The following is a 69543-nucleotide window of genomic DNA, read 5'->3' as shown; positions in this document are numbered from 1 at the left end:
TCTGGACATGGACAGACAGACAGAGAGCTGCTCTGGACACTGACAGACAGACAGAGAGCTGCTCTGAACACGGACAGACAGACAGCTGCTCTGGAGCACAGACAGACAGACAGCTGCTCTGGAGCACAGACAGACAGACAGAGAGCTGCTCTGGACACGGACAGACTGACAGCCAGCCCCTCTGAGCTCCCCTCGGAAGCGCAGCCCAGGTCTCCCCAAGCCCACCCAGCTGCAGCCCAAACCCCGCCGTGCCCCCCCGGCCCAGCCCTGCCAGGGCCAGCAGCGCTCTCTGGGCACGAACCCGCAGATCACTGAGGCCGGGCACCCCCGGGCCATCCGTGCCAGCTGTGCCCAATGCCCACCTTGTCCCCAGGGCACTCAGAGCCACCTCCGGGAGCTCCTGCGCCACCCCCAGGGACGCGCAGCCCCTGCCCAGGCCCGGGCACGCTCCCCTGTCCCCGCCGAGCACCCCGCGACACCACTCCAGGGTGTTTCCTTGTTTCGCTGCTCCCCGGAGCGCCGCGCGGCCCTCCCGCACAGCCCCGCACGGCCGTGCCCTCACCCACCACAGCTGCCCCGCGGGGGGCACCGGAGCAGCGACGCACCGCGCGCGCCCGCCCGCCAATCACAGCGGCCGCCGCCCGCCCGCCCGCCAATCGCAGAGCAGGGACGCCCTGCCTGCGCGCGGCGGGAGAGAGGCCCCGGCGGGAAGCAGCGGCGCGGAACGCCGCACGGCCGTGCCCTCACCCAGCGGGTCCGCGTCGCCGCGCTGCTGGCCGGGCAGGGGCTGCTGCAGGTGCTGCGCCGCATGCCCGCAGAACTCCTCCATCCCCGCGGCCGCGAACGAGCACCGCTGCCACTCGCACCGCAGCACCACGGCCGCGCGGCCGGGCGGCATGGCTCCCGGCACCGGCGGGGCTCCCGGCACCGCCCGGGGCCGGGGGTGATGGCAGCGCCGGATCCCGGCCGAGGCTCGAGAAAGGCCGGGCCCGCCAGACGGAGCGCTCCGCACTGCCAAGAACCTCTGCCTGCCCAGCCCTGGAAGTGTCCAAGGTGTTGGGCGGGGATTGGAGCAGCCTGGGGGAGTGGAAGGTGTCCGGTGGAACGGGATGAGTGTTAAGGTTCCTTCCAAACCAAACCGTTCCAAGTTAGTTTTTGGTGCTTCCGGAACAATTCCGTGCTTAAACAAGAGTCCTCGCACTGGAAACCCACCCCTGGGTTGATTCAGGCCAACACTGAAACAAACCCCATCAGTTCTGCAGCTCTTTACAACAAATCAATATTAATAATAATAATAATGATAATGCATCAAATCCTCCCTGCTCCTTCCTGGGATGGAATTAAACACACCCCGACTGCCCCATCTGCTGCTCCAGGCTCTTTGCTACACAAAGCACAGGCACAATTCCCAAAGTTTGCTTTGGCACAGGTAAATGCCTTTTTAAAAGGGTTTGAAAGGCTTCAAACCCCTTTTTAAAAGGGTTCAAACCCCTTTTAGAAAAGGGTTTTAAAGGCTTAAAACTCCTTTTTAAAAGGGTTTTAAAGGTTTCAAACCCCTTTTAAAAGGGTTTTTTAAGGTTTTAAACCCCTTTTAAAAGGGTTTTAAAGGTTTCAAGCCCCTTTTTGGAAGGGGCTCTGCAGAACGTGCCCAGAGCGTGTCGTGCCGACCACAAGAGCTTCTGCAAACCCCACCACAGCCCCAGCTGTGCCCAGCTCCACCAAACTCCCCAGAAAACGTGGGTGTGGTGATTTTTCAGAACAAAACACCAGCAGAGAGGTTTCCATCTCAAAGCAGCCTGGCTGAGCTTTTGTCCTCCCCCTGTTTTCAGTGGAATTCCTTCTGCAGGCAGCACAGGAAACACCTGCACCCCACGGTGGGGGTTTAACCTGAGTGTCCTCACAGCAATGTGCAGCCCAGGAGGTGCCAGGGGGCAGCTGGCAAACGCAGCCCGCTGCTGGCAGAGCAAAACCTGCTCCTTTTTGTGCCACCTTCCACCTGGCCCTGCCCACCTGGTGCTTCCTGAACCTTCTGTCGCCCGCCAGGCAAACCCCCCACAGCAGGAAGGGCTGGGGAAGAATGGAAGGGCCAAAAAAAGCAGCTCCCTTTCCCCTTTTCCTTTCCCCTTTTTTTCCATTTTCAGCCATGAAATGTCAGCTCAGAGAGGCAGGAGGCTCCCGGGGAAGGACCCACACTGACCATGCAAAGCGGAGTGAAACACAGATCCAGGGATTTGCATTTAAGCAAATCCCAAACGAGGTTTGGTGCTGGAGACATCCCTAAATTCTAGAAAAGCCATTTCCGCCAGGCTCAGCTGGAACTTTCCCAGGGAATTATGAGCACAGGCTTCACTCTGCTCTGGGAAGCTGATGAGGGACAGATCTTCCCCAAATCCCTGCAGGATCTGGGAGCTGGGACGGGTCAGCAGCACCAACAATGGAAGCAGGTGAGTCCCAGCAGCTCAGAGCTTCACAAGCTGAGGCATCTTCATGGCAATTTCAGGGAAGGAACAAACTGTGCTGTCCTTGGGCTCCTTTTGAAAAAAAAAAATCCACAAAATTTTCTCTAGAATAGACATGTGACATCTTAAATGTGCCAAGAATTTAATAGTGTCAATTAATATTCTGCCTTCTCCAGACTGTATTTATATTCCTTCACAGTGCAATGCTTTATTTTTTTTTTTCTCTAAAGGCAGTTAGATCAAAGTGATGTGAAATTGGATTCAATTTGCTTGGAAATGATAGAAACTTGGGCCTGAATTAGCATTTTCTTCCCCAGTGGGAAGAAAATCTTCTGCCAGTGGCAGAGTTATCTGAAGTTTTGACAGCCCAGCCTCTGGATAATCCACCGGCAGCAACAGGTTCAGTTGTGTGACACCTTCAGCCTGGGTTAGAGGGCTGAGTGTTGCTGGATTAAAACAATTTGGGCAGAGGAATAACTGGGGATGTGAGTGAAGCCACCTCAACAGCCAGAGCAGCAGAGGGGGGTGGAGGAGCTTTTCTAATGCCTTCAGGGCACAGCAAAGGCGTCAGGAAACCTGCAGAGCACCAGACCTGCTGGAATCCCTCCACCTGTGGGAGCTGATGTCCATTTCTGGCCACTTGTGTTGCTTTTTCTTTTTTTTTTTTTTCCCCTTGGTGCTCTCATCTTCACCTCATTTTTGGGAACCTGTCCCTTGCTTTGTGTTTGCTTTGTGCCTGGCCTTGGCTGAAGCTCTCTGGTCAGCACTCAAAATAAAATTCCACTTGCCCAAATTTGCAGCTGCTATGAACCCAAAAATAATAATAAAAAAAACCCATCTGGGGCATGGCCAAGGTGTTTAAACCCTCTCACCTCCCCTGGTGTGTGTGTGTGCACCTGGGGCCACAATGCCACCGGGAACGGAGCCAAGGGACACATCCTGAGGGGCAGAGGAGCCAAATGCTCAGTGCTGGAGATCAAACAGCTCAGCTGTGCCCTGGCAGTTTGCTCTCCCTCAGCAGAGCGTGCCTCTGTGTTTTCCAAGGGATTAGCTTCAAAGGCAGGGGGGTTTTTTCCGGGATAATTCAACATGGAGACTCCTCCCTGGCTCCGCAGGTGCGAGCTGGGTTCAGCAGGATAAAAGAGCTGTCCCTGCATTGTCCCTCAGCTCTCACCTGTGCCACCGCCTCTGTGCACAGCGTGCACATCCCAACATTCACTCCAATGCCTCGTGGCAAAGCCACCCACAGCTGCTCCAGGGCTAAAAACCAGAGCCAGATGCTGCACGTGCCCCAGCAGGGACCCTTCCCAACAACCTGGATAAAACAGAGCCCCAGCAGCTGCCTGGGCTTGCTGTGGACACAAAACAGGCTGGGCAGGCAGCTGCTTTCTCCTTTGGAGGCTCACAGGAGCCACTCCATCCATCACCCATCCATCCATCCATCATCCATCCATCATCCATCCATCCATCCATCCATCCATCCATCCATCATCCATCCAGGGCATTCCCTGGATCAGAGCAGTGCTGGAGGCAGCAGCACCACGACCCCTGTGCTGAAATGTCAGTGAAATAATATATTTAAATATTTATATGTTCCTATATATTTCATATATTTTAATACAGTTAATATATTTAACACAATTTTAATATATTTAATATATTGAACACAATATGCTATTAATATCAACACATAATATTTTATTAATATTAATAGCATATATATTTATATTTAAAATGTATTTTCTATATTTTCTCTCTATATGTGGGAATATATTTCATATACATAATAATTTCTATAGCTAGAAATATATATATGTCTAGATTACAAATATTTCTGTATTCCTAAATCTAAGAATTGCAGATTTGTGTTTCTCCCTCCCAACCCGATGCACAGAGGTGATGAATTTGCCGCTCTGTGCTTTCCCTGAGCTCTGCACTCCCTCAGTCCCTGCAGATTTCGGCAAGCGGGTGTACCAAGGAGTGCGAGTGAAGCACACGGTCAAGGATCTCCTGGCTGAAAAGCGATCCCGGCAGAGCAGCGGCTCCCGCTTCAGCGTGAGTCCCGTCCCGTCCCGTCCCGTCCCGTCCCGTCCCATCCCGTCCCGTCCCGTCCCGTCCCGTCCCCCACCCCCTTTTTTAACCCATCAAGTCCCTCACCCCACCCTCTACTTCAAAGACAGTTTGGGGCACTGCCAATATTAAATAATTAATATAATGTCCCAAAACATCACTGATGGCTCCTTGATTTTCATATCAATCAACCTTAAATGCCTCAAAGCCCTTTTTTCCCCCACTTTTCAAGCATGGCAGTGATGTTAAATTCCCTTTTCCTTTCACATCCTATTTGTGACACCTTCCTGAGTCAAGTTCCTTTTCCACCAGCTACACTTGGACAAGTCAGTGCCCTGAAAATATCTGTTCTTCCCCGAATGCTGAGCTCCTTCCAGCTCCTCTCAGGGCGCCAGGGGAGCTGCAGGGATGTGATGGGCTGGAGAGAGGCCAAGCATCAGCTTGGAAGAGATGATTTCCTCCTAAAGTGCTTCTATGGCAACAGGAAACACAAGTCCTGCTGCACTACAGTGGTTTTTATTCCTCAATTGCCAGCCAGAAAGAGGCTGTCCCCAGAAGGGGACACAATATTGTGATGGCAGGATGTGGTGGCATCCAGTGGCACGAGGAGCCCTTCCCTGGCTGCTCCTGGCACTCACCTTTGCTGGGCAGCAGCTCCTCACCTCCAGCTGGCTGGGAGCTCTGGGACACTGGCAGAGGAGGAGAGCTGGAGATGTGTCCTACAAGGAGAGGGAGAAATTGGGAGTTCTGATGCTTTTTTCCCCAAAAAAACATTCACTTCTGGCTATTTTTTATACTAGAGAGGCCTCACAGTGACTTATTTTCTGTGACTTTCAGGCCTATTAACTCTGCAACAAAACAATCAGGACAAAAAAACCAAAAAAACAGGATTGGGCATCACCAAACACAGCAAAATCCAGCCACACATCCCTCCCCACAGGCTCCAGCTGCTGCAGGCAGGCAGAACCCCCTGGGCCATGGAAAATAGTCACTGGGGAGTGATATTTAGGAAGAGTTCTTGGGAAGCAGCTGAGAAAACAGCTCCTGTTGGTGCTGTCACCATTGTCCTGCTGCCTCTGTGGAGGCGGCAGCTTCAACAGGCACAGTGGAAACGCCCTGGGAGTGTAAAATGCTCCCTGCTTTATTGCCCTTGGCTCTGTGCTGCAGAGCCCAGCAGTTGTGTGCGTCTGCCTGATGCAAAGCCAGCCCTGCTGCTCATTCCCTGCGAGAGACAAAAAGTGATTGTGCAGGGCAAACATCCGTATTTGCTCGGACACATCATGAAAAGAGCAGCTGGAAGTGCAGCTCTGTTTGTCTGGCAGAATATAACTCAGAAAACAACCCAGAATCAAGGCCAGGGGCAGATGACTGAACACCCCTCTGGCTGTTGGTGATGCAGGGTCATTTGGCTGCATCTTGTGTTTGAGGGTGATCTTTGCTCCAGAAATGAAGCAGCCCTCAGCTGTTGTTGGTGCGAGGCCTCTGGAGGAGGCTGTGCTGAGCTGGGGAGGTCAGGGCTCAGCAGAGCACAGCTTTGGGATGACATTTTGACAATTTCCTGGCAGCCAGGCCCTGCACACATGGAGTGATGGAAATCAGGGTGTGCTGTGAGGAAACCCACCCAAAATCAGGGCTCTGCACCAACTGCAGGGCTCAGGGCTGAGCTTTAGGAGGCTCTGGCTTTCCTTTGCACAGGTGTGAACCTGCAGGTGTCCTCTGGATTCCTGTCTTCTCTGAGGTGTGGAGGGGGGTGCCTGCACAGGTGAAGCAGTGCAGTGCTGTGGTTTAAAGAGGATTCATTGCTGGGTGCCCAGCAGCACTCCCAGAGCAGGGACTCACAGCCAGCACTGCCCTGCCCAGGCTCAGCTTTGCTTTTATGGAGGATTGGTATTCCTTCAGCTGCTCCACCACAGACTGGGCCCAGAGAGGGGATGCCCTGAAGCCAAAACATTGCCAGAGGGCAGGGCCAGGTCATTATTTGGAGCTGGATCCTTAAATTTAGGCAGATTTTTAGGTGAGTTAAGAAGCAGTGAAGCAGCAGAGCTCTCTGGAGCAGTCCCAGGCAGGATCTGTGCCTGGCCATGGGCAGGGCAGGCTGAGCCCAGCTTATCAACAGCTGGACACGCTCTGGGCCCCAGGGAGGCTGAGCAGAGCTGCAGGAGATCCAGGCTCCCCATCCCCATGGCAGGGAAAGGAAGCACTGCAGGGAGGAAATGAACTAATGGGTCTCAATTAAGGCTGATAAGGAGCAAGGAGGGGAATGAAATGCAGGGCTCTGCTCTGGTGAGGCCAGGGATGGGCTGCAGCAGAGGCTCCTGCACTGAATTCAGGCAGGTAAAGCCCTGGCAGCTCCTGGCCTCTCTGGGACTCTCCCCCACAGGTGTGTACACACAGCCAGGCAGTTCCTGGCTGTTGAACAGGCTGGATCAAAGAGTAAATGCTCTGCTAACTGGAAATGATCCCTGCTGGAGGCTGCCAGCTGTGCCAGGGAGCTGGGCAGAGCATCCCAGCTGCCATCCCTGCAGCCCCCTGTCCATCTGTGCTGCCTGACCCTCCCAGCCTGGCTTTTTCCTCTAAAAGTGACCTGGATTTGCATGTGATGGCTTCAGCTGGGGACAGGTGCAAGCCCCGCCTGTGTGACAAGGACACTCCTCTGTCCACAAGCCCAGGGGCTCCTTCCTGCCACCTCCTGTCACCTCCTGCCACCTCTGCAGCCCGTGTGGCCTGTGCAGGCTCGGATCTCATTTCCATGGTGGAGCAGGGAGCAGCTGCAGACCTTCCCTCGCAGCAGAAGGAAGTCCTCAGAGCTGGCAAATTTAATTCAAATCTAAACCTCTAAATTTGGTTGCCTGCTATGGCAGGAACCTCCTGTTTGCACTATGCAAACTGGACAGAGCGTGCCACCAGCATGGCCAGGGACAGCAGAGTGACAGCAGAGTGACAGCAGTGCAGCTGGGGGCTCTCCACTCCTGCTCTGGGGGCCTGGAGCTCCCCAAGCCAGAGCTCAGTGGGATTCCAGAGGAGCAGATGCCTTGGTAAGGAATCAGGCCCTGGGAGCACCAGGGTCACTCCAGGGGTAATTCTCCTTTACCTGGGGACCAAGAGGAGAGGATGCTGATTAATAATATAATTATTATTGTCATAACCACTGCTGTCGGACCCAAAGAGGATTTAGGAACTCTCTTTCCACCCAATCTGTTTGTGCTGCCAGGAAGGGGCAGGTAAAGGAGCCAGACCCAGCACAGCTGAGCTGGAGCAAGGGCTGGAATCTGCCCATTTTGGCCTCTCAGGGGCTCAAATGTCACCTTGCCTGGTTTGTGCCAACAGCCAAAGGACTCCTCAACATTCTGCCTGCTTTGAGGGACCCTGTGGGACAGGAGGAAGAAGCCAGTTGTCTTGATATTCCTCCTCTTAGCAGCTCTGCACCAGACCTTCACAATCTCTGCTTAGCCTACATCTGTTAATTCCTGTGAGGAACTCGTGGAGTTAAACCCTTCACAGCACCCAGGCTCAAACAATGCGTGTGAATTGCACTCAGAGAGCTGCCTTGCTTTGAAAAGTCATTCTTTCAAACATCTCTTTCTCTTTTGCAGGGCAGCACCAGCGCAGCACAGCCACCCTTTGGCCAAATGCCAGGTGAGGTTTTCCCTGCACTGCTGAACATCTTCCATGCAGGTGGGAGGGCTGGCACAGCCCTGCTGTCCTCTTCCAGAGGATGTGAAACAAGCAGGGCCACCCCTCAGAGGGAGCCCAGGGGGAAAGTAATTAAAAGAATCCAAAAAAGAACAACAATAATTTGTATAAAATCCTCAAAGAGAGTAATGAAAGCAGCTCCCACCTCCTTTAGCAGAGGAGCCATACAGAATCCCTCCTTTTCCTGCTGTGTTTTCCCATTTTCCCCGGAGCTGGAGAGAGAAAGCACAAAACCAGGAGCTGACCTGTTTTATCCCTTGGCTCTCGGGCAGAGAAAGCAGAGTGAGGCTGGAACCTCCTCCCCAGGGGCTGGAGCAGAGCGAGGAGGAAGCACAGCCTGGCTGAGCTGACCTCCATCTCCCTGCCCTCCTGTTTAAAGCTTCCCCAACGCTTTTGGTTTGCTGCAGACGGAGTGGAACCAAAAGCACCTCTGGGCTCACACACCTGTGTCAAGGCAGGGTGATCTCCTGCGTGATGCTGGAGAGAAGAGAGCTCTGCTTTGCACCCACAGGGGTGTCCATCATTCTGTGGCAGCTGCTAGAATTTTCTTTACACGTCCCCACCCTTTTTTCTGTCCCCAGGCTCACCCAGCACGGCTGGTTACTACGGCGTCCGCAGATCCTTCCCGGCCGAGCTGGATTTCCACAGCACCAAGCAGTTTGTCAGCGATGCCTTCCCCTCCCCTCTGGGCTCCAAACCCTTCCCCTGCGACCCCTCTGCCCCCCAGGGCTACCCAGCCCTCCTGGAGCCCTATCTCAGCGAGCAGTTCGGGGATCACCGCGCTCCTCCCGTCCCAGCTGCCACCAGCTCCTTCTTCAGCGCTCCGGCCGTGCCCCCTCTCCTGCCATCCTTCCCCAACGACACGGGGCACTTCCTGCTCGTGAGTGCCCCCTGGTCCTGTCCCCCAGGGCAGGGTCACCCCCTTTAAATGTGGGGTTCGGTCAGGGGGACTCGTGGGGGAAGGGTGTGGCAGGGCTCTGCGGGGAGGGTTTTTCTCTTTGTTTCCATCTAATTGTCCCCTGGTCCTGTTGGAGACATCCCTGGAGACATCCCATTCTCTCTGAACGGGACACTGCTCCCAGGCACAGGCTGGGATTGCTGGGGTGGCCTGTGCAGGGCCAGGAGCAGGGTCTGATGATCCTGGTGGGTCCCTTCCAACTCAGGATAACTCTGTGACTCCATGATTTATGAAATTCTCCCTCCCTGAGTTTCCAGAAACAACCTGTAGTGACTCCAGGCTCCCTGTCCCAGCTCCACTCACAGCCCCACCACAGAGCTCCTGGATCCTGTAGGATCTGGTCAGTCCTACTGGGACCCTGCTCCAGGCCCTGCTGCCAGGATGGAGGCTCCCTTTCAAACACCAAACACGCTGCCAGGATGGAGGTTCCCTTTCAAACACCAAACACGCTGCCAGGATGGAGGTTCCCTGTCACAGCTCAAACACCAAATATTGCTGCCAGGATGGAGGCTCCCTTTCAAACACCAAACACGCTGCCAGGATGGAGGCTCCATAGTTCAAACACCAAACACTGCTGACAGGATGGAGGTTCCCTTTCAAACACCAAACACGCTGCCAGGCTGGAGGTTCCCTGTCACAGCTCAAACACCAAATATTGCTGCCAGGATGGAGGCTCCCTTTCAAACACCAAACCCGCTGCCAGGATGGAGGTTCCCTGTCACAGCTCAAACCCCAAATATTGCTGCCAGGATGGAGGTTCCCTTTCAAACACCAAACATTGCTGACAGGATGGAGGTTCCCTTTCACAGCTCAAACACCAAACATTGCTGCCAGGATGGAGGTTCCACAGTTCAAACACCAAACACTGCTCCAGAGCCACAGAAACCCTTTGGGCATTCCCAGGGATGGATACTCCATTACCTCCAGGACAGGCTTTTGTTCCTAAGTGTTTTCTTTGCCTTCTCTCCCTGTTTCCCTGCAGAGAGAGCCCTGGGAGCAGCCCTCACCCGAGAGCCTCGGCCAGCCTGACAGTGCCTGCTCAGAGCCTCTGCAGCCGCTCCCTGCCACCTCCAGCTGCCTCTCCCTGCCCGAATCCGGAGCTGCTTCCCCGTTCCGAGGCTCAGGTTGGACCCCAGCCCTCCCTGGAGCCCAGCCCTACCCTCTGCACCCCCTTGAAGATGCCCACTACTCCCCCAGCTACGCGGCCACCTCGCCCTACAGCTTGTCCCCATTCGTGGCCGTGGCCAGCGAGCCCTCCAGGATGAGCCACCTGTGCCCCGAGCCACCCTCGGAGCCACCACACCTTCCCGAGCACTCTGCCTGGCCCAAAGAGGATGGAAGTGCCCTCTGGGGGACTTATGAAGGCAGGAGAACTTACTGAGGAGAGAGAAGAGCTGGAGGAAAGAAAACCAGACCATTATAAAGCAAATTTTGTGCTCCTTCCTAAAACTGCTCCTTCAAGCGTGATGTTTTGTGCTCTGGTTGGAAACACAGTCACTGGACACACCACATTTAGGTCAGGGTGGTGCCTTCCAGTGCCTCGAGAAAGGAATTTCTCCCAGCCCCACAAGTAAAATATTCAGCCTGAAAAACCTCTGTGCTCTGCAGGTTTCTCCTACCAACAAGAATCCCTGCTCAGAGAGCTTTTCTAGCCTATATGGTTTGGGGGCTCTGTAGGGTGTGGGCACTGCCCTGCCTGCTGACTTGTGCCCGAGGAAGCCTCGCCACCCCTGCAGGGCACCAAACGCCCCCTCCCCAACACCCCTTTTACCCTGAATGAGCCCACAGCAGCTCCACACCCACCCGGTGGGCTGCTCTGGGGGCACCCAGGTGGGCTGGCAATGCCAATGGCAGCGGTAGCCAGCCCTGAGGACATCCAGGTGGGCTGGCAGTGCCAATGGCATTGGTACCCAGCCCTGAGGACATCCAGGTGGGCTGGCAGTGCCAATGGCAGCGGTAGCCAGCCCCGTGGCCACTAGAGGTAGCTCTGCACACACGAACAGCGCCGTGTTCGTGTGTGCAGCACATCCTGCTCTGTCCCACGGAGGGGTCACCCCCTTCGGCCCAGCTCGCCCCCAGCCTGGCACCCACAGCAGGAGGCTCTGGAGCATGCCAGCCCCGGGGAACGTGTGGGGATGAGGCGCTTAAATCCCTCATTGCCTTTTCTCCTCAAACCCTGGGGCATTTCAAGCTTTCCGAGCACCTTCCACTCCCACAAGTGGCAGCTGTGGAGCCTCCAGGGGTGGCCCTGCCCAGCCAGAGCTGGTCCCCCTCACCTCAGGGTGTTTGCAGCCCTCCTGGCCCCAAACCTGAACTGTCCCCCCTCACCTCAGGGTGTTTGCAGCCCTCCTGGCCCCAAACCTGAACTGTCCCCCCTCACCTCAGGGTGTTTGCAGCCCTCCTGGCCCCAAACCTGAACTGTCCCCCCTCACCTCAGGGTGTTTGCAGCCCTCCTGGCCCCAAACCTGAACTGTCCCCCCTCACCTCAGGGTGTTTGCAGCCCTCCTGGCCCCAAACCTGAACTGTCCCTCCTCACCTCAGGGTGTTTGCAGCTCTCCTGGCCCCAAACCTGCACTGTTCCCCCCTCACAGGTGTGTGCTTCTCCTGGCCCCACAGCCGGCCCTGCTGCCCCAAACCTGAGCTGTTCCCCCTCACCTCAGGGCGTGTGCCTCTCCTTCCCCCAAACCTGAGCTGTTCCCCCTCACCTCAGGTGTGTGCAGCTCTCCTGGCCCCACACCCAGCCCCTCTGCCCCAAACCTGAGCCCAGCTCGATCCTTTTCCACTCCACAGCTGCCACCACAGCCGGGCTGAGCCCTGTGACCATCTGAGCTGTTCCTCCTGCCAGGGCTGAAGGAGGCCCTGCACCAGGCCAGGGTGGCTGTGCTGCCCTCAGGCCCTGGGGAGAAGCAGGGACAGGGTTTTGAGCTGTCTGGAAAGGGTTTGACCCACTCAGGCATTCACTCCTAACCCAGGCAGGGTTTTCCTCAGCCTGGAAATGCTCTGAAGCCCAGGAACAGCCAGAACTCTGCTGCCTCGTGGTTCCTGAGGGCATCCAGCTCCCCCAGGGCTGGAGCTGGGCAGCCTGCAGGCTCTGCCCTCTGCTTGCAGGGGTAAACAATCACCATGCCAGCCCCCTGCAGCCTGCACCCACCCACAGCAGCTCCAGGAGGGAGCAGCCCCACTAAGGGAAGGGTTTCAGCTCCCAAATTCCTCAGTGAGACCCTGTCCCCTCCCTGCAGAGCACATTCCTTTGTGCTTGGGGCAGGTGGGCTCCTCTCCTGGTGGGATGTGTCCCTATAAAGCTGTCCCAGGCAGGGCTTGGCCTACCAGGAGCTGCAGGGGCACATTTCAGAGCCAGGAATGGCCTCACTCCCCACAGAAATCAAGTGTTATTTGTTCAACTTAAAGGGAAAAAAAAAATAAAAAATTCAGCCGTGACGACAGCCAGCCTGAGCTGCTGGTAGATGATTAACAGCCTGGCCTGCTCTCTGCCTCACTCCCTGCCCGTGGCTGAGGCTGTGGTCCCCAGGAAAAGGCTTTAAAGGCAGCCTAAAAACCCAGTTCCAGCTTTGCTGGGAAGGGATGGCTGTCCCAAAACTCTGAGCCACACGCTGAACCCCACAGCTGCAGCTGCCAGGGCAGGCAGCACTGAGGCTTGTGAGGAAAAGGCCGATTTGTGCAGCACAGGCAAAGAGCCTGAAGTGGGGGAAAGCACAAATAAACTGCGGTGTGAGCCCAGAATCCAGGCAGAGGGAGGGAATGCTGTGGGGAGAAGTGGGGCTCAGGTAACTTCAGCCACCTGGGTGCCCAGGGCAGCCTCTTTGTTAGGCCACACCTGCCCGCTGCCATTTTTGCCCCAAAACCTCAGAATTTAGCCTTAAAACGTGAAAAAATGTGCAAAAAGCAAGTCGGCCCCTCGCAGAGTGCTCACTGCAGGTAGCAAATGAAATATGAGAGGGCTGGAGCCCAGCCTGTGCATCTGAGGGGAAAACACTGAGCTGCTTTGGAGGCATCTGCTTCATTCAGGGAAAGATGGATAAAACCCTACAAATGTCCCAAAAGCAAAGGGTGGGGAGGGTGACCCCAGCAAATCCTATTACCCCAGACCCTCTGCTAGATGGGGATGTGCTCGGTTTCACAAAAAGATAGCCCATTTTGTGGAGCCTTTGAATATTCAAATTGAAAGTATCGCGCAATCATTGATTGTCAAATCATTGGTTTCTAGAGGTTTTAAATACTTGGCATTAGGAGAGAAAAACTCAAACTTATACCCGTAGGGATAAAACAATAATATTGTCGGGATCCACCTGCCATTACCACCAGGCAGGCAGGTCCCTTCAACCCCAAATTTCAAGCCTGACTCCTCTTGCCCCCTTGGCCAGCTTGTGGGGCCGGGGCCGGGGCCACCTCTGCTGCTGCACCGGGCACCTGGCGAGGTGCTGCCCGCTCCGGCTCGCCATGTCCGGTAAGCCCCGCTCCGTGCCCCCGCCGGCCCCCACGCCCCGCTTTGGGGCCGTTTCGGGGTTCGCCGGGGTCACTCCGCCAGCGAGGCGATGCCGCCTGCCAAGGCAGGAGGGAGCGGGGAGGGCGGGGAGGAGGGAGGGAGGAGGCGCGGAAGGATCGGCTGCTGCCCGCCGGGTGCCAGCGCGGCCGGCTGGGGACGGGGCTCCGCGGGCACCGCCGGGCACCCAGCGGGGCTTCTGCCCCGGGGGGCTGTGCTGCCACTCCCAGCCGGGGTGGCACAGGGGATCCCGCACGTCTGTGTGCCCTGCCCGCACATCTGTGTGCCCTCTCTGCATCTGTGCCCTCCCCGCATCCCTGTGTGCCCTCCCTGCACCCCTATGTGCCTTCCCTGCATCCCTGTGTGCCCTCTCTGTATCTGTGCCTTCCCTGCATCCCTGTGTGCCCTCCCTGCACCCCTGTGTGCCTTCCCTGCATCCCTGTGTGCCCTCCCTGCACCCCTGTGTGCCCCCCCTGCATCTCTGTGTGCCCTTCCCACATCTCTGTGTGCCCTCTCTGCATCTGTGCCCTCCCTGCATCCCTGTGTGCCCTCTCTGTATCTGTGCCCTCCCTGCATCCCTGTGTGCCCTCCCCGCACACTCCACCCTGGCCATGCTGCCCCTGAATCCCAGCCCTGCTCCCCAACCCCGAGTCCACACCCTGTCCTTGTCACCCTACTCCCAGCCCACCCTCAGCAGCTTTTCCCTCGATGCCCAGCACATGACTGTGCCCCTGGAACCCCAGCCCCATCACCCTGCTCTCTGACCCCCAGAATCATCGCTCTGCCCCTTCAGTGGGCAACCCACCCTGGCCACCCTCCTCCCTGACCCCCAGTCCATCACCTTGCCTGCCCCCTGCGTCCCAAATCCATCACCCTGCCCTTGACCCCCTGCCCACCCCAGCCTGTCCCTGTCACCCTGCTCCTGATTCCCCACCCTGTGCCCACCCTGTCCTTGCCCCCAGCCCCATCACTCTGCTCCCTGCCCACCCCATGCCCACCCTGTCCTTGCCCCCAGCCCCATCACTCTGCTCCCTGCCCACCCTGTGCCAACCCTTGGCCCTGCTACCTCAGAGCCCTCCCTGGCTGCAGAGATCTCTGCTAACGCGGGTGTTCTCCTTAAATCCCACCCTTCCCTCCCCTCATTTTCCCCAGCTTGTTGAACAGAAACAAAACACAAACCAGGAGATGAATAATCCCCGGCTGAGCCCAGCTCAGCACAGTGCCCTGAAGGCAGCCCTGTCACGTCTCTGGAGGGCCCCGGGTGCCTGTCCCAGCTCGTCCTGCCCCAGAGCAGCCCGGGGGCACTGAGAGGGCTGCCAGAGGTCACGGCACAAGGGGACAGTGCCTGCAGTGCAGGATTCCCCGGCCCTGTGGGCACAACCTGCAAACCCAGCGTTGTTTCTGTGCCAGGATCTCCTGGCACTGTGCAGCTGCCTTGGAGAAGGAGTTCTGTGCCCAGAGGTGGCACTGGAAGGCCGGGTTTAAATCGGGCACTGCTGTTCTCCTGCTGGGAGTTTATTTTTGGTGCCTCCTCTGGGGCTGTGTGCTCCCTGCTCTGGCATTTTCTGAGTGTAGAGAGCAGTCTGGGTGTGTTTCCTTTTATTGTGTGATTTCAGTTAAAACACCAGCAGAAAGCTGGGACAGAAACAACTGCCAGAGGATCTGAGTGTTTTACCATGAGTGCAACAAGTGAAAGTGGTTTTTCAGAAGAAGTAAATTCTTTATAATTTCCTGTTCTAAAAATCCCTCATTAGGTAGTGACTGGTGATTGCTGGCTGGTTTTGGCTGGATTAAACACACCCTCAATTCTTGTTTGAAATAAATAGGGGTGTACATGAGCAGAATAAAGAGATAATCTAGGCTTTGCAAGAAAGAAGTCATTTTACTGGTGTTTTGTTGAGCTCTCTGAATAACCACCCACATATTTCCATTGTTTTATTCCTGGGCTTCATCTGCCAGATGAAACGCTTCCCACATTTATTTTCAGGTCCTGAGAGAGGCAAATATGTCAGGAATTTAAATGAATCCAACAGCAGCACCAGATGGAGCTTGGTATTGGGAAAGCTGGAAGGGGGGCAGGGGAAGAAGCAGCTAGATAAGAATAAACATGTGGATTTTAAATATTATCAACAGCAAGATTTTCATGAGTGTCTGCTTGTCCCAAGCTGGACTAGCAGGTGTTAAAGAAGGCTGTGAGTGTGACTGCAAACAGAGACTAAAAAATTAGTCATGTTAAGTCTAAAACTGTTCTCCACATGGAGCACACCTGAAAACCTGCTGGATTTGCTGTTTGCTCCGAGATTCTCCCTCCTTGCAAAGTGTTTTTCCACAAATTCTTCCAGGAAAGCCCAAGGTGTACCAAGGCGTGAGGGTGAAGATCACAGTCAAGGAGTTGCTGCAGCAGAGGAGAGCACGACAAGCAGCCACTGGTTCAGCAGTGAGTAAAAATATTGTGGTGTTGGCTTTGTACCTTCTTTTTTAATGTTTTTATTTTTGCCAGGACTGTAATCTCTGGGCCAAAATCTGAGTGTAACAGGCTGGTGAGGATGGGGGAAAGGAACATTCAGTCAGTGTAGCTGCAGCAGTGACCTAAAGGAGTGAGAATCTGAGGAATACAGGCAGAAAACAAAGCTGCTGCTCCAGAAAAGTCACTCCCTCCGGGATGGAAGGCTCACCTGGGCAGCCCCATCCCTTCTGGAGGAGGGGCTGGAGCTCTGTGTGCACACACACGTGCACATTCCCTCTCATTCCCTCTTCCAGCCTTTGTAGGATTCCTCCAGCTCCAGCCACTCAGGGGATTTGCATAAAGAGCTTGGCAAATCATTATTTCTTCCTGGTTCATGACATTGCAGCTCTTGAAGCCTTTCAGATTTCAGCTTCTGCACTTTGCTGCAGCTGATTGCACAAAAACCAGCCTGAGATCCGGGGCAGAGAGGTCTGGGTGAAGAGAATTATCTGGTTTTGGAAAGGCTGGGTCACTGCAGCCCCAACAGCAGCAGCCTCTTCATCACAGCCAGATGTGGAACCGGTTTTCACTTCCCACCAGCACTTGACACAACCCCTGTGGTGCCCACACAGGAAAAAGTGAAAAGTGGCGGTGAGGGAAGTCACCTCGGTGACCTGCACAAGGTATGGCCCGCCCCAAAGCCCCGAGGCTTTGGGCTGGCAGGATGTGCGCTGAGGAAAGCTCAACCTGGGGACTCCATCTCTGCCTTGTCACGTCTGCCCCAGGCACAAAAGGCACCCTCAGCCCAGAAGAGCCACTGTTTAAGGAATTAAATGCACGAGATGTGCCAGGAAGTTGTTGCCAGGGAAATGAGCTGCTCACTCGAGAGCATCTTGAATAAAGGAAATTAAGTGGAGGGCTGTATGAATTAAATCTAAGGGGAAAACCCACGCCAGCATTTGTACTTGCAGAGTAAAATCCTGGCCCCCAAGCAGCAAAAGTCCTGTTGCTTTTGGGGTGGATTTCTTCCTTCCAGCAGGTCAGGTTCCCAGAAGTGGTTGATCTGTCTTGCTTCAGCTTCCAGCATTCCTTAAAAAACGAAGCTGTGCCTTTTCAAGGAGCACTGCCAGAGCTGCTTCTCAAACATCAATCCAGTCTGATGGGACACCTGCGGTGCTCTTTAGTTAATTACTCATTCCCAGTAATATCCATCCCTACGAATTCCTTGGGATTCCCTCCACGGTGGGATTCACGCTCCTGGAAATTAACACACATTAGTTTCAGAGGCAGCTCTGCAGAATCGGGAATGCAGCACAAAGAGCCCCTGAGCACAGAGCTGATGCAGGGGCTTCACCCCGGGTGGGTGCAAAAATCCTCTTGTGCAATGTTCATCCAATGCCAGCGAGGTTTTCCCAGCCACAGCTAGGAGGGAAATAAGGTTTATTTAAAGAGTTTTCCCTGAAATCCAGACTCACCTTGCTCTGTGCCACAGCTCCTCTCCTTCCCTTCTCCTTGCCCAGGTTCCTTGGGACAGCAGCAGCAGCAGCAGCATCCAGTTCGCAGAGTCTGTGTCTCCGCCTCACCCAGGTTGGTACAAAGCCCATCCACACGGCCCTTCCCACCCCATTCCCAATTTTTCCCACAGCCCCGAGCCTTCCCAGCCCTTGTTTGAGGCCGGCAGCGCCCGAGGTGCGGCCAATCAGCACCTGCAGGGAGCCCGTGGGATGCAGATGAGGAGCTGAGAGCGCACCGGGCTCTCCTTTCCGAGGCTCCCACAGCAGGGAATTGCATCCCCTTGGGAAGGGATGCTCATCCCGAGGGAATAACATCACCCTCCCCAGGCTGTGGGGCCACTGGGGGTCAGAGTGCCCTGGAGCCCCTGGCTGGGCTCTGTTCTCTCCTCCCTCTCCTGCCAGCATCCACAGGAGTGAGAGAAATACCAGATTTTCAACACCACCAAGAGTTTCCTCCTCCTGCCTGTGAATATCCAAGGAAAAGGGGGAAGGGGTGAGGGGAGGGGCGCTTTGGGCTCACAGATCCTTCAGTTATCCCCAGCACAGAGGAAAGGCTGTGCAGGTGTGAGTGCACACACTGCACGGACAAGGAAATTGTTAAATCATCGATAGCTGGGAATCCATTTGCTTATGTTAATAAAGAAACGTGAGACACACCAAAGCTGACATGCCAAAGCCTTTTCAGGCTGGAAAGTCTCCATCAGTTTATGTATTTTGGGTGTTTCTCACTCCCCACAGCCAGCTAAACACTGCCACCTTTGACCCTGCAATGTGCATTTCAGACCTGTGCCCTTCACGTGGACAGGGCTTAAACCATGTTTGAGCTTGGTGTGTAAAGATAATAATTTGGAAAAGCCAGACCTGCTGTGAGCTTTTCAGGAACTCACCCAATGCTACATGGTCACAATGCCACATCAGCCCTGCCTTGCTCCATTTGTTCTGCTCAGAAGTTCGTCTCCTGTCTGGCTGTTTGGAGGATAAAAAAGCAAATTATCCTCCTGTTATCCCCTTTTTCCTGCAGGTGTAGCTGCCCCGGGTCTGGAGATGAGGCAAAGGCACAGCTGCCAGGCTGGGAAGCACAAATCACTGCCTGGCACCTTCCAGGGCTGCAAACAGGGCACAGAAGGGAGGCCAGAGGGTCAAGAGTCTGAGGGAATTTCCAGCTGGATCCCTGTCCAAAATGCCTGGGGCCTGAAGAGTTTCCAGCAGTGAAAGAGCTTTATAGCAGAGGGGGCTGCATTCCCTGAGTTATCCACAAGCTTTTGACATCTCCCTCGTGGTTTCTGCTTTCCTACAAAATCCACCTTGCCCTTGAAAGGCCTATTTATGTCTAAATGCACAGGGTTACTGAGCACAGGAGAGCACCGAAACCTGCCCTTTGTGAAGACAAACACTGATTAATTTGCTGCTGTCTGCTTTCCTTTCTCTCCTAGAACCTTTTGAAGCAGAACCCATCCCTCCTGTGCCCAGCTGCTGCCCGTCCTGGCAGTTTTCCAGCTGCCTCTCCTGTGAGGAAAGCCCTGGATACCTGGAGCAGCTGATAGATTCCTGCCTGCAGTCGGATGCACCCTCTGAGCCAGCCTTCAGTGCCCTCCAGCCATCCCCACACTACACCCCTGACACCTTCCAGCCAGTCCAGCTCTGCTTCAACCAGGGCCTGGTGAGCTTTGGGACCAGGGGAGCTGTCCCCAAGGGGAGAGGGAGCCACCTCCAGCAGCAATGTGGGAATCTGGCTGCTTTCAGGAGCCTGGCATGCTCATGGGCTCGGAATGTTTCCCATGGAGAGCCCCAGATAAACTGGGAGAGGCTGCAGGATGGGGAATGTCCCTTCTGGAGGCCCTGTAGATTTTGTGCAAATAGCAGCACAGCTCCTGCTAGGGGAAACTAGTGGGAGCTGTGCTGCTATTTGCACAAAACCATTAAACCCACCAACAGAAACTGCCTTTGGGTTTGGACCTCCAGGATCTCCCTGGGCAGGGATTGTCCCTTAATAACAGAAACTGCCTTTGGGTTTGGATGTGCAGGATCTCCCTGGGCAGAGATTGTCCCTATTAACAGAAACTGCCTTTGGGTTTAGGTCTTCAGGGTCTCCCTGGACAGAGATTGTCCCTATTAACAGAAACTGCCTTTGGGTTTGGACCTCCAGGATCTCCCTGGACAGAGATTGTCCCTTAATAACAAAAACTGCCTTTGGGTTTAGGTCTTCAGGGTCTCCCTGGGCAGAGATTGTCCCTACTGACACAAACTGTCTTTGGGTTTAGAGCACCAGGACTTCCTTGGGCAGGGATTGTCCCTTAATAACAGAGATTGCCTTTGGGTTTGGACCTCCAGGATCTCCCTGGGCAGGGATTGTCCCTACTAACAGGCACTGCCTTTGGGTTTAGAGCACCAGGATCTCCCGGGGCAGCCAGATGAGAAAGGCAACAGCACAGGAATTCTGGCTGGCCACATTCCCCTGAAATCTCCTTTTTTCCCCTTTTTTTCTCTCTCTCTCCAACTGCAGGCTGCCAGCTCTCCCAGCCCAGCCGACCTGCCCAGCCCGTGGAACTCGAGCTGCTCTCCCCCTCAGCTGTCTCCCCTCACCCCGCTGACCCCCAGCCCGCCCTACAGCTGTCCCATGGAGGAGTGGCCCTGCCACCCGCCGTGTCCCCTGCCCAGCCCCGCCTGCTGCTGCACGGCCTGTGGCTCGCAGGGCAGGGACAGCCGGGGCCAGCAGTGCTTCCCCTGCCCCAGCACGGACTGCGTGGAATTCCTGCCACCCCTGGCCGTGCCCGAGGACTTCTTCAGGAGGGACAGGAGCTGTGACATTTGCTACAGCTAATGGGGGCTGTGGTTTCACACATCCACTCTATCCAAAGCAGATTAAATTGCCCATGAACTATGCAAAGTCGTGCTGCCTAACACAGCCCAGTTTATTCTTCACTACTTACACTTTTTTTACAAGATGCTGTCACTACATTGATCTAAGGTCAGGGGTGTTTTGTTGGTGGTGTGGTGGTTTGGTGGGGTTTTTTCCCTGTTTATTTTTTCATTGTTGCTGTTTTTTAAAATAAATCTGAAGCTGCCTTATCAAACACTTGTCATTAAACCAGCTCTTTTTGATACAAATAAATCATTTGGTGCAAATGCTGAAGCCTGGTCATTTTTCACGTGCTTTTCTCTTCTGCTGCTGACCCTGCTCTCAGAGGTGAGGATGAGATTTTGAGCAGCCTATTCAGTGGCACAAAAGCTCTCCCTCACCCCTTCCAGCAGATAAAAGGTCCATATTTAATCCAGCACCCAGCTTTTCCCAGAGAACACTGTTCATCAGCCAGCTCTGAGCTGGATCTGCAGCTCCTCAGGCTCTGCTGCAGCTCAGGCTGCCCTGGTGACATTTCCCAGTGGTTCTGGCAGAAAAGCAAAGCTGTTTGCCCCTCCAGGGTTTAGCCCATGGCTCCTCAGAGGCAAAATCCAGAGCCAAATTTCTCTGACTGCTGCTCAGCACCAGCTTCCCTGGGAGGCAGTCTCGGTGAGAGGCTGATGTAGTGTGGCAGCTCTTGGTCAAGTTTGGGCTGTTGATAAAAGATTTTCAGCATAATCAGCTGAACAGGAGCTAAATTATTTATTTTTTAAAAAAGTAGATAATAGGAAAGTTGTAATACCTGAGGATTTCCTGCTTCTTGCATAAACCCAGACCTTTCTAACATTTTGTCTTGCCTCCTCCTCTTGGTGAGACAAACTCAGTGTCTCAGCTGAGCACCCAGACTGGGAAGAAAGAAAGAAGCATCTCCCCATATTAAATTGCACAAAAAAAGAGAACATAACTACACCTGTGAAGAGAAATATAAATTCTATCCAGCAGTTTGCTCACCTCATCCAGACACTTGCACACTGAACTGAAAACCTTTCCAGTTCCTTTACCTTATGTAAGGTACCAGGGTGTTTTTTTTACCAAAACATGCTTTAAAAATATTCAAATAATATCTCCCCTTCTCCCCTGATTAATCTCAGGATTGGCCTAAGTGATAAATTCATGAGGTCACAGCAAAATATTTCTATTATTCTAATATAAATGATAAAGAGCTGTAATTTTGCAGCAGTTAAAGGTGTGATCACCCTGTGTAGGGACACCCCACCAAGTGTCATTTCAGTAGTGCTGGCAGCTGCTTCAGCCCCTGAGTGATCTTTTGGGGCCGTGAAGGGCTGAAATTCTGTCCCAGAGCTCACCCAGTGCCAGCTCCTCCTGCCTGCTGCCTCAGGAGCAGGCACACCTCGAGCCACACATCAGAACCCCTTATCAGCAACAAGAAAAAGCCAGAAAATAAGGCTGAGGCAAGATATTGGAGGCTTTTAAAGGAAATGGGGTGCCCACATCCTCCCCATGGCTTGGCAAGTTGGCCTGAGCTTAGCAGAGCCAGGGAGATGCTCTCAGGGAGTGAAAGGGCACCATGAAATGATAAATAAAAGTTTAAGAACTCAATAACATCTCACAGGAGCAGCCTAGGTGTGCACAGCAAGGAGGGCAAGTGTTGGAGTCTGACAAGAGATCTCTGACCTGCAGCTGGGGTGGATTATTGGCAGACTGCACACTTATCAATATCTTGTGGTGTGGATCCTCCCCAGGACTGCTCTGTGCAAGGGCTGTGCTTGTGCCCATCCCTGATCCACTGCTGGGCACAGGATTGTGCCCAGCAGTGGATCAGGGATGGGCACAAGCACATCAGCACTGAAACCACCCTAAATCCCAACCTTATCCTTGGATAATGCCTGATCCAGGCAAAAAAAAAACCCTCCTCAGTGGAGGAGACCAAGATATCTCCAGCAAAATGTTCCTACACACCAAAACCTCCAGTTTTTATCAGCTTCCATCACACAAGCAGCACCTTTTCCATCCCTTGCAGCTTCTTCCTCTTTCCCTGCTGCTCCTTCTCCGGTGGTTTTGCAATCCCCCCAGTGCCAGACTGGAAACAGGTTTGAGATCTGTCCCCACCTGGCTGTCAACAGCCCCAGGGACACACTCGGGACAAGTAGAAGCTTGCTGGCTGTTGACACAAGGCCTTGTTGATACAGAAAGGGAAAAAACACAACAGAGCCGTTCAAAGGTTGATTGTGTGTTTTCTGGCTGTGAGAAATGTATTATTTCCCTCTTTTATCCCTCCCAAAAGTAAAAAGGAGTTAAAGGAAATACCTAAAGCAGAGCTGGCTCTGCTGAAAGGCTGGCATTTCATCAGTCCCCGCCAGGTGAAGCCCTGACTGCCTCTATAAACACAAACCCGAGGATCATCTCGTGCTTACAAAGCCATGAATAACTCCAGAAGTCACCCACACTTACAGAGAAAAAGAAAAGCTTCTTATTTTCAGCTTCTCTACCCGAGAATTTGATCTAAAAGTTTCACTTGCCAACCGACTGACAGCTTTTCTATGGTGCCACTTCAGAACGTTTGTTTGGTGATAACGAGCCTTTGTTATTAACAGCTTATCCAAAGCCACAGGTAGGAAGAGATAAACTGTGCAAATAAAGGGATATCACACACTGCCAGCACGGCTGAGCTTTGAGAAGGCTCAGCAAGGCTGAGCTTTACATTTCCCCTGAAAGAGCAATAAAAAATTGAGGGGTGAGCTGTGAACTGCTTAAAGCAGTGGAATTCACCCTGGCAGAGACACTTAGGACAGGTTTGAGATTTAAAACTGATTTTCTTCACAGCCAGGCCAGGAATTGGGAAAGGGAAAATTGTTTTACACACAGGGGGAAGCAGCAGCTTCCAACAGTCTGGTGGCTCCAGTCCAAAGGCAACAGGAGCAGCTTGTGGATTGGGGCTGCTTCCAGAGCAGGCCTGTGCAGGCTGAGCTTTGGGAAGCTGAGCACAGCGAGGAGCAATCCTGGGCTCTTCCCACGGCAAACCTCATCTGTCAGCTCCCAGCAGCACCAGCTGCCAGGGGGATGCTTTCATTCCTCCCCTAAAAGGATATTTTCCCTGATATTCTGGAGATGGTGTGATTCCAGACTCCCATTGACACTGCTTTGTATGAAATACCCAAGAGATGACATAATCAAAAGAAAAGCCACTCAAGAAATCTGTATTTTTTTCACTACCAAAGGACTTCAGTCACCTCACAGACATTTCTAGGTGGCAAAAAGCTTTTTACATTTTATGTGCTGCTCACAGTTTGACAGTTCTGCTGCTGCAGGTTCCAGAAATTGATATTTTATCCATCATTCTGCCTTGACACACAGTAATACCTCCCTGATACAGTTCTCACTCCGTTCAGGGCTCGTTGTAACATCCTTCCAAGTGAGACAGCACAGGCTTTTGCTGGCCTGTGCTCAGATACATGAAAATTTATGCAAACACATGCAAATACACGTCTGCCTCTCTGTCAGCAGGATTGTAGGTACGTGTAGTGAGAGGCAATGGCCCAACAGCAGAGAGCAGGGCTGGAAAATCGAGATCTCTGCATTTCTTAAGAGCTTTTGTTCCTGTCAGTTGTTTAAACACTCCAGGCCTGCGAGTGCCTCAGGAAATCCCACTGAGGTAGCAGCCAGTGGCTGCAGTGATTTAAGAGCTCTGCCCCTCATCCCCCTGCTCATCCTGCTGGAGAACAGCACCCGTGCCCACCGAGGAACCAGCAAAATAAAAATACAGCTCAGAGTGAGCCCCAGGACGGGCCGGCCTCTGCCAAACACGGCCTTGCAGAGCCACTGATTGCACAGCAATCCACAAATCATTTCACAGAAACGCTGAAATGAACCTGCTACACCCTCCCAGGTGGGAAAGGGAGAAGGAGAGCCCTCCTTGCACACACCCACACGGGTTTGCTGCCCTAAAAGCTCTTGGAGACCCAAAGGGATTCTCTGTCTCCCACACAGGTGAGGTGAGCTCCCACCTGAGGGCTTCCAGAGCTGTTGTGTGCCACCAGAGCTGGAGACTGGGATGGGACTGGACTGGACTGGATTGGAGTGGATTGGATTGGATTGGATTGGGTTGGGTTGGGTTGGATTGGATTGGGTTGGATTGGGTTGGATTGGATTGGATTGGATTGGATTGGATTGGATTGGATTGGATTGGGTTGGATGGGATGGGATGGGTTGGTTTGGGTTGGATTGGGTTGGGTTGGACTGGGTGGGATGGGATGGGATGGGATGGGATGGGATGGGATGGGATGGGATGGGATTGGGCTGGATGGGATTGGATGGTTTTGGATTGGATTGGATTGGATTGGATTGCACTGCATTGCATTGCATTGGAAGTCTCCCCTCAGGAGCCAGAGCTGCCCCATGTCCTCGTTCTCACAGCAGCTGTTTCTGTCCTTGGGCTGGCCCCGAGGAGCTGCTCCAGAGCCCTCCCAGAGTGCTGAGAATGGGAGTTCCAGCTTCCAGGACCCCCCTTGGGGCTCTTGGCTTTGGATCCATCCCCTCGGGTGAAGTCCAGCCAGGGCTGACTCAGGTTCTCCATCCAGGCTCTGCCCCTCAGGATCCTGCACTCCCAGGAGAGCAGGGCCAGTGGAGCTGCACATCACAGAGGCTGCAGCATTTCCAGCAGTCCCCAGCCAGAGGCACAGTCTGGGGGTGTCTCAGAGCAGCATTTCTCAACCTTTTATAGCCAAACTGTCACCTTGTGCTCTGTCAGCCCCAGGGGTTTCAAACCTTGGCTGTGCTTTGATCTTACTTGGAATATTTACTTATTTATGTAGCAGCTCCTTGATTTGCTCACCTCCTTGCTGGAGGTTTATTCGCATTTTCTGTTACCAAAATTGAGTTTTCAACCATTTGAATGCTCATCTTCTGCTGTCTGACGTGCTGCTCGTGGCCACAGGTTGAGAACACTCTCACCCCAGCCTGGCTGAAGCCTGGAGGAGCTGGGATGTGCTGCAGAACCACCCTCACAGTTTTTATAGGAGGCAGAAGCTGGAGTTGAAACCGTTCCATAAAGTGCAGATAAATCAGGATCTGGCATTTCTGTGGCAGGAGTTGAATGCAGGTGTGACTTTCCCTTTCTTCAGCAAATTTCTGACCTGCCAAAAAATGTGGAATTTCAGGAAGCACCATCTGAGCCACCCAAACCACTCACACACACGATTATTTCCATGCACATGTGCAGCTAAATAAACATCCAAACACATCAGGAATATTTTTATATTCACAAACACAAAAACCCAGCAATCCCTGGAGCGTGCAGGTGTGTTAGGGGAGAGCAGCAGTGTGGATCCCATACCTGCTCCCCAGCTTTTCCAGCAGGGGCCATGTGGATTGGCTGGTCATTGTCCAAATTCCTGATGCTGGGGTCTGCCCCATGCTCCAGGAGCAGCTGGATGATTTCCTCCTGGTTCTTGTCCACTGGCAAAGCAGCTGCCATGTGCAGGGCGGTGTTGCCATGGGCCTAAAGCAGAGGGAAGGGAAAAAAAAGGAGTAAAAAACCCAGATAAACTCCCTGGTGAGCTGTGCCATCTCCCCAGAATCATCCTAGAAATGGAGACGTGAAATGAAAGAATCCTCATGGGATTTGTCACCAGGAGCTGAGGGAGGATCTCTGCTCTGTTTCTCCCTGCAGGAGGTTTGTGGATTCAGATTTTTTTCTTTGCTAGAGCACCACAAATTGGGGGGCTTTGATGCTTTGGGTGTAGATGATAAATAGCTCTGAAGCAGGAACATTTTTGGGCTGCATAAATCCCCCTAAATCATACTCTGGTTGTTCTGAAATCCCCCTAAAACTGCTCTGGAGTCCCACAGCCTTGTGTATGATTGCTTTGAAATTTCCCCCCCTAAAACTGCTCTGAAATCACTCCTAAATCACAGCCTCATGTATGATTGCACTGAAATCCCCCCTAAAAGTGCTCTGAAATCCCACCCAAGTCACAGCCTCATTTATGATTGCTTTGAAATTTCCCCCCTAAAACTGCTCTGAAATCACTCCTAAATCACAGCCTCATGTATGATTGCACTGAAATCCCCCCTAAAACTGCTCTGAAATCATCCCTAAATCACAGCCTTGTGTATGATTGCACTGAAATCCCCCTAAAACTGCTCTGAAATCACCCCTGAAATCATACCCTCATGGAAGCAGAGACCTGGGGCGTTAGTGGAAAAGAGAAGTCTGTAACAAACATGGAAATATTTCACTGGGAAGCATTAAACTGGATTATAGACACTGAACACACCACAGTGCTGCTCAGCACACAAAGCTCCACACCACCAGTCCCATTTGTGCTCCCTTTTCCCAACACTTCCAAGTGCCAGGAAGATTCCAATTCCCAAGCTCAGGCACGCCTTGGCTGCAGTGGCAGGGCTGACAGGAGGGCCAGAGCTGGCTGTGAAGCCAGGCATGGATGGAGGAGGCTGCAGAAGCTCTGGTGCCACCAGACCGTGCAGAAATCTGTGCCCTGTCTGGTCAGGTATGACAGCTAACGGTTGTAAATGAGAAAAAGCTGATAAACAAAAGCATAATGTGAGGTATTTTTAGTCTGCAAGAGTCTCCTTGAGGCAGCTGCTTGGTTTTTTTTCTCTCAGAAACAATCGTGGGTTTGTCATGGCATTGGAAAGGTTGGGCACAAATTGCAGCCTGTGTTAATATTGCAGTTGTTCAAATGTGAAATGAGAAATGTGATTTTCAGCTCCTGTTAAGCACTCAGACATCAGGGAGGACTGAAGCAGAAAATAAAATTGCAAAAAATTAACAGTTTTTCTCAGACAAGGCATGTTTTACAAGCAGATCCTTGTCAAGTTTATTATCCCAGAAAGTCAAGGGATGGTTACAAGCTCTTTACAGGATTTCTTGTTAAAATGGAAAAATCTGCACTTGAGAGCTTCCAAATCCAGGCATGGGCTAAGAAAATGAGGCAATCTGACAAGGCCTGACCTTGAAGCCTCAGGCTGACTTTAATAGGTCTCATTTGAGTCAAAGTGGGCTCCAGGAATCCTCCAGATGAAAAACACCTCCAAGGCTTCAATATTTTTCTCATTGTGAAAATGCCATGGAGACAGATCTGGAGTGAGACAAGCACGAGCAATGGGTGAGCCAGGGGAACCTAAACATGGCTGTTTCCTTGGCTTTTTCATGCTTTGAACAGCTACAAAATCCAGGATACCTCCCTGCCCCAGACAGCTCAGCAACAAGACTGAAGCCTCGGAGTGATCCTATCACAGGAGGAAGCTCTCCCAGGATTGTGATCAAGAGACAACGGAGACTCCCCTGGACAGGCTCTCACCTGCCTGAAGGGTCTTTAAAGGTACAGATGGAATGCAGTGAAAAGCCCTTCACTGGACAGAGAATCACCAGCTCGGCGCCATTACCCACAAACACAACCCAAAATGGGTTTTCTCCAGCCCAACAGAAAGCTGGAGGGGTAAAAAAAGTCAAGCTGCCCTTTGTCTGCCTCGGTGAGCAATGGATTGACTGAGAAATTCAGTTCCCTCCTGGGGGACACAAACTCTGGGGAGCAAAAGCGAGGCTGAGACTGCAGGTGCTGAAGTGAAACAGGGACCCCCAGCCTTGTCCCCTTCCTCAAAGGAGAAGGACAGAGGGGGAGCACCCAGGATCAGCCCTGAGCCCTGCTGAGAGGGGCAGCTCTGCCTGGTGAGCAGTGAGGGCTCCGCTGAGGCTCCCAGGAATGTCAGGATTTTAGTTTGGGAGGATGGAGCTGCTGCCTGGGGATCTCTCCGAGGTGAGCTGTGGGGCACACTGAGGAGGTTTCCAGCTTGCTTTGCCCAGCCTAGGTGTGGCTGTGCCAGAAAATCTGCAAATAATGGTTAAGGCAGAAAGAATCCCTGTGTCCCTTGACAGAAACAGGGACTTTGTCCTCGCTGTGCTGCCACATCTGACAGCAGAGATGAATCAATAGCTGGCTGCCCTGGAGTGCCTCCCCTCAGTGTTTTGCTGCTGTCAAAGCTTGCATCACTGCAGGGCTGTTTGCTCAACCCTCAGCCTAATCTAAAGTTCACGTTCCTCCTCAAGCAGCCACTTTCCCTGTTCTTCCTCCTCCCTGTTTATCTCCTTCTCATTCTCTCCTCTCCTGCTGGGAGAGGGCCCTGCTTTTCATGGCAGAGTTTGAGCCAGGTGCTGCTTTCCTGTGAGTCTGTTTACTGGAAAATGCAGTTTGGGGTTGAACAGAAGTTCAGATTAGCAACTTTTGCCCTTTCCCTCTGTAAAAAAACCACAACAACCTGTTGTTGACAAAAATTACCTTGCTGTTGACAAAATCCTTGGACATGAAAGCGTTCAGCTCCAGGAAGTACCTGAGCAGGGAGACATTCCCATCCTGCACTGTGTAATGGAGAACTGTCTTGTTGCTTTTCACATCCTATTTCAAAACAGAGAAAAAGAATATTAAAAAAAAACAAGGTAAATATGAAGTGTTCTGCAGGACAAGCTGGAGAGGGAGAACTGTCTTGTTGCTTTTCACATCCTATTTCAAAACAGAGAAAAAGAATATTAAAAAACCCAAGGCAAATACAAGGTGTTCTGCAGAACAAGCTGGAGAGATGCCATAAATCCATCAGAGGAAACCCAGGCCAGCTGATGGGGAGCATCTCCCTCCCTCCAGTGACCCTCTGAGTGCCCAGTGTCTGCTTCAGGGACTCCAAAAGGCAGCACCTATTGGACAATATTTTTTATTGACTTCGAGATGGGATAATTAAGAGGTGTTTGAAAAATTTTAATTTATTTTTAGTCTTATGAGGAGGGCGAAATAACCCAAGTGTTATAATTTATGTTATTATAATTATAAGTTAACGATTTTTAAATTATAATATACTATTATAATAGTAACAATAATCATATAACAAGCACTTAGCCCAGTCCCTTGGAGGGAGAACAGGCTTGGCCCATGTGCCAGCAGCTCATTCCTTCTCCAACCCTGTGTTTTGAGCACCAGATGGGAGAGAATTCCCAGAAAAACGCAGGGATAAGGCAGCCCCTCCTCACCCGGCTGTAGATGGAGGCTCCAGTCTGCACCAGGAGATGGATGCAGGATTCCAGCTCCCTGCTCTGCTGCTGGAGCTCCCTGTGCTGCTCCTGTGGCACTGCCTGCCTGCCCTGCTCCCTCAGCAGGCTGTTGTGGGCCAGCACAGCGCAGTGGAGAGGGGTATGGCCTGGAAAAGAAACGTGGGGTGCAGGTGAGGACAGTGCCAGGAAAATACTGGGGAGAGACGAGGCAGGAACAGAGAGAATTCCTTCAGTCATTCATCCAATCATTCATTCCATCACTCATTCCATTGTTTATTCCATCATTTGTTCCATCATTCATTCCATCATTCATCCAATCATTCATTCAATCATTTTTTCAATCATTTATTGAATCATTTATTCAGTCATTCATTCAATAATTTATCCAATAATTTATCCAATCATTCATTCCATCATTTATCCGATCATTTATTCCATCATTTATTCAACCTGTGCAGGTGTTGTTGAGGCACAAGCCCTTCTCAGGTTTCTTCTCTGGCTCTCTGGACACTTTTTGGGGCATTCCAGAATGTTTTTAGCTCCAATTGAATCCCCCCAGAGCCATCAGCACCTTTGAATTTTGTGGCATTTGAGTGCACAGACACAGCTCTCTCTCTCCCCCAGGCATTTTCTGAACCAGCAAACCCCCAGAACCCAACGAGCATCAGACAATGAAATATCCAATACATGTTTTCACACCACGTGTGCAAAGGTTTTTACCTTCAAAATCTTTCATTTCCAGGTCCAGAGGGAAACCCAGTGACAGAATAACCTGGAGGCAACAGAGAAATGCAGAATTTGAGTTCAGCAGAACACTGTGCAAGCCAAAATCAGCCAAGAATAACAACATGTAAAATCAAACAAGATCAGATGATGCTAATTTAACTCCAAGCCATTATTTGACACTAGATTCCAGTGCTGTGAATGCTCCCAACAGGGCCATTCAAGGTGATCACATTCCCTGGTTTCCTAATTCCCACGTAATTATCCTTTCAGATTTTCAGGACAGTGAAATTGAGTCTCTGCCCCCAGCTCAGGCGTGCCAGACTCCTCACTTTCACCCTGCATTAGGCAAAGCCACCAGTGACAGCAGGACGTGTTTGTTCTGAGTGATCCTTGACGAGGACAAATGAAAATCTCTCCCCTGACAGGTGTAGCCAAAGTTTATGGCCTAAAAGTTTGCCAGCACTGACAATTCTCAGGCTGGATTTATTTGCTTTTTGTTTTCAGTGTGCAGCAGTGTGTGAAGTTAAAGCCTCAGCTTGTGGCAATGAGGCTGCAGAAACACCAGGAATTGTGATCTGGAGATGAGAATTTCTTGGATTTAGCAGAGAATCAAAACCTCAAAACTTTTTAATATAAGAAAATTATAGATTGAACACGATGGAGTTAAGCAGCTCCTTGTCTGTATTATTACAGAGAATTTCTTTCTTTATTTGATTGAATAAAGCAAGTTGTTCACATTAATGGCTGAGAATTTTTGCAGTGACTCATCTGTGTCAAGCCAGACAAGGCTCAGGACAGAATCCTCCCACTGAAAGATCACCCAGAACGGTTAGGGCTTGACTTATCATCTTCTAACAAAAATAAAATATATACAGATCAAATATTGACAGCTAGCTCTGAGGTGCTTATTAGAGATTAGATAGTTAATCCATTAGGGGAAAAAAACCCAATAAAATAAACAAACAAACCATAAAGCCTTTCATGGCTCTGACCACATCGAGGAGCGAGTCTCTGCCCGTTGTCCCTTTTTATATCAAGGCAAAAAAAAAACAAACCAAAAAACAACAAAGAAACCCACAAAAGAAAAACCAAACAAAGGAACCTTGCGAGGCTTTGTTGGCATCATCTGGATGAACCCCCCTTTTTCCTACTTAAGGAAACACCTGTTTTCCAGAGAACTGGCTGTGTTACACATTAACTGCCCGCTCAGGGCTCAGCCTGGGCACAGCTAACGAATGCTGGACGTGGTGCCAGCACCACAGGCACCCCCTGGCACCTCAGCCCTGTCCCCTGCCCTAGGGAGCTCGGCAGAGCCACCAAACTCTGCCTGTGCTCAGCCCCAACACGGCTCAAGGATGGCTTTTTTTTTTATTAATTTCATTTTCTGGCCAATATTGGAGCATTTAAGACTCACAGGGGGCTAATCCCTGCTGTGGAACCCCTTCCCAAAATGCCCACAGGGCCTGTTTTAAAGGGTTAATTTGCTGGTCAGGGCTGGCACAGAGCTTAGGTGCAGGCTCTGTCTGCAGGGAAATCCATGAAGCAACAGTGAAGCAAAGATTTGCTCATATAAGTCAGGTTTTAAAGGAAAATCTGGAAAATATGCCTCATTTGAAGGCTCTGCCTGTCTGCAGGGTCACATCTCATCTCTCTTCTGCTGGCTTGAGTCTGGACACAAATTTTTGCTCCTGTGTGGAGGACGGTGACCTCAGGGAGGGGGTTTCACCCTGGTTTTGGAACAGAACTCCCCCTCCTCACACCTCATGGCTGGGGACTGCCACCAGCACATTTAGAGCCATGATCTGCAGAAATAATTCATTTCCCTCCACAGAGCCACTAAAGAATTTTCCTCTGTAACAGCAGGCTGCAAGCACAGTCCTAAAAAAGGGATAAAATCAACCCTGGGAAGTCAATCCCTGACACAAGCAGCCTTTGCTCAGCCTCCATCCCTTTATTTAACACCACCAACATCAACATTTTATTGTATTTTTACACTGCCAGCAATTCAAACCATCCAGCTTCCCCTACCTGGAGCACTTGGGTGTAGCCATAGGTTGCAGCAAGGTGTAAAGCTGACTGGCCCTTGTTGTCCACGGCGTTGACGTCTGCTCCTGCCTGGATGAGGTCGTGGACGATGGCTGCCTGCCTGGCAGTGACAGCCACCAGCAGGGGAGTCTGCAAGAGCACACAGAGAGCTGTGAGAGCTCAGACTAGCTCCAGAGCCTGGCAGGGATGCCTTGGAATGGCTGCCTAAAACAGAGGCTAGACAAGATTAGCAGTATAAAAGTGAATATTTATTAAAACCCTTCAATAGGTACCTGGACAGTCAAAGCCTCCCAGAGGCTACACCCAAGATGGTCATGAATTTTTCAGACAATTCTAAGTTTGGTCATATTTGGTTAATCCTCCAATTACAGCTTTAGGTTATGAAGTCATTTATCCCCAGTTTGCTCCCCCAAACTCATTTCTGTTTCTACTTTTTAGGGCCTGAGACAATGAGGTGTTCTTGAGTTCCAGGGGAATTTTAGCTGAATAAAATAGGAAAACAATAACTGACAGGCTGTGCAGCTTCAGATTTATACACTACAGAATTGCAGGATTATAAATATATGAAAAATAGAAAAGCTAAAATCCTAAGGCAGCAGCAGCAGCTGCTGGTGTAAAACAAGGAGTGGGGAGGTGCTGGCTGAAATCCCAAGGATTGTGGTGCCAGGAATGAGCACAGCTCACAGGATGCTTTGGAATCCCACGTGAGATGGGGATTTCCAGCTCTTGCTGGACTCCCTCTGGTGTTCTTCAGCCCCGAATTTGATGGCAACCCAAACCCAGCATTTTTTAAACCCGGATTTCACCAGGTACACAACAAGTCGGTTGGCTGTAAACCCTTCAGCCTCAGAGACTGATGCCAACGCACAAATATTTTACTGGACCAGCGTTTTCTCACATCACTCATGGGCTGAAAAAAGAATGGGCTCATTCTCACCCCACCTGATTTATGGCCACGCCACTGAATTTTACAATCCTGCCACTGAATTTTACAATCCTGCCCCCGAGCGAGGCCCATCAAGCCTTCCTTGGAGGAGCAGAGGGGCAGAGCTGGATTTTTAGGGTACCGAGCCTGTTCCCATCCCAAAGGCTGCTGTCTGCAGGAGAAAGTGGCCCCTTTTTACCTTTCCTCTGTGCTCCTTGGCATCGAGTCTCCTCAGGGCTTTCATGCGCTCTGCGGCTGCCAGCGTGTGGGCCCGCAGGCCTTTAGCTGCATAAATATGCAGAATTCTAAGACAGCAAATAAATAAAGACACCCATCACTGGTGGACCATGGACCACGCTGGGAGCAAACAGTTTTACAGGGTAGCACTGCTGCTTTTGGGGTTTTACAGCCAGAATTCCACAAATCCCTGCCATGAGCCCCAAAAATTCCAATTTTCATGGGAAGGGTTTTGTACCTCCAGCAGCTGCAGTGTCCAAGAGCCCTCAGCACTCCTGAGCTTTGCCTGCTGCCTCCTTCCCACTTCAGCACCTCCTTGCAGCTGAGATTCACCACTGGGAGGTGTCAAAGTGCACCAACATTCCCTGCTTGGGGAATTGGATGTATAAATCACTTTTTGGGGTGATACAGCTCTGGGTGTGTGGGTGAAACCTCAGCATCAGGGGTAACAAGCACTCCCTAATTGATATATTTGTAATATATCAACCTGTTAAACCCCCTAATTGATTTATTTGTAATATATCAATCTGTTACATACTCTATTGATGTATTTGTAATATATCAACCTGTTAAACACTCTATTGATGTATTTGTAATATATCAACCTGTTAAACCCTTTAATTGATGTATTTGTAATATATCAACCTGGTAAACCCCCTAATTGATGTATTTGTAATATATCAACCTGGTAAACTCTAATTTCTATCAAAACTCCTGGTGAGAGGGACACAGTCCTTGTATTTTGCACCAGACAAAGAGCTGGCACAGCCCGTGGGAGTGGCTGGTGGCCCTCAGTGATGGGGAGAAATTTTCTCTGCTTTATTTTGGTCATCTGGCTCTGTCTGGAGCCACTTCCATTCCCCCAGGTCCTACTTGAAGGAAATTCCAACCCTCTAAAACAGGAGGAGCCCACCCCACACACAGTCACACCAACCCCTGGCTTCATTCTGCTCCAGACAGAAATATTTGATGCTTTTCAGGCAGAAGGTGGTGGGCAGTTGTTCTCTCCTCAGGTAGTTTTGTACACCCCTGGCAATCTCAGGAAGTGGAAATACAATTTTCTGGCTAATCTGATTTTCAGTCAATCTCAGCATTAGCTGTGGCTGCACACCCACACGTCCCCAAGGGTGCCAGGAGAGGATAAAAGTGATTGAAGCTGAACTGCAGGAGCAAGGACTGCTGCAGGAAATGCCTCCAGGCCACAGCTGGATCAAGGAATTCCTTCTTAGTCTGCTTAATGTGTAAAATTAGCACAAAGTCTGACAGCTAATCTCTGGTTCTGGCCTGTACATATATTATTGAACTAATTGCTAAACCAATGTGGATAGGAAATAAAACACTCTAGGCATAGCAAAGTTACTGTAGATCTTTATTGAAAAAAAAATTGTCTTTTTTTTCTAACCAGAACAACCCAGAAAGAAATGATGAAACAGTTTCATCTTTGTTTTAAGTTCACACACAGAATTTACATACATTGGAGTGAAAGGAATTGAAAAGCAATCAGAGCAACCACAGGCTTGATTCACAACTGCTTTATCCCAGTTTTACCTAGGGAATATCTCTGAATGTCATAAAACTGGAGGAAGCAGTGGTGAATTAAGCTCCTTTGAATTAATTTCTTTGCTGGGTTTTTCTGCAAATATAAGCCACTAATTTCAATGCAAACCTCAACTACTGCTCTTTTCCAACAACTTTATGATCACTTACATGATCTAGTGCTCGTGTCTTTCACATTTGTCAATATTCAATAAAAATACTCTTGGAAAGTCTTTAAGACTTTCAACCTGGGTTTTCAAACCTCACCCAGGCATGAACTCTAAGGCCACTTGAAATATTGCCTGGGTGGCAGCAGGACTCCAGGTAATAAAGAGTACAAGAAATTATTTTGCAGTTAGTCTTGCAAATAATAGAATCATCTAACAATCCTGGGCTTTAGAAAGCAGAAAAACCCAGAGAAATTGTGTTCACCAGCCAAGAGCCTCTTGTTTGTCAAGAAATGAATAAACAGGGTTTGAAGGGGATGTCTCTCCTGAAATATATCAATATATTTGCCTGTGTGTGGCACTCCTGAGCCTCAACCAAAATATTTACACTCGCATCGGAGGGAAAAGTGAAGCTCCTCATTCTCCAGGAAAGGAAATCAGAAAGCCATAAAGGAATTGTGTTCACATCTGGGCCTGGGGAGCTTTCCAAGGAGAGGTCACTAAAGTTCCCTGGCTCAGCACATCACACTCAAACGCTACAGGAAAGTGAAAATACTGCCAGGTAACAGCAATGCCATGGAGTCCTTGCTGGGCTGCAGTCCAGGTTCTGGAAAATCCCTGTTTTCTCAGCGATCCCCTGATCTAGGGCCATGAATTGCATTCCTGACAGACAAATCTCCCAGATCTCAGTGGGACGGGATCTGTCACCAGCAGCATTGCCAGCCAGCCACTAAATCAGCCCCACACCTCAAATGTGGATATTTCAGAGCCCCAAACCCTTCTGCAGCTGAAAGAACACGACCCCAACCCTCTGCTCCACACCTGCAGGGGCAGACAGGGAGAGCTTCCAGGTACACCTTGGTGTGAATTGCAAACAGGGATCTCTGACTGCTCTGGCATTTAGCTCAGCTTTATTTTCACACTACTGCACCTACCTGCACCAGCAGAACAAAGCTACATTTTATGTTTTCCTGATTTCCAAAGGAATGGTAAAATTTAGGAGATAAAAATGCCAATTTAGCCCCCCTCCAATGTTTTCTAGTGGTCTAAATCTGGTAAGAATTCCTTCCTGGACAGGTCAAAGACACACAAACAATGCATTTACACAAAAGCAACCCTATTGAACTGGGTTTGGCAATATTTAGAAACAATTGTACCCTCACCAAATGCTACAGCTGGCTGTGGCTACACTGGATTCTGTCATTTTGAGGCCATGAGGGTGAAAATCACCTTGTGCTGGTGCTCAGCACAAGCGTGCAGCATCCAAACCTGCCCGGGAGAGGCAGGAGCTGCTGGAACAGCAGAGAAATCTTGTGCTGGGCGCCAGGACAAAGCAAATTTCCCTCACCACACAAATCACGGCGCCCTAAAATTCCCACCCCACCCTGCCTGCTTCTCCAAAACCCACGGAGCTGCTGGGGGGAGCACCGAGCAGCGGAGCAGCAGGCCCCAGATGTGCAACCTAAAGCCCTTCGACAGAGAGAGCGTGGCTCAACACGTACGTATCATTGTCTTCATCTTCCAGCAGCAGCCTCTCGATGGGCAGGGCGCCGATGGCTCGCCGGGCATCCTCCAGCTCCTGCGGGGCTGGCTCGGGCATGGAGATGGGCACGGGCACCAGCTGGGGCCCCGGGAAGGAGGAGGAGGCTGCGGGGTACTGCAGGGTGGAGGCTGGCAGGGCAGGCAGGGGCTGTGCCCATGGGAAGTAGGTCAGCGGCGGCTGCTGCTCCGTCACCTCCAGCGGCGGCACCACGGCCGGGGTGCTGCTGCGGGGCTGGGGAAGGGACAGAAAGACAGTGTTGAGAGCTTTGTAACAAGCTGGCTCCGAGCTAAAGGTCACAGTGAGATTAATTTGACCGAGATGGAGAATGAGGGGAGTTGCCATTCCAATTAAACTGTGTGTCCTTGGCCTACGGATGAAGTAATGCACAAAAACAGGTGGTAAAGCAAAACAGCTTGGGAAAATAGTAGTAGTTGCACCAAAACAGCACGTAGATAGCTGATAACTAATTAGCCAATGGTGAGCTGGGATTTTGCACTATGCATGAGCTAATTAAAAGGTGTATAATAATTGGCGATTCGGGAATAAAGACGAGACTTGTAGATCATCATCTGGTGAACGAGTCTTCCTTCTCCGTCAAGACAGCAAAGACAAGACAAAACAAAAAGTGTGGTGTTGTGTCACGGCAGTTTCCAGCGGGCTGCCGTGGCCAGGATAGCTCAGGGAGGCTCAGCAGAGCGGCCGAACTCCCAAGCAGGTCCCAGCTGCGGGCAGCCTAAGCAAGCTGTGGTGATTTCAGCTCTCAGGGATTGTCAGCTCTTTGTGATTTCAGCTCTTTAGCTTGCTGGTGCCGCAGCAGCAGATGCAGGGAGAGAGGAGAAAAAGCTGTATAAGGTTCCGCAGGACTCTTTCTTGGTGTCCCCCATGAAGATTCTCAGTGACAGCTCTTCTGGTAAACCAGGCAGAATCAGGGTTTTTATACCCTACAAGGGTTTTGGAAATTGTCCAATAGTAAGGGTCAGGGGAAAGTGACCTGTGGGCTTACAGAGAGATGAGCAGGGTCTGAAGGTGGAAGAGAGGGGCTTCTAAGGCCCAGTCATCATGACTTGGCATTTCCTAGCTCAGGCTTCTGGCCTCCAAGGAGGCCTTGCAGGCCCTGGGCCTGCTACGGTGTTAAGACAGAGTGGAGCTTTTCCATTTTGATTGAGGTGAAATGTATATCTTTGAGTTAAGCTTTGAGTGGCTTGCTAAACACAGCTGTTTGGTCTGACTGCCTGTTCTCGCAGAAACCTATGCTTGGAGAAACTGCTTCACCCTAAGGACAAGAGATAAGGGGGGCAGCCAGAGAGAGCAGGGCAAAATGACCCAGGAGCTCTTTCTGATAAAGAAAAAATTAGTGGCAAATGTCACCGAAATCAGTAGAATGAATATGTATCAAGCTATTATGAAATTGCATGCATATGTATTTGAGAGGGAGATAAAACAGGATCTGGATTTCCCAGAGGCACACATGTCATTTTAAGGGGAATGATTCCCACATGTGTCCAGCACTGTAATAAACACACCGGCTTCACAACTTATAAACACACCGGCTTTACAACTTCCACAAAAGTTGTGGAGTTTGTTTGCTTCCACAAATCAATATTCACATATTTCTCTGAACAGAGAGAGACATCATTCTCTCTCCCAGGATTTGTCCTGGGGAAGGCAGTGAGAAAGCTCAGTGAAAGAAAACAATTCCTATCTCTATTTGCTGCTCCTGTTGTTTGGCACTCGTGGAATGTGTTATGGAGATTGGTCACAGAAAGGGATTTGTTAATTGGACTCTGGTTGGTTTGGATTGATTGACCAGTTAGGTCAAAGCTGTGTCCTGACTGTCTGAAAGGTCACGGGTTTTTCTTTAATATAGTTTTATATAGTATAGTATTAGTATGGTATTAGTATAGTACAGCTTATTGTTCAGCCTTCTGAAATCATTGGAGTCACTGCACGTTATTCCCACGTTGGGCTCGTTCAGAAACAATAAAGCAGCCTGCTGGGGCAGGGGGAGGATGCAGCACAGGATGGGGATGCTCATGCCACTTCTGGCATCCCCCGTCCTTCCTCTCCGGGTGCTGATGGTGACACTTTTCCTGTGCCCAAGCCACGCTCGCCTCAGGCTCCCTGCAGCTTTCTGTCCCCATTCCCTGTGAGCCTGTCACAGCCTGTGCTGGCAGCTGCCCTCTGCACAGCCCCAACTTTGCTGCCCCTCGTGTGGCCTCTGGAACAGCCCAGGCAGAGCCACAACCCAAAGCCAGCCCACGGCCCTTCCCCAGCACCAGGGGCCACCAGGACACAGAAATGGCCTTGGGGGTTGGCTGGGTCTGCCTGAGCAGCCAAACTGCACCAGGGGAAGGAAAACCAGCTCCTGAGGTCCATTAGAACACAGCTCCCTGTTTGGCATTTCCTAGCTCAGGCTTCTGGCCTCCAAGGAGGCCTTGCAGGCCCTGGGCCTGCTACGGTGTTAAGACAGAGTGGAGCTTTTCCATTTTGATTGAGGTGAAATGTATATCTTTGAGTTAAGCTTTGAGTGGCTTGCTAAACACAGCTGTTTGGTCTGACTGCCTGTTCTCGCAGAAACCTATGCTTGGAGAAACTGCTTCACCCTAAGGACAAGAGATAAGGGGGGCAGCCAGAGAGAGCAGGGCAAAATGACCCAGGAGCTCTTTCTGATAAAGAAAAAATTAGTGGCAAATGTCACCGAAATCAGTAGAATGAATATGTATCAAGCTATTATGAAATTGCATGCATATGTATTTGAGAGGGAGATAAAACAGGATCTGGATTTCCCAGAGGCACACATGTCATTTTAAGGGGAATGATTCCCACATGTGTCCAGCACTGTAATAAACACACCGGCTTCACAACTTATAAACACACCGGCTTTACAACTTCCACAAAAGTTGTGGAGTTTGTTTGCTTCCACAAATCAATATTCACATATTTCTCTGAACAGAGAGAGACATCATTCTCTCTCCCAGGATTTGTCCTGGGGAAGGCAGTGAGAAAGCTCAGTGAAAGAAAACAATTCCTATCTCTATTTGCTGCTCCTGTTGTTTGGCACTCGTGGAATGTGTTATGGAGATTGGTCACAGAAAGGGATTTGTTAATTGGACTCTGGTTGGTTTGGATTGATTGACCAGTTAGGTCAAAGCTGTGTCCTGACTGTCTGAAAGGTCACGGGTTTTTCTTTAATATAGTTTTATATAGTATAGTATTAGTATGGTATTAGTATAGTACAGCTTATTGTTCAGCCTTCTGAAATCATTGGAGTCACTGCACGTTATTCCCACGTTGGGCTCGTTCAGAAACAATAAAGCAGCCTGCTGGGGCAGGGGGAGGATGCAGCACAGGATGGGGATGCTCATCCCACTTCTGGCATCCCCCGTCCTTCCTCTCCGGGTGCTGATGGTGACACTTTTCCTGTGCCCAAGCCACGCTCGCCTCAGGCTCCCTGCAGCTTTCTGTCCCCATTCCCTGTGAGCCTGTCACAGCCTGTGCTGGCAGATACCCTCTGCACAGCCCCAACTTTGCTGCCCCTCGTGTGGCCTCTGGAACAGCCCAGGCAGAGCCACAACCCAAAGCCAGCCCACGGCCCTTCCCCAGCACCAGGGGCCACCAGGACACAGAAATGGCCTTGGGGGTTGGCTGGGTCTGCCTGAGCAGCCAAACTGCACCAGGGGAAGGAAAACCAGCTCCTGAGGTCCATTAGAACACAGCTCCCTGTTCCCCTCTACAGGGAATCACATCATCTTGTGTCAGCCAAGCAGATTTGGTCTGGCCTGAAGCCAAATATTTTGCTATCTTTATGTATTTTATGACCTTGCTGCTTTATCCTTTAAATTTATTGCCAAGTCATCCTTCCTGCCTCACCTGATCAATATGTTTCCTGGAACCCCACTGACATTTTTTTTTTTTTAATTTTAAACTTGGAAATAAAGAGTGAAAATCCCTGCTCAGTCTGGAAGAGTGAAGACAGCCGGGGAAAAGGTTGTGAATTTTGCCTGATTCCAGTACAACCACAACTTTTTGACCTGCTCAAACCATATTACTGTCCTGGGAACTGCATGGCATGGATGCAAAGACACACAACATTACAGTAATTAAATAAATTAGCCTAACTCCACCCCGCGACTCTTGCTAGAAGGTGGGAATGAACATCATTTCCAGCTTGGTGCTTTTGACTTACTGCAAAATTGGTGATGAGAGGCTGGGAAGTGTAAGTGAGGACAGAGGAGGGTCCCACCAGGGTGTAGCTGGGACACACGGGCTGGACGTACATATCTGCTGTGTAGGGACAGCTGCCAGCCTCGTGGGACACGTAGTCAGGGTAGGGGCTCCACTGAGCCAGGGGCTGCAGCGGGGTGCCAGGGGGCTGCGGGATCCATCCAGAGGCCAGGGCTCCTTCCTCTGGGCCAGGCAGAGCAGGGGCAGCAGCGTCCATGTCAATGCAAGGCTGGCCTGGAAAACAGGACAGGATTAAAGCCCAGCTCAGCACAGCCTTCCCTGGAGAGTCCTGGTGAGTCAGGGATATTTACCCATGGGTGAGTAGGAAGGGACTGGCTGATGGGGCAGAACAACCTGGAAGAGAGAAGAAAAAATAAACATCAGAGGTGAAGCCCATCAGCATTAAATTCAATCCCTTGGAGAAGCACAGAGCATACCAGGCATTATCAGTGCCAGGGTCTGAACTCCCCCACCCCACAAAGAGCCAGAAGAGCTGAACCTGGCAGCCAGGACACACCACCCCCAACACCCACAATGTCCCCTCAGCCCAGGGGGGCCTTGAAGTGTGTTTAAATCTTGTGTAAAAAGAGAATTCTCCTCCAGAGAGGAGCCAGCCAAGCTGCTGCCCGCTGGGAGGGCAAATTCAGCCTGAAAAGAAGCAGCAAGCAGCCAGGGATGCTCAGGATGGTCTCTTTCAGACTCCTGAACAAGCTGCCTCCCTCCAAGCCACTCTCAGTCCCCATCAATCAGATCCTGCCAAGTGCAAAGCACTTCTCCTTTCCATTAAGTGGTGGAAGGTGCTCAGCTCGCTAAAAGCACCCCAGCTAAGGAGAATTAATGGCCTTGCCAGGTAGCACCAGGCTGCAGGGCCTTTGAAACGCTTTGGGGATGTAAAGATTTTCCTTCATTGGCACAGGAGTGCTGGGGCTGGGCGAGCACTGAGCTCCTGAGGGAGAATTTTCCTCCTGTTTGTTTTTCCCTACCGTTGTAGCTGCAGTTGCACTGGAATTCTGGACATTCCCCCTTTTCCTCTTCAGCAGCTCCTTCACGGGCTCCTTCACTCGGACACCTTGGTAGGGGCGAGGCTGGGGCTGCTCTGGGGCAGAAGCTGAGGGGAAAAAATGAAATAAAAAATTTAGGTGACATTTATTTTCCTCTCAGGGACTCCAAATCCCCACGGCAGCCTGGTGGCAGGAGCAGGAACACATTTATTTTATTCTTCCTTTCCTTTGTGTCCCTCAGTGCCACTGACCTGCAGAGCAGCTTCACACAGTCCCAAAAGGAAAATCAGACCAAATATACCCAAAAGGTGACACACCAGAATTGTTGGCCAGGCAGGGACATAAAAAAGCAGAAATTAGATATTTAAAATAAATATATTCACTGTTTAGGCAGAAGGTATAAAAAGAACCCAAATCAGGAAAACATCCTCACTTGAAAAAACATTTAAACATCATTAATTTGACTTAAATATCTCCTTGTGAGATCAGGCAGGTGCTGAAGTCCCAACCTAGACCAGAGTATTTCAGTTCTGAACAAATTTTGCTCATAGCCCGGCCAGGAGGTTGATAAACAGGAGACAACACATCACAGATCTCACACCCAAAACCTCCCAGCTCCCACCCATAAATCCTGCTCCATTTTGAAGAATTAGGTTTGCAAGCAGCTCCAAAAGCCTCTCCCAAAGCCATGTGAGCAGCGAAAGCAGGGGAAGCACGTTTCTGCCAGAGCCAGAATTAACAACTCATATTTTACTGGGGTGTTTGGAGGGAATTGATAGCAGAAGGAAAGCAGGGGATATCAAAGGCTGGTGTTGTAAAGGCACCGATAGCAGAGGTGGCTGCCTGCCCCTTCTGCTGCACTTTGATGTGTAAATACAGAAATTGATAAGTTTGCCATTTTTAACGATTGGAGCTGGCCTTTGGTTTTGAGGTACAGGGGGTGTCCAGCTCCAATCTGGATTTTAAACTATTATTCCACCCCAGGAGCATTTATTTAGATTCACGTCCTACAAGAATGAATCATTTCACCTCAGATATCTCTCCCAGCTACATTTAATTCTGAGCACACTGAGGTGTTCCTGTTGCACCTTCCTGGGAGGAGAAAAATGGAGCTCTAAAGACAGAGATCATAAATCCACCACAAAAATTACTTAACAGAATGAATGTTTCTTCTCTAATTTCTTTTCAAAAATACTTTTTTTCCCTTCACCTTGGCTCTTCTATTAACTCATTATAATTTAATTATGAAATCTTGATTGGCCACGACAAATCTTTTAGGACCAGACAGAACTCCATTTATGCACTGAACTGTTGCCTTTGTTATGCACATTAAGGAAATATTTTATTTTTAATCAGTAGTTGAAGCAAAGATGATTTCCCAGCCTTTGCCTACTTTCTGTGGACATCCTTTGTGGCTCTTTAAATCAGGTTTCTTGCATTCCAGTGGATCCTTTGGTTTTCAAAATGAAATTTTAAAAGAGAATAAAGATTCTTCAAGTCTCCATCCACAAGGGCTTTTAATACAATTCACACTTTGCTTTTTCAATGTAATTGGTATTCATTTATTTGAGTGCAAATAATAAAGACTTCTGGTGTTCTTGGTGCTGTGTGAAAACATCAACTCCACAAACCTGAGCTCTGCCAGAGCTGCTGGAGGGGCAGAAATGAACATTTTGGGGAGTTTCTCATCCCCAACTCATAAAGGGCCTCCCTGCAGAATTAGGGTGGGGAAGGATGGTGGTTTCTGGCTCCAGGTTTGGGGGATGGGAAAGAAGAAATTTACTGTAAAAGCTGACAAATATACCTATTCAGAGTTTCCGGTGTAAGTAAGCAGAGTAACCAAAAAAGAAAAAAAATATAAAGAGAAAAAAAAGTTTTAAAAACCAAAGTCTGCAGATCGTATTTCGGTTCCCCCAAGCTGACCTCCAGAAATAAAAATAATGTGAGCACAGCTGCTTTTCCACTGCTCAGGGGCCTGTGGGGTCTGAGCATCACAGACAGAGCACTGCAGAATGGCTTTGGGGCCTCAGGGTGCAATTCCTCATCGAGCTGAAGACACATGGCCATTTACAAATATCAGCATTTGGAGGAATAATGACAATTTAAATATCTTTGTAAAGGAAGAACCTGGATTTAGTCATCCTTATATAAAGGTTTTAACAAACTACGAAGCTGTCTTGGACCAGGATTCCATTTTATTTTAATTTTAGTCATGAGAGCCCAAGTTCCTTTCAATAAAATGGAACTGAAGGAGATAAAGGAATAGCAGCCGTGTTCTGTCTCCTGCAATTCCAGGAGCACAGGACACCCCAGGCACATTTTGATTTGCCCTTGTTCTATGAAGCTGGGGCAGTTTGAGACATCTCCAGTCGAGGAGGAAGAGAAGGAATCCAAATCCAACCACTTTGCAATGGTTTCCACATCTCACTTGGGCCCATTCCAGAGCTCTGGCCAGGCTGCCTCCCCAGCCCTGGCGTGTGCTCAGCCCCAGGCTCCCTCCATCAATGTTATCACCTGGATGTATTTGCTAAAAGTCCACAAAGGCCTTGAAGAATTGTGAGCAACCTTTAAAAGCTGTTGCTGAACACCGGAGCTGCTGGAAAGGCACCAAAAGGCTCGAAACATCAAGGGACAGCAGCAGGAAAATGTTGGATTCCAGGCCATGCTGCAGCTCAGCCTGGAAGCACCAAACTGCCCAAAAAAGTTCCAGGGATCTGCCACCCTCAGTTTATGTAGATAAAATCTGCATAAATACCTCAAAAATATTGATCTGTATCACTGAAGGGGTACTGGGGACAGACAAAGGTGATAGAGAGGCTCCATCATCAGAAGGCATGAAAAGCACTTTATTTAGAAATCTACAGTTCTTACAGAAACGATGGTGGACCTAAGACCTGATTGGCCTTTAGGAATCTTCTCTCACCTATTGGTGAACTATGAATGGCACACTCTGGAGAACCACATCTATAAAGAGCAGTTACAGAAAGAGAGACAATAATTGTTTGAATTCTGTCTCACTTCAGCTTCCCAGGAAAATCCTGGGAGAATGTCTCTGTTCAGGGGATATGTGATTATCACAGATCTGAGTCAATGGCCAGGCAGGGAAAGCACGCCAAGACATCACCAAAAATTCAAGCTCTGTCCTCCCCTACATTTTGGTTGAAGCATTGCAGAAACGGGAGGGAAGCGAGGGCAGCACAGCTGCTGGAAGGGTGCGGGCAGCGAAGCGCGGCGAGTTCCAGATCACTGAGCTTCCCCTCAGCGCTGCCCCTCTCACATCACACACACACACAGGAGCTGCAGCTCGCTCTCAGCCTCCCAGCCCAGGCCCAGCAGCTTCCCAGCAGGCAGATTTCACTTTGGAACACCCTGCTGGTCCCCAGCAGTGTCCCTCTGTATCGGTGCTGTGCTGCCCAACGGGCAGGAAGAACGATGTGCACAACTCCATGATGTCAGAAGGCTAATTAATGACTTTATTACGCTACATTATACTATATTACACTAACAAGAACTATCACTCACTGACTAGCAAACCCACGACTCCTGCCCAAGAGTCCTGACACACACACACGTGGACCCAACTGATCAATGAATCCAAAACCATCACCAAACCCAGCCAAGAAATCACCTCGGGTGAACAATCTCCAGAGCACTCCACATGGGCACAGACACAGCAGCAGCCAATGAGATAAGGATTGCTTTGATCATTCTTTTCTCTGCTTCTCTCACAGCCTTTCTCAGGAGAATCCCAAGAAAGCTAAATTTCCTTTATCTCCTTTGGTTCCATTTTATCGAATGGAACTTGGGCTCTCGTGACTAAAATTAAAATAAAATGGAATCCATGGCAATAGGGGATGTGAACACCACACCACTGCTCCCTCTCATAAAATTATCAATTGATCAGTGTTAACACTGCAAATAGTTTTCCCTTTTTTTCCTCCTTTCACCCTCCAGTGTAATAAATAATTGAAAAGAAGCACAATAGTTTCTCTTGTTTGCAGTAACACCGAAAAGCAATCGCTGACTGCAAATAACAAGAAAAATTTCGATTTCAATTAGCAAAGCCCTGAGTTAATGATTTGGATATTGGAGACGAAATCACATTTTTATCAGACGCAGTGAACTTTGGCTAATAAAAAGAAGAAAGAGGCTTCATTTCATAGGCTTGTATGCTTAGAGTCAAATCAAAACCTTTTTACATCCAGGCCCATGGCAAGGGACTCAACACTGGTCATGATCCTGTCCTTATTTCCTGGCTAATTACAGAGTTTCCCTCAAAAAAACCAGGGTGAACTTTATCTCTGTTTTGTGGCCAGTCCAGGGCAGGGGAGTAAAGAAAGTGCATTTAATAACCCAAAATCCCAAATAGTGACATGACAGGGAGTCACTCAGAAATCTTCATTTCCATCCCCATCCCTCGGCAGCCTTCAGGGTATGTCCTGCTTTTAATTAATATTTTAATTGATCCAACCAGCAGTTAAAGGTGAAATACTGACATGACCCATCTGCAATTCCAGCCCATGAAAACAAAAATCCAGTTATTTCTGTGAAAATCTATCTGAACCAGTTGTGTTGGTGGCCACAGGCTGGGGTGGCTGCTGAGCACCAGGTCCCTGGCACCTGACTAAATTAATTCATACCCACCTGACTGATAATTCTCTGGCTGGTCCTGAGAGTGAATAACCCCATCAGCGCCAAATAAATCATGACACAACTCAGAAAATGTTTGTCTGAGTTTCATTTTGCTATTCCTTGCTTCATTATCTTTTCAGTCCCAAAGGATCATCCCAAAGCCCAGGTTTGCACACCCATTTGAAGGGCTGGACATGCAGCTTCTTGTGCATTTGACACAACCCAAATTTCCCTAGAAGTTACAGAGAACACAAGGAAAATTGGGCTGGAGAGGATTAATACAATTTGCTTTTTCAATTTAATTGGAATTAATTTATTTGAGTACAAATACTAAGGAGTTCTGGTGCTGCATGAAAACATGAACTCCACAAATCTGAGCTCTGCCAGAGCTGCTGGAGGGGCAGAAATGAACATTTTGGGGAGTTTCTCATCACAACTGATCGTTTATCCGTTCAACGCACTCTGGGTGGGGAATTCAATAAAGATTTTGCCAATGCAAAGCACCCACCAAACATCAGGGCAGAGAATCTGCTTTAAAATGAGCCCAGCTCGGAGCAGGGGCAAAAAGGGCTGAGTGATGGCTGATTGCTCAGCACAAGGAAATGAACTCAGGAGGCTCCTGGGCATAATTCAGCAGCCTCAATATTTCACCTCCCAGAATCCTGTTTGGCCAGATCTCCTGCACTGCATTATAACCACCAAAGTCAGTGAAATATTCATTTGACAGAAGGATATTTTAGATTTATACCCAATATCTTCATTTTCAGGTGTTGGAAGATTTTCCAGGAATCAAAGTAGCCTTGGATTCAGGCAAATCTATGTGCCCCATGCTGTTCCTGAGGAATGCTTTTGATAACTGTCCCTTAAAACAAAACAAGGATCTAAATGAGTGGAGAGCACTGTGCAGAGCCTACATTTTGTTCCCACACAAGGAAGGTGATGAACAGAGTGGATTTTAGATTTTCCCACTTGGATAGAAACCAAATTCAAGGGGAGACACAAAATGCTGGCTAATCCCTGCTGCTCTAATTATTCTAATTAAAAAACTAAAAACTTTCAAGTGCCAAACGAGAGTTGGGTTTCCTGGCCATGTAGTGGTGAGGGCCACTAAAAATTCTCTGTTTCAGAAGAAGAGGAGCCCTGGTGCAAAGGGGAAGCTGAGATAGACAGAAAGTGTCTTTAACCTTAAGTCTCACCCTCAGGTCCTAATTCCTCCCAGCCCATAATACTCTTTCCATTTTAGTAATGCAAGCTTTCCATTTAATTGCTGCTGTGGTCATTCGTAGAGTTTGACACCTGCTTTGCAAAGCATGGATGGGCTCAACTTTCGTGCTATCCCTCTTTCCTGGTGGGGTTTTACCAAAATTAGCACTCACAAGGTGCAGAATGCTGCAGTTTCACCTCTCAGTCTCATTAGCTGATACTTTCAGGATGGCTCTGTGCAGCCCCACATCTGTTGTGGGCAGGAAAGGTTTTTTATTCACTTTAAAGGCGTTTGGGAAGGGATTTTGCAGAGGTGTGAACTCACATCTCTCGGTGGTAAAAGGAATCTGAGCAGCTCAATCTCTGCCAGTGACTGCAACAGGAAAAAATCTTGGACACAGGCAAAACCAGCACCAAAAGAGGAGATTCCCGCAGAATTAGAATTAATTAGGCTGGAAAAGACCTTTGAGATCATCAAGCCCAAGCTGCTGCCAGGCTTTGCAGAACACAAACCATTTGTACGGACGGAACATTCGGGTCGGTTTAAAGAATTCACTATGGAGGTGGCAACAAAAGCAAACCAAGGGGAAAAAGCTGGTGCTGCCCATGAATTCCCCATCCCTGAGGGGCTGCTGGGGCCGCTCCTGTTCAGCAGAATCCTGGGGAGCCCCGACCAGTCACTTCTCCTGGGCCGTGGGAGGGGAGGCTTTCGGGCTGAGCCGCCCTCGGGGCTGCGAGCGGAAGCCCAGGGCCCCAGTCCTGCAGGGGAGTCACTGTGCCGTGACCTGGGGAACATTCCCAGCCTGCAGGACCAGCCTGGCCAGGCTCCCTGCTCAGCAAAATAGCCCAGCTTGCCTCGTGGTGCTGCAGAAATGACCCTGAAGGAGCATAAACCGCCCTGAGAATGCCCTCAGGTGAGGTCACCCGCTGCTTCAGGGAGTTCTTGTGTCACTTCTGGGTTTTCAGAGACTCACAGAGTGTTCTGAGCTGGGAAGGGCCCTCCAGGATCACCCACTCTGAAGTGAGTGGCCCATGCAGGGGCTGAACCCAACATCTTGGTGTTGCCAGCACCAGATGAGTCAAATCTCAGGGTTTCGGTTTGGAAAGTTCCCAGCTCACCTGAGCTGCCTCTGCATGGATTCCTGCTCCAGAGCAAGGCCACGGTGGGGACATCGTGGGGTCACAGCTGGCCTGGAGCAGGTGGTGCAGAAACGTGAGCTCCCAGCTGGTGACACCGACAGGAAACAGAGGTGGCACCAAAGGGGACAGGCAGAGCTGCTGGGAACTGCAGCTTCCACTGAAACCTGCGGGCTCTGGCACCTGGTACCTGCCCCGAGCCCAGGGCTCCCCAGGGCTCTGCCCTCCTGCCTCCTCCAAAGCCAGCGCAGTGCCTTGGAAAAGCAGCACATTAATCAGATTTCCAGCAGTTCCGTGCTGGAAAAGGGAATTCTGACAAAATACAAAAGGAGGGAGATCCAAGGAAGAACAAGCTCAGGGGACACTGGCCAGGAGGTGTCTATAAATTATCATCAGGGAATGACTGGCATAATTTGACTTGTAATTCCTTCAAGTGTCAAAGGCAAAAAGCAAAATAAATACAGCAATTCAGTTCCCAATTTCCTCCTACCCAAAGCATTGCTGTTAGCATTGCTTTGTCACTTCAGGAATAAAAAACCAACCCAAAAAACCCATTCAGAGACTTCTGAGATGGAAGATTAGAACCAGGATTTGGATGTAATCATCTTGCAGTTTTTCCCATGTCTTCTCCTGAAAACTGCTCAAGGTAAAGGGGGAAATACAAATAAAACTTCCCAAATACACATTTGAGCTTCCAAAATGTTCAGCTGAAAAGAAAGAAGGCAGGAAAAAAAACCAGAGGAAACGGGTTTCAAAGCTCACAGAAGCACATGGTTGGTTTACTACACGCAGCAGAACAACCTACAAGCTGAGATAAAAGATGAGTAGTGTCAGATAAGTCACTGGCAAGGGTTTAAGAAATTAATTTTTCCACTCAGGTGTGTTGTACCATTCTATGTGAATGGAACAGCAGGGTGAGAGGCAAAGGGTGGCAGCAGAGGTGCCAAAATGAGCATCCCCTACTGATGACAAGTGAGATGTGGTGGTGATAAGAGTGAGAATGAAAACCTTGCAAGAAGCAAACACCTACCTGGAGCAGGATCAGTAAACTACTCCAGCAAAGGTGGGCCCAGAGGAGTGAAATTATCTTGAAAACAAGAAAACTGATTTCCTGTAAAGTCATAACTGTATTGCCCTCAACTGCTTTGTTCCTTATCTTTTTTAATTAGCTGAAAGGAGTACATATCAAAAAAAAAAAAAAAAGGCACAGAAATAAGATTTCTCACAGGTTTCACTTTTCAAAAGGAAAATTTTCTGCTACGTAACCACCGTAACCTTTGATATAATACCTGCATCCTGTTATTGTTTTTATGAATCATAGTCTTCCACTTGATTCATAGTGATGAAAGAAGCCAACAAAGCAGCCCTGAGCTCATATCCCTGCTGGAAAATGAGCATCACACCTCAGCACTGCCTCCCTCCAGCCATTCCTGAGCATCCCCTCCCCTGCCACTCTCTGCTGATTTATCCCTCACCACCCTCAGCTGCCACCAGAGGTAGGAGAAGCAAATCAGAGCTCACTTACATTTTTGCCAGTGCATTCTGTGGTGGGATGGAGCTTTTCCCCCCTTCCTGGCCGAGGATAACTCTGCTCCGTGTGTGTGTGTGTGGCTCCTGGGTGGGGATGTGACAAGTGAGGGTCAGGATGTTTCTTTCAGCTTTTTAAAAGCGCCGTGTTCCCGCTGAGCCCGGTGACATCATCACCCCTCCAACCACAGCCACTTCTACATTTTCCCTTTGCTCTCTGCTGCTTCTTCTTCTTCTTCTTCTCCTTCTCCTTCCCCACGCTCAGCAGCTCCTCTGAGGAGATGTTCTGCACAAAAAAGGTGTCACCAAGATGGGATTGAACAGCCAAAGGTGGAACCTGCCTCTCCTGGGATTTTCACCACAAATTTGAAAAATCAAAGCAAAAAGGTTGGGCAGCAGCAAAGGGTCTTGCAGGAAGATTTGGTGGCACTAAGGATGATTTTTTTTTTCTCACGTTCTGCTGCTCTGGATGGCACAATTCTTGTCTTCACACAGCCAAAGCAGCCCCCAGGCCACGCCAGCCTGGCCCTTTAAATGTTCCACCCTTCTAAAACCCAGAATTGGAGTGTTTGCTGCTGCCTTATGAGAATCTCAACTCCCCGGGGCCACTAAATTTGAACTTGTGAGGAAACACCTGTAAACACTTCAAGCCCCATTAAGCCGGGGCGTCCTTCATTTAAAAAAGAAACTCCTTTTTTTTTTCTGTTTTGTTTTTATCAAAATACAACACTTCCTACCCAGGGAGAAGCAGCCCTTCCAAAAGAGCTGGAGGAAGGCCACGGGAGCATGGAGAACTTCTTGGCATTAATGACAGCACCATTCCCATCCACGCCATGAACAAAACCTTCTTCCCTCTAAAAATCAGACCCCTGGGATCAATTTTCAATTAACACTGTCTTAGGAACTTCATTCCTAGAGAAATACTTGTGGAAGTGAGGTCAGGATCTTGTCATTGCCATGTTGCTGTTCAGTTTTTAATCATTGAATTGCCCCACAAATTTTCTCTCCCAATTTCTCTTCCCATAAAATGAGCAAGGCAGGATCTGGTGGGATTTTTGGCCAGAATTCTATCTAAAGGAATTTTATGCTTTCAGGTGATTCAGGCAGCTCTTGGGAACAGATCCATTCTGTGAGCCATCCCACCACACACCGAACTGCATTTAGTGGGGAAACACAGATTAATCAGATGAACACTTAGTTGTGCTCGCTCTACTTCAAAGACTTGTCCAAAACCCAAAAGAGAAGCAAACCCCAGAGCAAGTGGAGTGGAAAGAATTAAGGGATGTGCATGTCTGCCCTCCAAAGCAGCCCCGAGCTCCCCTGCTCTCAGGCACCAGGGCATTGTTCAGCCACATTTTGCATATCTGAATGACTGCTGAGCACCAGCCCCACGCCGGGACATCCTCCCTGCTGCTGAAGTGCTTAGTAACAGCTGAGACTGCAAAACCAGACAGCTAGGCTGGGCTTCGCTCCCAGCGAAGCCGGGAAAAGCGCTGAGATTGGTTTCTCTGGAATTCCAGCCACTCCAGGGCACAAAGGAGCCGTGGGCTCCCCTATCTGTGAGATATCCCTGTTGTGTTTCTCCCCAGTCTAATGAAACTCCGTTTCAGAAAGCTCCTGCGTGTGTAGAATTAAGATAATGCAGAGCACAATCTCTTCCTGACAAATTCAAGCTGAAAGCCAGGGCCCTGAAGGACAGGGCAATGCCAGGGAGCACTGGGGGAACTGCTGCAGTTTGGCTGGAACAAAATTTAGGGGGGTTTGAAGTGTTCTCTGCTGAAGTTTTCTTGTGGAAACCCCTGGATTCTGACAGCACAGAGCTACTGGGACGGAGCAAAGCCCAGGATGGAAAGCTGACCACAGCTGCAACAATATCTTTGTCCCCGTTTCCTTTTGCTTCGTGTTCCCCAGTAGCACAAATTTTCAGTGAAATCCTTTGTGCTTCACTCTCTGGATTGTTGGAGGGGCTGTGTGGGGAGAAGAATCTCCTTGACAATGTTTGTCAGTCCTGAGCTTTCTGTTCCTGGAATATTCACTGCTAGGCAGCGCACCGAAATCACCAATTAGCAGGATCTGCCCAAACAGAATTGCTCCTTCTCAATTTATTCACCTTTATTGCTTTTGCTATTTACCAGATCACTTTGTTTTCCTCCTAGCTGGCCAGAGCCTGAATTCAAGGGCTCGGGCAGGACTCTGGGCTGGTTTTTCACCCTGAGAATTCCCTCTGTGCACGCCTGGGCTCTGCAGAGCAGCAGCAGCTCTGGAGTGCAGCTGAAGGCAGGTTGCTTCACAGCCCAAAGTAAATATACAGACTCATAGTAAAAGAATCTATATGTGCTTATCATCCTGCCCTTAACTGTGCTTTAATTGAGCTCAGAAAAGCTGTGGGTAACATTAAATAACTCAGGATTAAACCGGTTTTGAGGTCTTTACATTGATACTTTAAAAATACAGAGCCAGGCAGATAAAGTCTTATTGTAATAAACACCTAAAATGAGGAAGTTGCAGAAAAGGGGCATGTTTTCCTCAGATAAAACTGTTTTGGCGGCTGATAATCATCCATTTCCATATTTTACACATGGTTTCTAGATTAACTTTTGAAGTGCTTAACAAAGAATCGCTCTCTAAAAAGTAATTTCAATTGTACATTAAGATATAAAGCACCCCATCACCCCACACCAAGCAAAGTAAAAATATTAATTTTTCCTTCTATAATGCATTTAATAAATGCAATTTAGTTAAGCATCATTTATTTATGAGGTGAAAAGGAAGAGACAACAGTAGAGGGAAAGATCAAAAACATCATATTTGCCTCTTCCTCTGAAAACTCTTCAATTCATGATTCGGGCTTATAAATGTGAAAATGGATGTTTATAAACTACCAACTTTAGGTCTATAAATAAGTCTGGAGTGTCCAAACTGTTGCAGACCATCCATCCTTCCCTTTTTTTCATGTCAAACCCTTTCTCCACCCCCCATCCCTCCTGCCACTGCCTCTCCTCAGCACAGCAGTGCAGATGAAGGGTGAAGCGAAGGAGAGAAAACAGATTTTTGGTGATTTTTACAGCTAAGCTCTCTGCAAAACATGTGTTTATGCTCTGAGCCGATGCTGCTCCTAAGGGGAACTAAAACCAAGAGCTGGCCCTGCTCAGTCTGGTCTGGCCCTGCAAGAATTTTGAGTGACAAACAGAAATATCCCAATGATTTTCTATCAATGCAAACCTGAGCTTTAATTCACTCCCTCATCTCTGTGATGTTGCCTCACCAGCCCAGCTCCAGGGAACCAGTGATTTTCTCCCCAAAGTGGATTAATGCCGTTGACAGAAGTGTTGGGTTTTGTTGTTGTTGTGGGGTGTGGGCTTTATTCTCCTTTGTTTTTAAACAAGTCAATATTAGCATTTCAATGCTTGTGAGAGGTAGGAATATATAAGGAGTAGTTTGATATTTCAGAAAGCTTTGTGGTCTGCAAGCACAAACATTTACCTTTGAGAACACAAAACCTAAATTAATAAGTGGATCTTTGGATGGGTTTAGAGGACAACCATGCCTAGAAAAGTTCTCATACTCCTTTCCTAATCAGGACAGAGAATAGAGGAAATGGAAATCCGACTCTCATTGAAGGCATCAAAACCTCACATAAGACTGGGAAAGATTTGTTATTTCAGATCACAGATTCTACAATCTGTGTCTTTACTTTGTAGCTTGATATTGAAAGGGAAAATACTGCAGGGAACCACCCAGAACCTGAGCTCAGAGAGGCTGGGAGTGCTCCAGGCGGCTGATGCCAATGCCATGCCCCGATTTAGGAACATCACTGTGCCCTGGTGAGCTCCCAAGCGGAGCTCACCCAAATCCCACCCTCAGCTCTCCTGGCAGGACTAAACCCAGCTCCTCACTCTGGAGCTGATGAGGTGATCAGAGAGCAAAAGTGCTTTGCTCAAAGTCACCTAAGAAATCTGTACCAGGGGCAGGAGCAGAGGCCAAATTTTGGGGCCAGCCCTGTGAGCAAGGTCCTGCTGATCCTGTGCTTCCCAAGAAGTGCATCACCCTCTTTTTCAGTCCCATAATTAACACCGAAACGAGCGTGGAGCAACAAACTCCGTTTTGTTGGGTTTTTTTCTTCTTCTTCTTTCGTTTTTTAATATCGATATCAGCCTCACACCTCCCACTGCGCCCTCTGAAACGAGTTCTGATTCATTCCTCAGCTTTGATAAGGAACAAATGATGCAGCCCTGGGGTGTGCTCAGCACTGCAGACGAAGTCCTTGGGCAGAATAAAGCACCAGAGCCCTCTCAGGCAGCCAGGACCTGATCCTGGCACATTCCACGTCCCCTCCAGGGTAATTACATGGATCTTTTCACACAATTAATTATCCCTCTCATCAAGCACCAAGGAAATAATATGAATTTTTAAGAGGGAAACCCTTCAGAACTCTGCCTGAGTGAAGATAGTTCTAAACATCCTCAAGAAAATTCTGAGCTCTGGAGTAAAAAGTTCTGGAGTAAAGAGAAAATTTAAAAAAAGCAACTCAACCATATTTGTCTGCACCCAGAGAGGAGAGAATTTCCCATCAGCAAATACCTGTGGGGTTTTTAACACACACCAAGTACTAGAAGAGCTTTTCCCAGGATTCGTTATCCTTAGGAAATGATCTGCTCCATCCCTGAGCTCCAACGTGTGACTGCTTCACCCCCTCCAAAAAACACCCAGATGGACACAGAACCACTCCAGGACTTCTTAAAGATTTAAGAACATAGAAATATTTAAGAATATAGAAATGTTTAAGAGTACAGAAATATTTAAGAGTATAGAAATATTGAAGAGTATAGAAATATGACAGTACAGAAATATTTAAGAATGTAGAAACATTTAAGAGTATAGAAATATTTAAAAATATAGAAATATTTAAGAATATTGAAATTTTTGAGAACATAGAAATATTTAATAATATAGAAACATTTAAGAGTATAGAAATATTTAAAAATATAGAAATATTTAAGAATATTGAAATGTTTGAGAACATAGAAATATTGAATAATATAGAAATATTTAAGAGTAGAGAAATATTTAAGAAAATAGAGTATTTCTGATCCTCTTCACTGTGATCAGCCCCTCCTCTCAGCTCTCCCCTGCCCTCCCTGCTGCTCTCACAGCCCAAGCCCAGCTTGGCCTCGTGGCTCTGTCTCAACAAATTCTGTGATTCCCTCAGGGGCTCCTAAAGCACCTGGGCTGACAGGAGAAGGGGCAGCATCTCTGTGACTTCCCCACCCACAGCAGCATCCCCTGGTGCTTTTGTGGCTTCCAGAGCCCGTGCCCAGCAGCACACGGGGCGCAGGGCACCCATCCCAAATGACCTGCTGGGAAATCACGGGCGCAGAGCCGCCCCCAAAACAAACAGAAACGACAGAAATCAATCACAAACCGTCCACAGAGGGAAAACAGGATTAAAGCCACCACTGAAACGGCTCTGGGTGAGCCTGGGGCTACCCCAGGTGGGAAATAAACCCAGCACAAAGTTCCACCTTCCCTCCGGGCTCGCAGATTTTGCCATCCTGCACTGAATGCACGGAAGATTTTTTTGCCCGAAAGATTTTTTCTCCCTCTTTGCCGAGTGTGCCAAAGCCCAGCAGGGTTTTAAGGGGTTTTTAATGGCCTCTTTCTCCTCCCAGAGCAGAAGTGAAGGGCAGGGAAGGTGTGTAACACGAGCTCAGGGCTGCTTCTCACGCCCTACATTCACCATTCGCAGAAGAGCCTTTGATTCCGGATTCCTGTTACTGCTGACATGAGTTTAGCTTCTGAGAACGGCACTTTTGACTGGATGCACACTAAGGCAGGTCCCAGGAGGGCGTTTTAGAGCTCACACAGAGGAACAAACTCACCTCAAACCCTTCTAGAGAAGCCACATTCAGCCGAGCCCTGTGCCCAGCTCAGCCCAGGGGCTCCAACACCTCCTTTCACCCTCAGATATTGACTCAATCTTGCCAAAAACCAACACCCAGCTCCTCTTCAAGCCAAAGGTGATTGATATTTTACTCTCAGGTCAGAAAATCAAGCTGCTTCATTTAGCACACTTACCCTGACTCTGCCACCAAGGCAAAAGTTCAAACCCAAAGTGAGTCACAAGCAAAGCCGAGCCCCCTTTGTCTGGCACCTTCTGGAAAACAATCATGTTGAAAACACCCTCTGAGCACATTTTCCTCCAGAGTTTTGAGGGGGAGCAGGAGCCAGCAGCTCTGGCAGCATCTCCTGCCCGCCTTGCCCCGAATCCCTGCAGAGGAGAGGGCAGAGAGCTGCAGGGAACAATAGCGAGCTCCGAGTGTACACAGCAGCTCCTCGGGCTTCATTTACTTTCCTGTGGTCTCCTCCAGAGCTCTGGGAAAGCCCCCTGAGGGTGCAGCTCGGGAGGTTTACTTTTCCCAGGACACCAGGAGTGTGAGGGCTTGGACAGCTCTGCCTGCGGGACTGACCCCGAGCTCAGCTCATCTCTGCCTTCAAAATCCCTGCTCAGTCCAGTTGGACTCCCATTCAAAGTTGGGGGAGAGGGGAAATAGGAAAAGTTTTGTGTTTTACTCACTCCTTGTGCTTTACTCACTCCTTATGTTCTACTCCCTCCATTGTGCTTTACTCACTCCTTGTGCTTTACTCACTCTGTGCTTTACTCAATCCATTGTTTTACTCACTCCATTGTGTTTTACTCACTCCACTGTGTTTTACTCACTCCATTGTGCTTTAGTCACTCCTTGTGCTTTACTCACTCTGTTGTGTTTTACTCATTCCTTGTGTTTTACTCACTCTACTGTGCTTTACTCGCTCCGTTGTGTTTTACTCACTCCACTGTGCTTTACTCACTCCATTTTACTCCTTGTGTTTTACTCACTCTGTGTTTTACTCACTCCATTGTGCTTTAGTCACTCCTTGTGCTTTACTCACTCTGTTGTGTTTTACTCATTCCTTGTGTTTTACTCACTCTACTGTGCTTTACTTGCTCTGTTGTGTTTTACTCCTTGTGTTTTACTCTTACTCATTCCTTCTCACTCCATTGTGCTTTACTCACTCCATTGTGTTTTACTCCATTGTGTTTTACTCCTTGTGTTTTACTCTGTGTTTTACTCCATTGTGTTTTACTCACTCTATTGTGGTTCCCTTCCCTCTCCGCAGTCACTGCTGTGGCGGTGTTCGATCCAAACTTGTGTTTTACTCTGTGTTTTACTCCATTGTGTTTTACTCCTTGTGTTTTACTTTGTGTTTTACTCTGTGTTTTACTCTGTGTTTTACTCCATTGTGTTTTACTCCTTGTGTTTTACTTTGTGTTTTACTCTGTGTTTTACTCCATTGTGTTTTACTCTGTGTTTTACTCCATTGTGTTTTACTCTGTGTTTTACTCTGTGTTTTACTCCACTGTGTTTTACTCTGTGTTTTACTCTGTGATTTACTCCATTGTGTTTTACTCTGTGTTTTACTCTGTGTTTTACTCCGTGTTTTACTCTCCCCCCGTGCTTTGTTCCCTTCCCTCTCCGCAGTCACTGCTGTGGCGGTGTTCGATCCAAACTCCAAATTCCCGGCCCCCAGGAGCAGCCGCAGCCCCTTCAGCCTCTGCCCTGCAGGGTCAGAGCGAGCAGGGCAGGGGCAAAAGGGGATTTTTGTGCTGGACACAGCCCCTGCCCCGAGCAGAAATCGCAGCTCCCTCCCAGGGCTGGCTGAGATGCCATCTGCAAATGAAAAAGCTCAAGAAAAAGCCAGAATTTGGCCAAACCCAGAAGATTTGCAGTCAGCATTTATTATAAATTGATTTAACAGAATTGCATTCCTTGGGGGAAGCTGCCACCTGCTGGTCCCTTCCCTGCTGCCGCCGATGAAGTCGTAAAATCAGGGGGAAAGCTCAAAAAAATAAATCAGAAACAACCTAGTTCCCTCTCTTTCCACCCAGTAAATCATGGTTTTAAAAAAGGAAAGTGCAGCAAAGGTGTGAGGTAAGAGCAGCATCCTGGGGCAAACACAGAATTCTGGTTTTGGTCAGGATTCACAAATTTATCACACATTATATAAAATACCCCCACAAAACAGAAATTCCGTTTGCAGACACGAATTTTCTCTTAGCCAGCTCTGCCTGCAAACTTTTTATTTAACCCAAATTAATTTTTTCTTTAAAAAAAAAAAAAAAAAAGGGAGATACAAAACACAGCAGATGTTTAAAAGTTTCACCATCATGACAGTAACCTCAGCAGCAAAGAATGTATTTGAGAAAAATGTTCAAACCAGACATTCCCATTTAAAATTCGGATTGCTCCCTAACCATTCTTTCTTCAGATTTTTGGATAATCTGCCTCCTCTCTGGCAATGCAGAGAGAGAGATAAAGGTGTTTTCTTCTGCTCCACATGCAGAAAAATGATTAAAATTAAGGGGGAAAAAATAAGGGATAAAAAATAAGGGATAAAAATAAAGGGGGAATAAAAAATAAGGGATAAAAATAAAGGGGGAAAAAGGGATAAAAAATAAGGGGTAAAAAAATAAAGGATAAAAATAAAGGGGAAAAAAGGGATAAAAAATAAGGGGTAAAAAAATAAAGGATAAAAATAAAGGGGAAAAAAGGGATAAAAAATAAGGGGTAAAAAAAAATAAGGGATAAAAATAATGAGGGAAAAATAAGGGCTAAAAATAGGGGATAAAAATAAAGGGGAAAAAATAAAGGGGAAAAAATAAAGGGGGAAAAAATAAGGTTTTTCCCTCTGGAGGGCTCAGCTGTGCAAAGTCCCCACTCTCAGTGTCTGGAGCTCCCACTGGGTGATTTTTAATTGTGTTTAATCGAGGTAGAGAAACCAGCTAGAACTGAACTCGATGATTCTGCTGCAAGAACCAATGAAGGCATTTAATTTTCCATTTAATTCTCCCCTTTGTTCACCTGTCAACAGCTCTGCACACTCTGCAGTTATTTATTTTCCACACAATTTCACCTCTGAAGGTGCTTTGAGCCAGGGAAAGACTAATGAGGGAAGTTTACCCTGCCGGGGAGTCTGGCCTCAGGAATCCTCACCTGCAACGTGAGCTGCGGCTGCCAGAATTCATTCAGCTCCTGCTCTGCAGAGCCACTCCTGCAACCCCAGGTGACCCAAATCGCAAAAAAAATCAGAATAAATTCAATTATTGCACTCAGTGTGAGGTGTAGGAACCTCAAGTGTTGTGGTTGTTGCAGTTAAATGCTCATTTTTCACTCTCAGGTGGGATTTTTGTTGGAATACACAAGTTCTGCGAGGAGAATTTGGGGATTTCCCTTCACACAAAATGCTGAATTGGTAAAAAAAAACCAAAACAATAAGACTGGAACAAATCTGGTTTAAATTATTTCTTTTTCCTCACTAGAAAATATCATTTCTAGCAAAAAAAAATCCACAAATTGCAGGAATCCCTTCTGTCTTTCCATGCTCCAGAGCGTGTCAGATTTACAGGGATACCAGAAAATGAGGGGAAATTACAATGCACATGGGCAAAAGTGGAAATAAATTCTGCAGAGATTAAAAACGAGGGGTTTTCCTTGTAATTGCATGCCCTGATGTCACTGAAAATATCAAGACCCACTGAAAATCCCATTTATCCCCTGGAACTCAGATTCCCTTTGGGTGGTGCTGTGACCTGGCCACTTTTCCACCAGCACTGTAACTGCAAATGTCACATTTTGGGAGACCTAAACCCAAATATTGACATATTTGTGGTTGGTTTTGGGAGTATTTTTCTTTTCCTATTAGACAAAGCCAGGTGACTTCCAAAAAAAAAGGATTTTAAGGTGGTTTTCTCTTTCTAGAAGGGCAGAATTTTCTTATGGGGTTTCAGAGCTCCCCATGGTTTGGATCACACCTTAAATAATATTAAAATAATTTATTCCTTCCCAATTGCAGGCAGTGAGTTCGAGTGCATCACAAGTGAATAAATTCAGGAAAAAATTCATTTTTTTGGGGAGAATTTGCCAAGTATGGGGCACACTTGGTGTGGAACACCAATTTTCCATGCACTCCTGGGGAAAACAGCACCTCGTGCTCAGCTGCAGAGAGGATGGAGCAGAGCAGCCTTTCCTCCCATGGAAAAGGGGAAAATCCCCTAAATCCCAAAAAAACTTTCAGCAATAATTCATTTATCTGCAGCCTTTGGAAGGCTCGAGGTCAGGGCACGGAGATCTGCATTCTGCTGAGGGCTCTCCAAAATTTGCATGGAGTTTTCTGTTCTGATAACATCAGAGAAAAGAAAAAAAAGGCAACAAAAAACACCACAAAACAAACCAAAACAAATCAGATTGTGCTGTTTCGACCATCACTTGCTGCAGGCGAGGTAAACGTGGACTTTCCCAGCTGAGGCTCTCGATATTGTAAAAATATTGTGACTCATTTATTCTGCTGTTTCCTCTCCTTGCAGCTTCTAAATGAACCATTAGGAGCCAACACGCAAATGAGCCGAGGTGCTGAATGTTTTCATGTAAGGAAAAATGTTGGTTTTCAGTTTCCCTTCCAAGCTTTGTCAACGCTCGATGGATTTTCTCAGCAGCCACAGCAAATGGAACATTTCAGGTTTTTCAGTGAGGCAGAAAGAGCCAAAGCACGGCAATAAATCCCATCCTGCCATTAAACCACTGAATGCTCAGAAAGTGAATGAGCTTTTTGATTTTTCTGTCTGAAAAAAAACCCCCAAAAAACAACTCAAAAAAACCAAATAAAGCCAACAAAACCCAAATTCACAGAGCATCCAGGTCAGGGCTCAGGGGTGAAAGGTTCCTGTAGTTTCCCACTCTTGGTGGAAATGGTTTTTATAATATTGCTAAATATGTGAATATTTTCAAAATTCTCTCATAGATTTTAGCATCTCTCCGAAAATCCCAGGACTTAGGAAGCAAAAATTCTGCTTTTTGTGAAAACCAGTCCCTTATGAGATATTTGAAAATGAAAATTATTTCCTGAAATTATTTACTTACATAACAATCAAACACCTTAAGTTTTAAAATCAGTTTGCTCCTGTGACAGAGATGATTCCTTTCCACACAGAGCTCAATCAGAGTCCATTTTTTGGTGCATTTTAACCCAAGAAATTCCACCTGCAGCCCTTCAGGAGCTTGAATAGCCAGTGCTGCTGTGTGTGATTCTAGAACAGAGAGACTGAAAGGCACCAAGTCCTGTTGGAAAGGCACCAAACTTTCATTTTTCTTTAATTTTCATTTTTATTTTTGCATTTCCACCAAGGCTGGGCATGGCTCAGTGTGAGCTGGGTGGAGGCTGCGCTGGCCCTGGCTGTGAGCTGAGCTTTGAGCTCAGAGATTCCAGCCACATGCCACCTCTCAAACCTGGCACAGAGCTCCTCATTAAACAATAAACTTATTAAAATTAGCTCCAAAAACTTCAAAGTCCTGGTCCCCGTCCTCTGTGACCAACAGAGGTCTCTGGTTGATGCCCTGCCTTGGGAGAAAAAGGAAGAATTCTCTAAGATTTGGGAAAAGGCAGAGCCAGGCATGGCTGGAGCCTAGGAATTGTCCAGGAGGAAGTTAATTTATTAATTAAATTAATTTCAAAGCTCTGCCTGGAATTCCTCCCCAGCATCAGCTCCCAAATAAGAGGAGACTTTGGCTCTTCCCTGAATTTTCTGAGGGAGAACAGTGAATTAAACCTGCAGTAACATTAACACAGCTCCCAGGAAATGCAGAAAACACAGAAAATAATCCAATTTTGGAGCTTTCGCCCAAAATTCCCCCTGTTAGCAGAGGAGAGCGCTGCAGGGAGTGCGCTCAGCCTGCCGAGGCTCAGGCAGGCAGGTCACCGCGTGTTTTATGGGCATTTTTCTGCCTGGGCCCCGTTTTATGGGGACCATTCCCTTTCCCTGACCCTCTGGATGTGGCTCCAGGCAGGAGCAGCTCCCGGCTCACCCTAAAATCCACTCGTCCTGCAGGAAAAGTAGGATTTGCTCAATCAGGAGCAAATTAACAACTCCCTGAGAGAAGCAGTGAAAAACTGAAATATCTCTGTGCTACTTCTTTGCCAGGTCTGAGGTGCCAACATTTTTTCATTTTTTTTCCTCCTTCCCCCCCTTCCAACTGTTCTGGTTTATTTACAAATTTTTGGCATTTATCATTTATCTTCAAGAAGCAGCACCTGCAATCGAGTGGGTGAGAGTATTTCTGTAATTAATTTATTAAAAAAAGGCAAATCCAGGGACTCCAGCTGCAGGGAAGGACTTGCAAACACGAGCTCGAGTGTGTTTGAGGTTTAAGAATAGCCTACAAATATGAGAAACACTGAGGTTTATTCAATCCTGCTAATCTCAGGCCAATCATCGAGGATCAGATTGGGGATTTTTAAATATTTAAGATAATGATGTGCATCGTGGCCTTGTTTTCCATGTCTGACCATCCCTGCAAATGGAACCTCCCATCCCTGCACTGGAAAGCCACAGGAAAACTGCTCTGAAATTTTAAATTCAGGTTTGGATTGAGAGCAAATGAGCAGCTCCCTCTTGAGTTCTGCTGACTTCATCATTTCCTGGCTGCCCATGGGGAGGAAATGCAAATTCAGGTGGGGTTCCACAGAGCAGCAGTTTCTCTCTGAGGATGATTTACGTGAGTGCAGAGTCATGAAAAGCTGGCACCCCCTCAGCTGACAGCTCCCAGCACCGCGATCTGATGGGGAGAGAGGATTCCAGATGTAGATTTTTTTATTATTTCTACAGCAAAAAGGGGATTTAGGGAAAAAAATCAGGGAGGAAAAAAAAAAAATCAAATATTTGAGGGTTCTTCTCACCTGGTTCTGCCCCTTTCAGGGCTTGTGAGTTACCCAGAGATCTGAAAACTCTCTCCAGAAAATTCCATTCAGCACAAAATTCAGAGCATCCACACTCACTGGAACTCTTGATGAAAAGCTGGCACCCCCTCAGCTGACAGCTCCCAGCACCGCGATCTGATGGGGAGAGAGGATTCCAGATGTAGATTTTTTATTATTTCTACATCAAAAAGGGGATTTAGAGAAAAAAAAAAATCAGGGAGGAAAAAAAAAAAATCAAATATTTGAGGGTTCTTCTCACCTGGTTCTGCCCCTTTCAGGGCTTGTGAGTTACCCAGAGATCTGAAAACTCTCTCCAGAAAATTCCATTCAGCACAAAATTCAGAGCATCCACACTCACTGGAACTCTTGTTGAACACTGGACAAAAAAACTTCAGGTTTTGGTGGTTCTTAGGCAGAAATCCCACCTAAAACTTGACCTGGAGCAGGCCAGAGTTGGGGTGGGAAGGGATGGAAAGGGACTGGGGAACGATCCCAGTGCTCCTGGGTCGCTGCTCTCCAGGTGGGCAGGTCCCTTCTGGCTTTGTCCCAGGTATTTTCTCCTCCTTCAGCTCCGATTTTTTGTCCTGGAATCACAGGAATGATAACAAAGAACCTGCATATTTAATCTGGCAATCGGCATTTCCCTCACTGGGTAAATATTGAATTCTTTGCCTTTTTTTTTTTTTTAGCCCAGATCCCCCTTGTGTGAGCCGTGTTTTCCATTAGCCTCTTAACCCTGGATAAAGAGGAGCAAATTCCAAGCAACACCTGGATTTTTGCATTTTTCTCATTTCCCTACCCAAACTCGCCCTCTGCCAGCGGCACATCCCAGAAAATTGCATCATCTTTCACCTCAGCTGGATGAGAAATGTCATTTTTTGGGAACAAGATGCTGCTTCCTGCAGGAATTCAGCACTCAATCCATGCACTGGCTCAGCAAATCCCTGCTGCAATCAGCGATTCCTTGATTTGTGGTTTGAAGTGAGGGTTATGAACATTTTTTATGAGAATGAAACTTTTTTTGGGGGGTATTTTTTACGGGTGTTCTCATCCTCTTTTTTAATCACTATCCTCTTTTTCCATCCACGCTTTTTTAATGTGCATTTCCATCCTCTGGCCAGCATGGCCCTAAAAACCTCAGCTTTTCAGGAGTGTGTTCCCATTTCATTGTGCCTCAGGTGAAAGGATTTTGCTAAAAAAAAAGTAAAATCTCTGATGTCAAAGAGTTAAATCTTTTAGGGGCAGGAAATTTAGGGATTTAGCAGAAGGAAGTGGTGCTGAATTTCCCCAGCAAGGAAGGATGAGATGCAGCTTTGTAGCCATGGAGAAATTAGGTCAGACTCCAGAAGACACAGAATGATTTATGCTAATGAAATATTAACTCCCAGCGAGGAGGGGAAGCTGCTGGCACTTTCATGGGAACTGAGTGCTCGAGAAGAATAAAAATAATAATTAAAAAAAAAAAAACAAACCAAACAAACACGTGGCAAGAAACCAACCCAAACAATGCCCAGGTTGGACTGGTTTGGGCAGAGAGGCTGATCCTCAAAAGCTGACAGAGCCATCATTTATTTGTTCATGGTTCAGGCAAATGAAAGCAAGAATAATCCCAAGGAAATCTCTCCTGTGGCAAACCAACACAGCTCTGTAAGATATATCTGTTTAAGAGCAGCGAGCTGCCTTTGGGGAGATGTTTCTCCTTAAATTTTGTGCCTCAGCTCAATGAAACAAAGGCCTGGCTTTTAAAATTCTGCCACAATAGAGCTGGGCACACACAGCCCTTGGAGGTTCATTGATCCCCCCACAAAGGGATTTAATGCCTCTGAACACATGTCTCAGCCCTGCTGATTAACAGGATGTACTTCCTTGTTTTGAGGTAAATATCAGCTGTCACAATTACCAAAGAAAACCAAAAAGGCAATAAAATACACAGCATTCAACAAATCAAACAGCTCGGCACGCTGGGAAGTTTTGCAGGGTTGTTTTGCAGGGTTCTGCTCTTATTCAGAGTTATTATGCAAAGATCAGATTTCAGAATTAAGAGTTAATTTGGGGTGTCATTAATTTGAATATTGACCATAAGAACAGGGATTTTTTTTTCTTTGCTGCATCCTCTGAGACCAACCAGAATCCCAATAAATTCCATGTCTACAGAAAAGTTTTTTTGGGTTTTCTTTGTGTTTCTGTTCAAATCAAAATTATTTATCCATTCCAAGCGAGTATTTGAGGTTGAGGATAAAGAATAACAATATTTTTCCTCCTTTCTCAGGCAAAGTACAATAACTTTCCAAGCAATGACAACAATCCTGACCTTTCCCATCCCTCCAGGAGCAGATTTGAGGAACCCTCCTCTGTTTTTCCCCACAAATCTCCAAACCCTTATTTTCTGTGGCTTTTTTCTGTCCCTGCGTCCAACCACCCACTGAACAAGCAGCATTTTTATGCCTCAATCAAACAATTTCTGGCCATTTTTCTGCAGCCATGAATGGAGTGACCTCGGTGGGAGTTGTTTCCCCGATGCTGAAGGAATTTGGATGGAGGCCACTGGAAGCGAAATCGAATCTGGGTGGATGGGAAAGGGCTCTGAAACCTGACCCCAGATTAAACCCCATTGTTGTTTGTGACTTTCAGAGGACTGAAATGGATTTAGGGCCTTTATTTTCTTCTCCCCACTTGTGTATGGCTTTAATTATTAACCCCAAATAAGCAAATTTTCATGCTGCCAACTTTAACACAGAGCAGCTGCAATTTGGCCCATCTTAATTTGGTTTTTTTTGGTTTTTTTTGTTTTTCTTTTTCCTTTTTCAGCTGCCCTGGCTGAAGAGCAGGCTCCAGAGTCCCTGACATGCAGGTATTCAGGAGCATTGCTGCCATGGATTTCTGCTTTTATACTGACGGTTTGGCTGTAGGAACAGAAAGTTTCTGGCAAATACCATCCATGATTTTTAAAGTGGTTCAAATCCCCTTCAATAAAGAAATTCAGCAACAAGGGACTGACTTATAAAAAAAAAATTGTGATTAATTGAAATATTTCCCTCACAGCTCACTGTGGAAGTCCTGCTTTAATCCAGGCACCTTGGAGCTTATATTTAATATATATATTTAACATAAATTTATAATTTATATCACATAATGTTTATTTCTAAATTACATTTATATTGTAGTATTAAATTGATTTAATCTATTGGATTTGATTTATTGAATTTAATTTATTGCATTCAAATAATTTAAATTTATAGCTTATATTTAATATAAACAATTTGCATTTCATTGTTATGATCCAGTGGAGAATCACCAAATTTTTTCTTCCTGCCAGACCTGGGTGCCAGTGAAGTGCTCAGATCTTGGGAATATTCCATGCAATATTTGGGAACTATTTCATGGAATATTTGGGAACTATTCAGTGAAATATTTGGGAACTATTCCGTGGAATATTTGGGAATATTCTTCTGAATATTTGGGAATTATTCCGTGGAATATTTGGGAACTATTTCATGGAATATTTGGGAACTATTCAGTGAAATATTTGAGAACTATTCCGTGGAATATTTGGGAATTATTCCATGGAATATTTGGGAACTATTTCATGGAATATTTGGGATCTGTTCCTTGGAATATTTGGGAATATTATTTGGAATATTTGGGAAGTATTTGTTGGAATACTTGGGAATATTCCATGGAATATTTGGGAACTATTCCATGGAATATTTTGGGAACTATTCCTTGGAATATTTGGGAATATTCTTTGGAATATTTGGGAAGTATTCGTTGGAATACTTGGGAATATTCCATTGAATATTTGGGAACTATTCCATGGAATATTTGGGATCTGTTCCTTGGAATGTTTGGGAACTATTTCATGGAGTATTTGGGATCTGTTCCTTGGAATATTTGGGAATATTCTTTGGAATATTTGGGAAGTATTCGTTGGAATACTTGGGAACAGTTCATTGACTATCTGGGAACTAGTCCATGGAATATTTGGGAATATTGGACTCCCAGGAACAAAAAGGTGTGAGGGCCCCAGCTCAGACTGCAGCAGCTGCTGGTTAATGTCAGGCCAGCCCTGAAATTCCTGATTTAAGAGCTTCCCTGGGTCCCCGCCAGGCCAGAGGCAGCCAGGGGATAAAATCTGGCAGGGAGGAACCTCGTGCCCTGATGGGACCAGCCCTGAGATGGGCAGAAATGAGAGAAAACTGATTGATAAACCAGCTCAGCATGGGCAGGACACCAACGAAGGAGGGAATGGCAAATAAATAACAATAATATATAAAAATCCAGGGGTTTGGGGCCCAAATTCCCCGTTTTGCGCCCATGTGCAAAAACTCAAGAAAAGCTCTTTGGGGCCCCGAGGAGAAGAGCAGCTCCCAAGGGCTGGAGCCTGTCGGGGGCAGGAATTCAGAGGTGAGGGAGACGTTTCTTGTGCAAGAGCTGCAAGGAGCCTGTTTGGCCTGGCTGCAGGCCACGGCTTTGTATTGCAGCAACAAAGCAGATAAATGATCCTGAAAAACACCCAGCTGCAAACGGAGAAACTCAAGCACCCAGACTCCAAAAAAATATGTGGTTTTGTGGCTTCGGCTCCTAAAATATTAACCCTGAGCATCCTAAATTGGAGTTTATCCTCTGCTGAACCAGGACTAGGCTTCAGTTTTGCTGAAATCGGGTTTTGGTGTGGTTGAAATTAAATTAGATCTGAATTACCCAGTGAGCTGCAGGGACATAAAAAGGGGACATTTCCTGTGGTCCTGGTGTGTTCCACAATTCTCTCATTTAAATCCCACCTTCTGTGAGTCCTCTGAGCTCTCACCTGAGCTTTGCTAAAACCAGCTCTGTTTTCTGCCCTGTCCCTTCCACCCCCTTTTTGTGCCAGCTTCCAGCTTGAGACATCAAACTTGCAATGAGGGAAAAGCATTAAAGTGGTATTTTATTATTGTAATAGTATTATATTATATTATTTTATATCATAAAATGGTATAAAAAGCATTAAAAATTGTATTTCTGCCATGTTCTGCACCTGTTAAACCACAGGGAAGCCCTCACACATCATCCTCAAACATCAGATTTGTTCCAACATTAAATTTCCCCTCCCTCCCTCTATTTCCCTTTTTGCTGGCCTTGTTTGGAATCTGATGAGGGATTTTTGCTGCCGAGGTTTCCTTTGGCCTGATTCTCAGCACCATCTAGTGACACAACCCGGGATAGAAAAACATTTTATATTTGTATTTTATCTTCCTCCCTCTTGGTTTTCTTGACCTGGTTTTGCTTTTCACTCGTCACAAATTAAAATTCAGTTTCATTTTTTTACAAAAATATTGTACAACATGTCTCAAACCTAATTATTGCAATTTCCCCCTGTGCTTTCTGCTCCAATCTCCTTCAACCCAAATAACAGCAGAGAAATTCCCAAACCACTTCAGGTAGCCTAAAAAAAATCTGCATTTCAGAAGGAATAGAAAGTGCTGAGCTTGGAAATGCTTTCACCCTGCTGCCCTGGAGCTGCAGTCGATGCCAGCACTCCCCAGCTGAAGGTTATTTGTTTGAAAGATGAACCATCAGTGCCTTTGCAAATATAATATTAACATTTATTTCAGATCTATTCAGTGCCCACACAAATGGATGTGGGCAACTCCTCTGCAAATGTCTGGTTTTCACCTCAAGAGCAAAACCCCAAGAGGCCCTATGGGTTTAAATCCCATTTTTTGTGTCTGCCTCCATGCAGCCAGCCCAGCCTGAGGAAGAGAACCATTGTTCCTCCATCACCACTCATTTCTGAGCTCAGGAGCTGAGTGCACTTTGTTTCTAGAGGCATCAGGACGAAGGGATGGAAAATAATGCCAAGAACAAACATCCCTGAGCCTTGTTCTGGGGAGGTGGAACTCTGAGCATTCCCATTAAAATTTAACAGGAACGTGGCCCCAGGACTCAGCAGAGTGAAACATCTTAAACCACTCAGTTCCCTCCCTTGGTTGCTAAAAATAATTGTGGCTAAAAATAAAAATATTCTGATTATTCCAAGGGGCAGTGAGTAACTGGTGTGGAGAGCCAGACTGTGCCATTCCAGCCCTGGAGGAAGGGCAGTTTTATCTTGGAATTATCACCCCAGCCTCTGCGGGAACGAGGAAATCTCCCCCTCTACAGGCAGGGAAGGAGCTCAAGAAAAATGAAAGAGGATTCCCTGATCACGGCAAACGGTAAAAATTTAATCCATTAGTAAAAGCAAAGGTGGAAATGGAAAATAATGCCAAGAACAAACATCCCTGAGCCTTGTTCTGGGGAGGTGGAACTCTGAGC

The 69543-nt window shown here is 48.3% G+C and overlaps 4 protein-coding genes across 6 annotated transcripts in view; 2 read left to right on the top strand and 2 right to left on the bottom strand.

Moving 5' to 3' along the window:
* The window catches only part of LOC120508433 (histone H4 transcription factor), a 6495-nt gene extending 5558 nt beyond the window's left edge, over positions 1 to 937 (bottom strand). For both annotated transcript variants that reach the window (XM_039722024.1, XM_039722025.1), the window contains exon 1: positions 748 to 937. In XM_039722024.1, the coding sequence (XP_039577958.1) occupies positions 748 to 898 (151 nt within the window). In that variant the 5' untranslated portion in view covers positions 899 to 937. The remainder of the gene's footprint in view (positions 1 to 747) is intronic.
* Positions 938 to 2334: 1397 nt separating this feature from the next.
* Positions 2335 to 10561, top strand: CUNH11orf53 (chromosome unknown C11orf53 homolog). Its single transcript, XM_039721762.1, has 5 exons — positions 2335 to 2444; positions 4405 to 4514; positions 8123 to 8165; positions 8804 to 9102; positions 10163 to 10561. Exons 1-5 carry the CDS (start codon positions 2435 to 2437, stop codon positions 10559 to 10561), a joined length of 861 nt encoding a protein of 286 aa, XP_039577696.1. The 5' UTR covers positions 2335 to 2434.
* A 3004-nt stretch (positions 10562 to 13565) lies between these two features.
* On the top strand, positions 13566 to 20732 carry COLCA2 (colorectal cancer associated 2). The gene is made up of 5 exons (XM_039721981.1): positions 13566 to 13645; positions 16024 to 16118; positions 17648 to 17714; positions 19075 to 19301; positions 20145 to 20732. The coding sequence occupies exons 1-5, from the start codon at positions 13639 to 13641 to the stop codon at positions 20460 to 20462; spliced, it is 714 nt and encodes a 237-aa protein (XP_039577915.1). The 5' UTR covers positions 13566 to 13638; the 3' UTR covers positions 20463 to 20732.
* A 4105-nt stretch (positions 20733 to 24837) lies between these two features.
* Positions 24838 to 50548, bottom strand: POU2AF1 (POU class 2 homeobox associating factor 1). Of its 2 annotated transcripts, XM_039721935.1 has the most exons (12): positions 50462 to 50548; positions 41947 to 42071; positions 41275 to 41317; positions 40926 to 41197; positions 36699 to 36970; positions 33456 to 33561; positions 32314 to 32460; positions 30280 to 30331; positions 29539 to 29705; positions 28799 to 28915; positions 25834 to 25998; positions 24838 to 25633 (listed from the first exon to the last, which is right to left on the bottom strand). In XM_039721935.1, the coding sequence occupies exons 1-12, from the start codon at positions 50475 to 50477 to the stop codon at positions 25562 to 25564; spliced, it is 1554 nt and encodes a 517-aa protein (XP_039577869.1). In that variant the 5' UTR covers positions 50478 to 50548; the 3' UTR covers positions 24838 to 25561. The 2 variants fall into 2 exon arrangements, with proteins under 2 accessions (XP_039577869.1, XP_039577870.1); XM_039721936.1 differs by lacking the exons at positions 24838 to 25633; positions 25834 to 25998; positions 28799 to 28915; ... (2 more) ...; positions 32314 to 32460; positions 33456 to 33561 and having other exon boundaries at positions 34878 to 36970.
* Positions 50549 to 69543: the final 18995 nt, after the last annotated feature.

The sequence above is a fragment of the Passer montanus genome, unplaced genomic scaffold (genome assembly GCF_014805655.1).
Source record: "Passer montanus isolate IOZ18808 unplaced genomic scaffold, ASM1480565v1 scaffold47, whole genome shotgun sequence".
Taxonomy (NCBI): Eukaryota; Metazoa; Chordata; class Aves; order Passeriformes; family Passeridae; genus Passer; species Passer montanus.
Note: the sequence above shows the minus strand (reverse complement) of the source record. Positions and strands in the feature narration are given on the sequence as shown.

Coding starts and splice junctions, on each gene's coding strand:
- CUNH11orf53 (XM_039721762.1), top strand. Junction 4,515..8,122: donor GCAGCGGCTCCCGCTTCAGC/GTGAGTCCCGTC, acceptor TCTCTTTTGCAG/GGCAGCACCAGCGCAGCACA. Junction 9,103..10,162: donor ACACGGGGCACTTCCTGCTC/GTGAGTGCCCCC, acceptor GTTTCCCTGCAG/AGAGAGCCCTGGGAGCAGCC.
- COLCA2 (XM_039721981.1), top strand. Junction 16,119..17,647: donor AAGCAGCCACTGGTTCAGCA/GTGAGTAAAAAT, acceptor CTCCTTGCCCAG/GTTCCTTGGGACAGCAGCAG. Junction 17,715..19,074: donor TGTGTCTCCGCCTCACCCAG/GTTGGTACAAAG, acceptor TTTCTCTCCTAG/AACCTTTTGAAGCAGAACCC.
- POU2AF1 (XM_039721935.1), bottom strand. Junction 33,562..36,698: donor GAAGATGAAGACAATGATAC/GTACGTGTTGAG, acceptor TTGCTGTCTTAG/AATTCTGCATATTTATGCAG. Junction 32,461..33,455: donor CCAAGGAGCACAGAGGAAAG/GTAAAAAGGGGC, acceptor GTGCTCTTGCAG/ACTCCCCTGCTGGTGGCTGT.